At 42.6% G+C, this 72,089-nt stretch overlaps 1 protein-coding gene across 1 annotated transcript; it reads right to left on the bottom strand.

Moving 5' to 3' along the window:
• Positions 1–11,734: 11,734 nt before the first annotated feature.
• LOC142445085 (6-pyruvoyl tetrahydrobiopterin synthase) lies at positions 11,735–36,552 on the bottom strand. Its single transcript, XM_075546608.1, has 6 exons — positions 36,412–36,552; positions 33,240–33,319; positions 31,778–31,800; positions 31,342–31,398; positions 24,318–24,388; positions 11,735–24,077 (listed from the first exon to the last, which is right to left on the bottom strand). Exons 1-6 carry the CDS (start codon positions 36,486–36,488, stop codon positions 23,954–23,956), a joined length of 432 nt encoding a protein of 143 aa, XP_075402723.1. The 5' UTR covers positions 36,489–36,552; the 3' UTR covers positions 11,735–23,953.
• Positions 36,553–72,089: the final 35,537 nt, after the last annotated feature.

Below are 72,089 nucleotides of genomic sequence, written 5' to 3'. Positions count from 1 at the left end.
TGGGGCATAAGGCAAATCTACATAAATTTAAGCACATTGAAATAATACAGACCTCTTTCTCTGACCACTGTGCCAGAAGACTGGAAATCAACAAAAGGAAGACAAAGAAAATAAGAGCAAATAATTGGAGGATGAATAACTCTCTACTGCAAAAGGAGTGCATACTGGAGCAGATCCGAGACGAAATCAGGAAATTTCTCGAAACCAACGAAAATGAGCACACGACGTACCAAAACTTATGGGACACAGCAAAGGCAGTCATCAGAGGAAGGTTCATAGCAATACAAGCACACTTGAGAAAGGAAGAGAGACTCATGATGGATACGCTGACACAAAATTTACAAAAGCTAGAGCTGAGTCAGCAGGACAACCCTACTAATAGCAAAAGAAAAGAAATTATAAAAATCAGGGCTGAGATTCAGGAGAGGGAAAATAAAAAAAACTATGGAAAAAATTAATATCGCTAAAAGTTGGTTCTTTGAAAAGATAAACAGGATCGATAGACCATTGGCAAACCTAACCAAAGAAAGGAGGGAACAAATCTCAATAGCAAGAATAAGGGATGAAAGAGGGGTCATTACAACAGACCCTAATGAAATCAAAAGGATAGTTACACAATACTATGAAGGATTGTACTCCAATGAATTCAACAATTTGGAAGACATGGACAAATTCCTGGAAAAACAATCCCTCCCTAGACTATCCTCGGTGGACATCAAGAATCTCAACAGACCCATAGCAATAGAAGAAATAGAAAAGGTTATCAAGGGATTACCAACAAAAAAATCCCCTGGACCAGATGGATACACTGGAGAATTCTATCAAGCATTCAGGGAAGAACTAATACTAATCCTACACAAACTTTTCCAGAACATAGAAAAAGATGGCAAACTCCCAAACTCCTTCTATGAAGCTAGTATAACTCTGATACCCAAACCGGGCAAGGATCCCACAAGAATCGAGAACTACAGACCGATATCCCTAATGAACATTGATGCAAAAATCCTTAACAAAATACTAGCCAACAGAATACAAAAGTATATAAAACAAATAATTCACCATGACCAAGTGGGATTCATACCAGGGATGCAGGGATGGTTCAACATACGAAAGACCATTAGTATTATTCGTCACATTGACATGAAAAAGTATAAGAATCGCATGATAATATCAATAGACGCAGAAAAAGCATTCGACAACATCCAACACCAATTCCTGTTTAAGACACTAGCGAAAATAGGAATGTAAGGAAAGTTCCTCAAGACAATACAAGCTATATATGAAAAACCAACAGCCAAAGTCATAGTCAATGGAGGAAAGACTAACACAATCCCACTGAAAAAGGGAACCAGACAAGGATGCTCCTTGTCCCCACTCCTATTTAATATCGTGCTGGAGGTTTTAGCTAACAGCATAAGGCAAAGAAGTGACATCAAAGGTATTCGTCTGGGGAAGGAAGAGGTGAAACTATCGTTATTTGCAGATGATATGATTTTATATATGGAAAATCCCAAAAGTTCCACAAGGGGAGTACTGGAAGCAATAGAGGAGTTTGGCAGAGTGGCAGGATACAAGACCAACAAACAGAAGTCCATCGGACTGTTATACACATCAGATAAGACCACAGAAGAAGAGATCAAAACGGTGGTACCCTTCACAATAGCCAAACACAAACTGAAATATCTAGGGATACACTTGACTGAAAAAACAAAAGTACTATATAGGGAAAACTATAGAACACTACTACAAGAACCCAAGAGCGACCTCAACAAAAGGAAGAATATTCCATGCTCTTGGATTGGGAGACTTAATATAGTTAAGATGTCAGTTCTGCCAAAGGCACTCTATAAGTTTAATGCTATCCCGATACAATTACCATCATCTTTCTTCAAAGAAATGGAAAAACTGATTACCAACTTCATATGGAGAGGGAAGAAGCCCAGAATTAGCAGAGAACTCCTCAAGAAGAAGGACACCGTGGGAGGGCTTGCTTTACCTGACTTTGGCACATACTATGCAGCCACAGTTCTCAAAACTGCATGGTATTGGTACAATGACAGATACTCAGACCAATGGAAAAGAACTGAAAACCCAGAAATAAAAGCATCAGCATGCACACAGCAGATCTTTGACAAGGGCCCCAAAAATATCAAATGGGAAGCAGATGCCCTCTTTAACAAGTGGTGCTGGAAAAAAATGGATATCAACATGCAGAAAAATGAAGCAAGACCCTTATCTCACTCCATGCACAAGAATAAACTCAAGGTGGATCACAGACCTTGAAGTTAAACCCCAAACTATTAGGGCCATCAATGAGGGAATTGGGACCAACTTGAGAACTTTGGCGCAGGGAATACACAGGCTATCAGAAATAGGGAAGGACACAAACACAGAGGAGGCACAAATCGACAAATGGGATATACTGAAGATAAAACACTTGTGTACATCTAAAGAATTCACCGAGAGAGTAATAAGAGAGTCCACAGACTGGGAAAACATCTTTAGCAATGACACAGCAGACAAAGGCCTTATTACTAAAATCTACAGTACTCTGCTAGCTTCCAAAAAGAAAAAAACCAATAGCCCACTTGAAAGGTGGGCAAAGGACTTGAACACAAGTTTCACAGGGGCAGAAATCCGAATGGCCAACAAACATATGAGAAAATGTTCCCGATCGTTAGCCATAAAGAAATGCAAATTAAAACAACAATGAGGTACCACCTGACACCCTCAAAGGTAGCCCAATTCAAAAAATCAGAAAGCAACAAGTGTTGGAGGGGATGTGGGGAGACACGAAATCTCATCCACTGCTGGTGGGAGTGTAAGTACGTACAGCCACTATGGAAATCAATCTGGTGATACCTAAAACATGGAAATAGAGTTACCATATAACCCAGCAATCCCCATACTGGGCATATACCCAGAAGAGGCAAGAAACAAACCAAGACCAGACATCTGTGCTTCAATGTTCATTGCGGCACAGTTCACAATTGCAAGGAGTTGGAAGCAACCCAAATTTCCATCAACTGACGATTGGATTAAAAAACTGTGGTATATACATACAATGGAATACTACGCATCACTAAAAAGCAGTGATGAACGTATGAGGCACATAGCGGCATGGGAAGAACTGGAGGAAAACATGCTAAGCGAAGTAAGTCAGGCACAAAAGGACAAGTACAACATGAGTCCACTGAGGTAAGAATTTTAAAAAATTTTTTTAAAAGCAAAAGTGGCATAGGGAAAAAAACTACTGTATACAAACATTTTAGGGGGTGAAGACTGTGTAGTATGGAAGAGACCAGACCAAAACCAGGGATGTACATGGTAGACAATGGTGGAGGAGGTGGGGAAAGGAAAACAAAAGGATGAATATAAGGAAGAAAAGGGTAGTGGGGTCATGGGGCATTAATCCACCCAAGGGGAGGGTATTGTTTATATCTCCACAGGGAAAGTGGGACCAGACTTCAACCCAGTGTCGCAAGGTGTGAATGCAATATCCCGGCGTGGAGGTGGGATCCAGTGGAGGTCTGGGAGGCTGGCCTCAGCACCATAAATTAAGTGGATTCCTGCCCCTTCCCCGAAAAGAATTTGTTCCAAAGGACGACATTGACTCTGCAGCTCCGGGAGATGGACATATCTGATCAGAGCACACGGGAGCAGACGAAGGGGCAGGAGGAGAATGTGGAGCACAGCCTGACCCACCAGGCCGTGATGATGATGTTCCTGAGTAGAGCAGCCACTCCACAGAGAGAACAACATGGCTGGCCCTACTATGAGACATGATGCCCCTCAGTGACTAAGGGCGATACAGGGGACAGCACCGGAGACACACTGTGGGAATTGCACCTGACCTGATCCCACCACACCGAGGCAAATCACTGGGGGAGTGCAGCGGAACAGCAAGGGAATGGAGTGGCAAGGTCCCCAGGGAATGCTGAAAGTGGACTTTGGGGCCAGGGCGTGGTGCCCCAACAGACTGGTCTGGAAAACGCTCCTAAGGGCCAGCAAACGATCCCTGAACTAACTACAAGCTTTTCTCTTGTGAACTGTTTTGTTCTGTTCTTTGTCAGTGGTTTGTTTTTGTTGTTTTGTTTTCTGGTTGTATACTGTTGCTTTGTTTTCCTCTGTCTTGTTTTCATGCATGTTAGTGACTCCACAGGTCTGTCTGAATAGGACAGGCTGGATGAACTATCTGGAGGAAAAACAACGGGACCGACAGTTCCGGGGGGACTTGGGGTGGGGGGGCAGGGGGAATAAAGAAGTGGTGTTAACAAACCCAGGGACAAGGGAAAAACATGGGACCCCAAATGGTAGAGAATGGGGATGGCAGGCATGGTGGGAAATGATCAAGGGTAAGGTTGCTTAGAGAAGAGGTATACTCTAGCCCAGGTGGCGATGAAGCATGGTAGTAGGGCAGGAGGAAAGTCAAGGGAGATGGAGGAAAGAGCTAGGAGTCAAAGGGCATTCATGGAGGTTTGGACAAAGACATGTACATGCAAATATATATATAGGAGGATGGGGAAATAGATCTATGTGTCTATATTTATAGGTCAAGTATTAAGGTGGCGGAAGGACCTTGGGCCTCAAACACTCCCTCAATGCATGAATATGTTCTTTTATTAAATTGGAACTCTATGATGCTCACTCTCCCGACACAACGGCTAGAGCCAAAGTGGGTGAACAAGTAAATGTGGTGAAGAAAGCTGATGGTGCCCGGCTATCAAAAGAAATAGTGACTGGAGTCTTAAAGGCTTGAAGATAAACAAGCGGCTATCTAGCTCAGAAGCAACAAAGTCCACATGGAAGAACACACCAGCCTGTGTGATCGAGTGGTCCGGAAGGGATCAGTTACCAGGCATCAAAGAACAAAAAATCATATCATTGACTGCACACTTCCATGATAGGATCGCTGAAGACAAATGGGTGCATAAGCAAATGTGGTGAAGAAAGCTGATGGTGCCCGGCTATCAAAAGAGATAGTGTCTGGGGTCTTAAAGGCTTGAAGGTGAACAAGCGGCCATCAAGCTCAGAAGCAAAAAAGCCCACATGGAAGAAGCACACCGGCCAGTGCGATCACGAGGTGCCAAGGGACCAGGTATAAGGCATCATGCAAAAAAAAAAAAAACGATATAAGTGTGTGTATGTATGTGTATATATGTGTATATGTATATGTATATGTATATATATACCATATTAAATGAAGGGGGAAGTGCAGAGTGGAGACCCAAGGCCCAAGTGTCGGCCAATGGAGATCCCCTCATAGAGGCGTTTAGGAGAGGAGATGGGTTAATTAGGGTGCGAGGTAGTACCTATGAAGAACACAGCTTTCCCCCAGATCCTGGATGCTTCCTCACCCCAACTACCATGATCCGAATTCTACCTTGCAGGCCTGGATAGGACAGGGGCTGTACACTGGTACATATGAGGGCTGGAGGTACAGGGAATCCAGGGTGGATGATACCTTCAGGACCAAGGGTGTGAGGGACGATGCTGGGAGAGTGGAGGGTGAGTGGGTTGGAAAGGGGGAACTGATTACAAGGATCCACATGTGAACTCTTCCCTGGGAGAGGGACAGCAGAGAAGGGGGGAAGGGAGACTCCGGATAGGGCAAGATATGACAAAACAACGATGTATAAATTACCAAGGGCACGTTAGGGAGGGGGGAAAGGGGAGGGAGGGGAAAAAAAGAGGACCTAATGCAAGGGGCTTAAGTCGAGAGCAAATGCTTTGAGAATGATTGGGGCATGGAATGTATGGATGTGTTTTATATAATTGATGTATGTATATGTGTGGATTGTGGTAAGAGTTGTATGAGTCCCTAATAAAATGTAAAAAAAGAGAAAAAAATGATTAGGGAAAAGACTGTACAGATGTGCTTTATACAATTGATGTATGTATATGTATGGATGGTGATAAGAGTTGTATGAGTCCCTAATAAAATGTAAAAAAAGAAAAGAGGAGAAAAAAATGATTAGGGCAAAGACTGTACAGATGTGCTTTATACAATTGATGTGTGTATATGTATGAACTGTGATAAGAATTGTATGAGCCCCTAATAAATTGTTAAAATTTTAAAAAAAGAGTTGTATGAGGCCCTAATAAAATGTTTTTTAAAAAATAAAAATAAATAAAAGAAGCACACGGCCTAAGCGAATACAAGGTGTTGAATGGACCATGTTGCAGACACCAAGGAACAAAAACAATCATTGTGTGATCACCTTCCTCACATAATCGCTGAAGATGAAAGTGTGCATAAGCAAGTGTGGTGAAGAAGGCTGATGGTGCCTGGCTACTGAGAGATATAGCGTCTGGGGACTTATAGGCTTGAAAGGAAACAAGCGGCCATCTAGCCCAGAAGTAACAAAACCCACACGGAAGCAGCACACCAACATAGGTGATCATGAAGGGCTGAGGAGACCAGGTCTCAAACAACAAAGGTGGGATGGTGTTGAGAATCACATCACCGTGAATGAGGGGGAGTACGTGATGGGGACCCAATGCCCATCTGTAGACAGCTGGACATCCCTTCCAGAGGGATAGTGGGGAGGAGATGAGTCACTCAGGGTTCAGTGTAGCAACAATGAAACTCAAAACCTTCCTCTAGTTCCTGAATGCTTCCTCCCCTCCCAATTATCATGACCCCAATTCTACCTTGTGGACCTGGTTATACCAGAGGATGTACAGCGGTGCAGTAGGGATCTGGAAACACAGGGAATCTAGGACGGATGAACCCCTCAATACCAGCGATGGGAGTGGCGACACCAGGAGGGAAGGTGGTGTAGAAAGGGAGAACCGATCTTGGAGATCTATGTGTAACCTCCTCTCTGGGAGATGGGCAATGGGGAGGCGGGTGAAGGGGGACGCTGGGGAGTGTAAGATAGGATATAATAATTATTTATAAACTATCAAGGGACCACAGGGGAGCAGGGAGAGGAAAAAAAAGGGAAACCGAGCTGATTCTAGGAAACCAGGTGGAAGGTGAATTATGAGAATGATGAGCGCAAACAATGTATAAGGGTGCTTTGCTCAATTGATGTATGTGCAGATTGTGATAAAAGCTTTATGGGCCCCAATTAAAAGATTAAAAAAAACTGATTTGATCATAAAATTATACAACATGGAGGGAAGAGGGAAAAAAAAGAGGACCTGAAGCAAAGGGCTTAACTGGAGAGCAAATACTTTGAAAATGATTAGGGCAAAGAATGTATGGATGTGCTTTATACAATTGATGTATGTATATGTGTGGAATGTGATAGAGTTGTATGACCCCCTAGTAAAATGTAAAAAAAAAAAAAGGATGAGAAGAAAAATTTTTAAAAACTAAATATAAAATATATATATATATATATACACACATTACTCTCTCCAATACTTCACCGCCACACGAAGAGGACTTCAGAATAAAAATACTGGATTACAACTCTAGTTGTGGGAAACAAATCTCTTAGGGACACCCACAGATGATAAAGTGAATAAAAACAAAAGCAGTAGAGAAAAATGAAGCCCCAGTATCATGTCTCACAGCCAACGTTACAAGCAGTAAATACATAATCCAGCCAGGTACACATAAAACCTCACAATAATGGAGTGTTTGTTAATTACTTATGACAATACATCAGGTCTGGATTTTAAGGAAATATTCTAAGACATATTAATAGACTGAAGTAGCAGGAGAGATAGGGGAAGCTTCAGAACCAAACTCTGATACAGGAATAATTTTGGAATTATCAGACTACATCTAATTGCCATTTATAAAATGCTTATCCAAAATCAAACCCAAGAATGTATTCTTCTCCAGCTCACAAGGAACATTCTCCAAGATTAACTACCTGCTGAGCCATTAAACAGCCTGAAAAATTTTTAAAGACTAAAAACTGCAGAGAAGACTTTCAAGGCACAAATGGAATTAAGCTATAAGTCAATAACAGAGCTAGAAAACTCTAAAACAATTGGATATTAAACAATACACTTCTACAAAGCACCTGGTCAAAAAATCTGAACAGAAAAACTTAAAATCTGCTGAAGGGAAAAGAAACATACATGTTTCCAAAATTTGTTTCCAAAAGAATGTTTCCTGTAGGATATGCATTCTATTCTCTTTTTTGAAATCATTTTAGTAGGGGCTTATACAACTCTAATCATAGTACATACATATATTTATCACAAGATGTACATACATACATCGTGTAAAGCACATTTGTACATTCATTGCCCTCATCATCCTCAAAACATTTGCTCTCCATTTAAGCCCCTGGCTGAGCTCATTTTGCCCTTCCCTCCCATGTCCCCCTCCCTCATGAACCGTTGATAATTTATTGTTTGTTTGGTCATATTTCACACAGTCTGACGTCTCCCTTCACGCACTTTTCTGTTGTCCGTCCCCCAGAGAGGAGGGTATATGTTGATCCCTATGCTCAGTTCCCCTTTTCCGCCCCACCTCCCGGTATCACCACTCTCACCACTGGTCCTGAAGGGATCATCTGCCCTGGATTCCGTTTCCAATTCCTATATTTACCAGTGTACATCCTCTAGTCTAGCCAGATTTGTAAGGTAGAATTGGGATCATGTTAGTCGGTGGGGCGTGCTCAGGCTGGGGGGGGAGTATTTAAGAACTAGAAGAAAGTTGTATATTTCATCCTTGCTACACTGCACCTTCACTGTCGCGTCTGCTCCCCGAGACCCTTCCGTAAGGGGATGTCCAATTGCCTACAAATGGGCTTTGGGTCTGCACTCTACATTCCCCGCCTCAGTCACATTTTGTAATATTCCACTGTGTGCATGTACCAGCATGCACTGGGCCATTCGTCTGGTGATAGGTACTTAGGTTGCTTCCATCTTCTTGCTATTGTAAAGTGCTGCAATGAAAGTGGATGGGCAGACACTTGTGCCATGACTCTTGCTCGTCTAGGCTCATTGAGTAGATATACGGATACCAAGTAGAGGGGTTGCTGGAGGATGCGGAACTTCTGAAAACATAAGCTTGTTATCCGAATCTTCACAGGTTCAGTACACTTCACGATTTTTGCCTGCTTCATTTATGTTGAGAAAGGTGAGTGAAAAGCTACCATAGGAACTGTGGGGTGGCATGTGTTGCCTTTGAGTTCAGAAATGCTTCTATGGAATTCTGAAATGGTTCGCTCTATTACGTTCCTGAGATTGCTTCCTGTATCGAGGGTATTTTCCTTCCTGCTTCACTGTGCAGTCTACATACTGCTTTAAATGATGCTATACATCCTGTTCTTTGTGTGATTGTCATCTATTTGTTAAATCACTCTATTTTCAACTTGTATAATTAATTTTACTCTTTATCACTGCCATCGAGTCAATTCTGAATCACAGTGACCCTACAGGAGAGAGTAAAAATCGGCCTGTGGGGTTCGGACACTACATCGTTATGAGAGTACAAAGCCTCAGCTTCCTCCTGTGGTTCTGAACTGCTGACTTTGCGGTTACCAGCCAAACAGGTAACCCCTACACCAGCAGAGCTACTCATTTTACTATGTCTCTCTAAATTGTCTACACCCATGTAATGGAATTCTGATGTATGTCCATCTGAATCAACATGTCCAAACCTTTATTTATGAAAGTATTCTAAAATATATCTGCCACTTTGTTTTCCATTTGTCACTTTTCTTTTTCCATTTTTTGTTTCTGGCTGACTTCCTAAGGTAGGCGTCCTCAAACTAAGGACCACGGGCCATCCTGCCAAGGACATTTATCCGGCCCACAGCGTGTTTTTATCCCGTTTGATATTTTTATTTCAAAATAAGATATGTTCAGTGTGCATAGAAATTTGTTCAGGGTTCTTTTTTTAAACTATAGTCTGGCCCTCTGACGGGTCTGAGGGACAGTGAACTGGTCCCCTGTTTAAAAAGTTTAAGGACCCCTGTCATAAGGCTTTAATTTTTTCATGTTTTGAAACTTCTGTGTTCTAGTTCTATTTTTGAAGAAGTCAGGTCCAAATGCTCATGCATATATTTAACATTAAAATGTATACTTTCTATGAAAACTTAAAACATAATCTCCATCTTCCTGCTAAACAATATAAAGGGCATTAGATTCTCTCATATTCCTCTGATATCACTTGATACCCAATTATTATTTAAATATTTAGTTCCCAGTTTAATGTCATGATTACTCATTATTTGTGTTATTATTTGATGTATAAACTCCCGCCATCCGTCAATGTCATCTCACAGCTACCCTACAAGACAGGGTGGACCTGCCCCTGTGCGTTTCCAAGACTGACTCTCTACAGGAGTAGACAGCCTCATCTTTTGCCAACACTTATTTGGATTTATCAAGATATTTTCCAGATTTATTTGCATACCATGACTTCTTGACTCCCACTTCTTTCTCCTAGGTTCACATCTCTTCTTGCTGAATGTTTTTTATTTCTTTCAATAAGGTTGCTATGACAACATCAATTCAATGGCAGTTTGTTGGGGGGGGGTGGGAATTTCAATAAAAATCCGTGAGCAGAACGTTTTCGTTCTTACATAGCTGTGCTTTCTTGGGTGCTACCGCAAGGTAAGCAGTTTGAAACCACCAGCTACTCCACGGGAGAAAGGCTTTCTACTCCCAGAGTTACAGCCTCAGAAACCCACAGGGACAGTTCCGCCTTGCTCCTTATAGGATCACTGTTAGTATGATTGACTCAATGGCTGAGGAGTTTGGTTTTTTAAATAGAAAGTACTTTGAAGCAGTAACCTGAACCTGATTCTGGATCTGAAAAGAGAGGATAGGAGGAGAATTTTTTCAACTTTATAATTGTCTCACATCCTTTTGTGTACAATTATAATCATCAGGACAGCTATGCATTTCAGTCACCTTTAAAGCACTTGATCCTCATCAAGTAGGAATAGATGCAGGTACTATTATAATGTTCATTTTTCAAATGAAGAAATGTCATTGAGTCAACGGCTAGTTAAATGGTCAGCACAGGATGCAATCTTGGCTTTATATTAAAAATATCAATATTGATTGACCATTCAGAGGTACAGATATTCCAGATAAAGTATTTATTTTACTAGATAAATGATTCTCAAACCTTTGTAAAATATTTATTGCCAAAAAGCCTATTGACAAAATTCTCTAATAGGTATTTGGAAAAATAAATCCAGTAATATCAAACCTTATAGTATCTATAAAGATTTTAAAGACAGTGATTAAATGTTGTGTTCATTCTAAAGTTTGTGCTTGGTATAAATAGGAACTCAAAAATCTTGGTGGCAATCCCATAGAGCACAGTCTACATCATTCATGGAACACCCTTATTAATAATATAGAATGTTTCATAAATACAGCATTATGAAATCATCTGAACTTCTGAACTAGCATAGCTCTGAAATAATTTGATTATGGTACAATTCAATGAGTCATTGAATGTGAATACATATACCAACATCTCTAACTGACCCTACAATTCATAGAAAGTAAAAACAAAAAATAAAGGTAAGTTAAAATAAAAATATTAAAGCTGAACACGGAATATTCAATTTGCTTCCTCCAACTGTACTAAATCCTCAATTCTGCTAATGACTTAATTATTGAAAGATATTGGTCAAACAATTTCTTTTCAATGAAGCCATCCCAAGCTAGTTACTGAAAGGAAGATCTTGCTGATAAAAAGGCAAGAACTTCATTTTATAAGTAATCGAAATGTTATCTGGCTGTCAGATTTTCAAACTAGTCCAAAATAAATCTGCACAGCCAAGTTGGTTGAATAAATATATAATCAGTAGCTAGAATGATCTTCCTATAACTTTTTTAATTAAATGCATAGCTCTCAGAGCTTAACAATAGGGCAAAGATTAAATGTGTATTATCCATTATAACTAACATTGTTATTAAACGATCATTTTTTCTGCTAAAGGTAGTATGTACAGATTGTAGAAATGTTCAAAGAAAAAATTAAGTAGAAAATAATGTTAACCATAATTAACATAATTGACCTTGCAATCTTGTAGACTTGTATGGTTTTCCATATCTGAGAACATAAATGTCACTCAAAACAAACAAACAGAGGCATTCCCCCCAAAAGGGCCAGGGCAAAACACCTTGTCCCCAGCAATGTTGGATTGAGGAGGGAAGGAATTTTCATTTCTTCTTTAAATAGCTTCTAAATGATTTTTTAAATCATTTTATTAGGGGCTCATACAACTCTTATCACAATCCATACATACATCAATTGTGTAAAGCACATTTGTACATCCATTGCCCTCATCATTCTCAAAACAAGCCCCTGGCATCAGGTCCTCATTTTTTTCCCTTCCTCCCCACTTCCTCCTTCCTCGTGAACCCTTGATAATTTATAAATTATTATTTTGTCACATCTTGCCCTGTCCGACGTCTCCCTTTACCCTCTTTTCTGTTGTCCATCCCCCACGGAGGAGGTCACACGTACATCCTTGTAATAGGTTCCCCCTTTCCAACCCACTCTCCTTCTACACTCCCAGTATGCCCACTCACACCACTGGTCCTGAAGGGATCATGCCTCCTCGATTCCCTGTTTCCAGTTTCTATCTGTACCAGTGTACATCCTCTGGTCTAGCCAGACTTGCAAGGTAGAATAGGGATCATGATCGTGGGGGACAGAGTAAGCATTTAGGAACCAGAGGAAAGTTGTATTTTTCATCGTTGATACATCGCACGCAGTCTGGTTCATCTCCTCCCAAGCTAAATAATTTTTAAGTTTTACTTTAAAAAAAAAATAGTTCAGTAATAGAAAGTATATAGTGAAGGCAAAAACGAAAATGTTTTATTTTTAACCTTGTAATGTTTTTACTGTCTTCAAGTTTCACAGAATTGTAGAAACTATGACTTGAAAGGCTATTTCATCCACCTCTCTTTTATAGACGGGGAAAATTACGGCCAATAGTGAAGTGACGTGACAACAAGCCACATTACTAACCATGTGACCCGCATGTTACAAGTGAAGATTAATTTACTGCCAGTGGTTAAAAGGTACGGGTATTTTCCTGATTCACTTTGACATTGGCCTGGATTTGGAGTACACAGTACTCGGTCATTAAAAGCTTTTTCCAAAGTAATCTCTGTTGGCCAAATTCCCCTTTGATCATCTCTTCGGTAGCATTCTGCTCTTTTCTTGTCCAACACTTACCACACAGCTTAATTACACTCGAGGGGGATCACGGATGTGGAGAATTGAAACAGAAAGACTATAGAGTTCTTCCATGAACTTTTCGAAGCCTCATCCTTACTTGTGCTTATTGTCTGTTCATTTATGTGTTTTTCTACCACTAGACTCTAAACTCCTTTAGAGTTAAACATAGTTTGTACAATTCTCTATTACATACTCAGTAAGTAGTAGAATGTGATATATGGAATGAGTGCTCAATATCAAATTCATGTAAAATATATTTCTTTGAAGAAGAAAATAATGAATATCATAATGAATGCCATTATGAAACGTCAGTGTCATTTACTGTAAGTAATGCGGGCAAATTCAATTCAACCAAACTCAGAAGTCATGGTACTTTGCTTGGTTATTGAAGTCAGTTCATTTTCTTTACCCAGATATTTCTGGAGAGATGGAATGAGTGAAATAAATGGATCACAAAATATCTATGATCGTTACTTTTTAATATGAGCTTAGCAATTGCATTGTTATGAATATGCATCAAGTATTATCAATAATGCACAAACCATACAAACTTCTTTGTTCTATCATTTAATAGGTGATAATATTTGGATTAAATTATAAGAGGGATATTTATCATTAAAGTATTGGGTAATAACAACTTTGTACTTACACCTACTGTAAAAACTAACCCCTTTCACCTGTCAAAACAAAGTAGCTCTGTCCATCACACAGTCAACCAAATTATCCAGAGTGTCAAGTGCTGGCACTTTTTCCTACTTTGGTCGCAGAGAACATGTTAGAATAAAACTACTAACTGCCCTCTGACTGCTCTACGTATCACAGAAGCAGAGCGTCTTAGAAGGGATCACAGAGATGGTGCTGTGCAGTTCCTCACCCAACACAGGGATATCCTCTACAGGGTTTTCATAGGCGGGCGTCATTGCTTCTTCCAGTATGTCTCCCAAGTAGTTACTAAATGCCAGACACAGTGTTGGGAAATCTGTTGAAAAACCACTGTGTCTGACACCCAGACTTCCAAGGCAAGACGGCCAAATGAATGCACACAAAGGAGGGGGGGGGGCATCCCCTGCAGCAACCAGGAGACAGTTGGCAGAAAAGAAAGATCGGATGACCTGGGAGTTCAAAAATGGCTTGAGGATTGGTCTCTTTCTTTTTCTCTCTCAAACGTCCATATTTTCCTTCTTTGTCCTTTCAAATTCCTTTCCAGCACCATTTGAAAGAGACAACTCCCCCAACATAACCCAGCACTATCCCAACCCTAATGGCTGCACCACAAGGCTTCAGAGACAACAGCCTATCTCAGTCCATGTGAAAAAAGGAAGAAAAACAGGTGCAAACAAATGAACACCATCCAGATCTAAAGGGATTTTCTGAAGAAGAAACGTCTCTGGAACCACAGGAAAAAGAATTCAAAAGGGGAAGGTTCTTGGTCTTTCATGAAAACACCAGGAAGAAAAGAAAAACTAGACACCTTACAAGAAAAACAGCAGACAGAAATAGCGAAATAAATCACAGCATATCAAAACCTTTGGGACACATTTCACAGATATGTGTCTGGCATATAGTACTAAGAAAATAGAGTTAATTTCTTTTCATTTGGGATATTTCATTGTTTTACTTTATTACTGTTAGTTTTTCCTTGTTGTTGGGTTTTCTACATTTGAAATCAAGGATAGGTAAATCTATAGAAGTAGCTGGATTAATCGTTACCTTGAGGTACAGCAGGTTGAGAGGTTGGGGAGAAATGGGGAATTACTAACAATGAGTACAAGAAAGAAGAAAATGTTCTAAAATTGATTATGGTAATAAATGTACAATTCTTCTTGAATGACTGAATTGTATAATATGTAGATTATGTGCCAAAAGAACAGTTTTTTTAAAAAGAAAATAGAAGTAAACAACACTTTTAAAACAGAGTAATGGGATTGAAAAATGAAAAAGCAAAATTAGTGAACCTGAAGACTAATTACTTGCCAAACAACATAAAAGAGGAGAAAACAACTATCCAGGAAGCTGAGAGAACCCCAAATAGAAAAGATCCAAAAAGCAAAAGTAGTACTTAGAGGTTAATTTATAGCAATAAACACACACATGAAAAAATAAGAGAGAATCAACATCTGGAACAAGAGAAACAAAATAAATGTTTAATCACCAGAAGAAAATAAAACAAAAAGACCAGAGCAGAAATAAATGCATCAGAAAACAAAAAGACAAGAGAAATCAGTAAGTTCGTTTTATGAAAGCATTAATAATATTGGCTACCCATTGGCAAACTTAACAAAGGAAAACAAAGAGAATATGGTAACATCAAGAATAATATATGGAAAGAGTGACATCACAACCGAACCAAATCAATAAAAATAATACCACATTACTATGAAAGACTGTATTCTAAGACATTTGAAAACCTACATTTCTACAAACTCAATGTCTACTAGAATTAACTCAGGCTGAGGCAGAAAACCTCAACTGACCCATAACAGAAGAACTAGACCAGGTGACTTTTAAAAAGCCCAAGCCCCGGTCACTTTGCCAGGGAATTCTACCAAGCACTCAGAGAACAGATGACACTAATCCCACACAAACTATTCCAAAATATAGCAAAGGGTGGCAAGCTCTGGAACTCATTTTATAAAGTGAACAAACCCTGATACCACACCAGGCAAAGGCAGTACCCAGATAAAAATGTCACGCTAATATTCCTAGCTCAACAAAACAATTCAACATATAAGCAAAAGAAACAAACTATTTTTTTCTTCACATCAATTGACACAGAAAAGCTATTTGACAATGTCTAATACCATTTCTGATTTTTTTAAACTCACAAAAATTGTAATAGAAGGGAAATTTTGACAATGTCTTAAAATCCATCCCTGATTACAAAAGAAAAACTCATAAAAATTTTAAAAGAAGGGAAATTTCTCAACACAATAAAAACCAACATTTCACTCAATGGGTAAAAATTGACAGCATTCCCCTTCCCAACAAGAACCAGACAAGAATTCCCTTTATCACCACAAAACATAAGACAACAAAAAGAAAGAAAGGAATCCAAACTGGCAAAGAAGTGAAACACTCACTATTTTCAGATGATATTGTCAGGCAGGTGAGCGCAGAGCTAAAAATGTCCATTAACGCATGCAAAGCACAGGAACAAGGAACAAGGAGTGGCGCACTGCACATGCTCAGAGGTTCAGGTTTCCCGCCAGTAGGCATGGGTGAGCGCTAAACCTGGATTGGCCCACCCAGGCCACCAGAATTGGCATAGGCCAGGTGAATTCAGTTCAGCCAATGGGGTCAATCAGGGGTCATCTACCACACCTCCCAGTGGAATCCTTGAAAAGGCAGAAGCCCAGAGTCGAGAGACACACTTTTGTCTGCGTGAAGCTGAGCAGCTTCCACCAAGCTGCATGGTAGGGAGGAGTACTATGGGTGCCGTGTAAACCTGAAACTTCTTCTCTCATAAAACTCACTTGGATCATGAACCAGGCTTCGGTGTGAATTGTTTCTCTCACAGGGCCAAGGACTGAGGTATAACTCTAGCTCCAGAGAGATCTAACATAAGTGGTGCCGTGACTCTGATATATAAGGTAAGCCAGCGCTCAACCCTCCCATCCTGGTCTTACTGGTTTCGGGCACCTTCTGGACTCTTCACCTCACCACCCTCAGGAGACGGCGAGTAGCTTGAAAGGAAGCCAGGCTGAACTGCTCTGGTAACATCTGGGAGGTGGATGGCTCCCGGAAGCAACTCATGGGGACACTCGTAATGTATTGCCACAGCCCCATCCTTTTGTGTCTGTCTTCTTGCCTATTCTTGCTGGTGTTCAGGATTTTACATCTGCCTTTCTGTGCTTGCCTTCCTGGGAGCTGGCATACCTTCCCCAGGCTGGATTCCTGGGAGGGGGCTGGGACGCTGTGGTCTGCAGGTTCAGAGAATTGCCATTCTAAAAAACTCTTTGCATCTCAATTGCCTGTTTTGTGCTCTGGCCAGCTGGATGGCTGAGTGTGCCTGCATAAACTCTGTTGGTTCCTGCAGGGCTCTGGCCCCGGTGGCTGGCCCCATGTGGGCTTTCCTCTAGGCCACAAGCTGCAGCCGCCATTTTCCGGACCATGTGAGTCACCCTGCCCTGGCAGCATGGTGCCACCTGGTGTCCGCCGTTTTGGCTACAGGACAAAGGAGCCCGTGACCCTGCCAAGATGGCACCCACTGCTCTAACCACGTGGAGGAGCAGTGCCTAAATAGCTAACCCCTGCTCTAGTCCCAGGAGCCGAATGTTTCCCTTTACCCCTCCATTCCCTTTAGCTTTCTCCCGGTTTTTCAAACAAGCTATTTTAGTGTTCTACCAGTGTGGGTTTGTTCCTTGCTACCGGCTGGTTCTCCATTTCCCAGGCTTAGGCCAAAGGCATACAGAAGCCGAGCCAGAGTTACTGTTAACTTTCACCTTCCAGTGACACTGCCTCTGGCACTTTCTGGAACAGCTCTTAATACAGCTCCGCCGCCAGGATGTTCCAGCCAGAAATTCTGATTCTTTAAAGGTTCCCCAAGCTGCCGGATAGATGTCCCTTTCCTTCAGACATTTGAGAGTCTGTTCCTGCCAGCAGGCATCTTTGAAGACCATGGGGCCACACCACACAGTGGCCCTCCTAGCTTGTGGTCTAGAAAACGGTCAGACCAAAATGTTGGCTGCAGCAACTGGTCTTGGACTCCTCCCTTGGGCTGGGACACCTGCTTGAAGCCTCAGATTCATGGCGCTCCAGATGTGCGACCTGAAGCTGCGGTTATTGACCTTCAGGCATCAATAGCCTTCCTTGTTTTGTGTTTTCTAGATGGAACTTACCAGCTCAATGCCCAGGAATTGCCCCCTTGGATGTATCCTGTTCAATTGGGAAAAATTTGATCTGGAAAAGCTGGACAAACAGAAGCTGATTACGCTTTGCAATTCTATTTGGCCACAGTATGTTCTAGAGAAAGGAGAATCGTGATCAGCCAATGGTACACTTTCCCTTCCAACCTTGCAACAGCTGGACATTTTTGTGGAACGGTGGAGAGGTGGTCGGAGATGCCATATATTAAAGCATTCTTCCTTTTGTAGAACAAAGATCTTTATTCCCAGTGCACGCAAGACCCCCTAAGGGACCCTGGACTAGAGGGCAACTATTACACCAACCCTGAAGCAGCCCTGAGTATTCTACCGGTAGTAGAGGCAGCAGGGGAACTTGGTCCCCAGGCAATTTACAAGCCTTTTACTCTAATTGAACTCAAGGAAAATTAAAAATGACTCTAACAAAGCTGAACAGTACATAGAACACTTCCAGCACCTCACCTTGGCCTATGATTTCACCTGGAAAGATGTAATGGTCATACTGGGACAGACTATGACAGACTTTGAGAAAGAGCGAGTGCTCAAAGGTGCTAGGAAGTTTGCAGAGGAGTTACATGTGATAAATGACAAGTACCCTGTAGGGAAAACTGCTGTACCTTTAACAGAACCTGCTTGGAATCATAGTGAGCCTCAGGACAAGTGGGCATGACAACATTTCCTGGTGTGCATCACAAGTAGACTAAAGGCAGGTAGGCAAAAGGCAATTAATTATGCCAAGGTGATAGCGATTCACCAGGGACCTACTGAGTCTCCTGTAAGCTTTTTAGAGTGGATAAAGGAAACCCTAAAGAATCATACTGCTGTAGATATAGAATCCTATGAGGGGCAAGTCTTGCTCACGGACAAGTTTCTCATACAGGCCGCACAGGACATTTGCAAGAAACTAAAAAAATTAGTGCAAAAGCCTGAAGGAGCTACCCTAGAGGAGATGGTTGCTTGTGCTAATACGGCCTTTTACAATAGGGAGCAGGAAGGGGAGGCTCGAGCCCGGGAGGAGGAAAGGGAGGATAATAGCATGGCCAGGTATAGGCTGCACTCAATAACAGATGCCCATCGAATGCCTCCTAGTTTTCCCAGACCTTTGAACCAGGTACCAAATGCTACATTTTCCGGCACCCGGGTCACTGGGCTAGAAACTGCCCTCACCAGAACAAGCCTCTTCAGATGCCATGTCCCCATTACAAGGAGACTGGCCACTGGGCTGGCCTCTGTCCTAAGGCCCAAAATCTGGAGGGGAGGCACCCACAGGCCAACATGCTGCTGATAACAGAGGAGGAGGATTGAAGGCGCCTGGTCCGGACGGCCCAGCAGCAAAAGATAACTGTTACTGGTCTGGAACCTAGGGTGAGCATCGATGTGGCAGGAAGGTCAGTGAACTTCCTTTTAGATACTAGGGCCACCTGCTCTATCCTTACTTCCTTCCCTGGACCCGTGGCACCCCACACCTGCTCCATCCTGGGAGTGTTAGGAAAACAAACGTTTTACTGAACCTCAGATGTCTTTGGAATAACTTCTATTTTTCTCATAGCTTCCTAGTGATCCCTGCATGTCCAGCTCCTCTCCTAGGCCGAGACATACTGTCCAAGCTGTACACCTGCATAGTCATCGGGCCTCATCCTCATCCCTCTACAGCTTTCCAGTTGTTCCTCACAGTGGAGGAGCCTCAGATTCCCCCCACAAGAACCGTGAGAACAAACAAATACTCCTGTGATCCACTGGATGGTCTTAGGATATTTCATCGCCACCCCAGGACAGATGAGGGCTACACAGATGATTCTACCACAAACCCTCAGAGCCTTTAGGCCAGTGAATACCTTTACTCCGTTCCTGTGTTTACAGTGACCAAACTCTCATGCCTGTTAGTCCCAAGATTTCTACTGATTTCCTATGTCACTAACCTAACTTCAAGGGCACTGCCACCTTACAATCTTACCCTTGTCTCCCTTAAACTGTTCACCTGTTGTCTGTTTGTTTTTTCCAGTTCTTACGTTACCAAGGCCTCTGAACCAAGTGTGCCAGCTCCAGGACCACCGTCTCCTAAACCCACCTAGACTTTATCCATCCTGGACCCTAATGGACAACCCCTTCTAACAGAGTAGGAAGGGTATGGACCCAAAACCCCACTTCACCCCCTTTGCCAGCATGAAGTAGCTAGAGATGCCATCCAGTACCCCAAAGATTTGGGTCCATATCTCTTGAGGGGGGAATGTTAGGCAGGCTAGCACAGGGCTAAAAACGTCCATTAATGCATGCCCAGAGAGCCAAGCACGGGAACAAGGAGTGGTCCACTGCACATGCTCACAGGTTCAGGTTTCCTGCCAGTAGGCATGGGTGGGCGCTAAACCTGGATTGGCCCACGTAGGCCACCTGGATTGGCCCATCTAGGCCAGGTGAATTCACTTCAGCCAATGGGGTCGATCAGGGGTCATCCACGCCTCCCCATGGAATCCTTGAAAAGGCAAGAGCCCAGAGGCAGACACACTTTTGTCTGTGTGACGCTGAGCACCTTCCGCCAGGCTGCATGGTCGGGAGGAGTCCTGTGGGTGCCATGTAAATCTGAAACAACGTCTAACTCTCATAAGACTCACTGGGATCACGAACCAGGCTTCGGTGTGAACTCTTTCTCATGTGGGGCCAAGGACTGAGGTATAACTCTAGCTCCAGACAGATCTAACAATATGGGTCTACACATAGAAAGCCCCCAAGACTCAACAACAAGAACAAAAAAATTTTTTTAAACCCCACTGGAAACAAGTGAAAAATTCAGCAACATGGCAGGATATAAGAGTAACTCTAAATATCAATCAGATGTCTACAAAGTTATTTTAAAAAGGTCTGGAAAAGAAAACAATACCATTTACAACAGTCACACAAAATATTAAATATTTAGGAATAAACCTGACCAGAGACAACAGATCTGTACAAGGAAAACTACAGATGAGTATTATAAGAAACAAAATGAGACCTATGTAAGTGGAAGAATATTCCATGTTTGGGATGGGAAGGCTTAATATTGTGAAAATGGCAGGACTACCCAAAGTAATCTATGAATACAATGCAATTCTGATCCAATCCCAACTTCATGTTTAAAGAAAAAGGAAAACTAATTACCATCTGCATGTGGAGAGAAAAGAGACTTAGGATAAGAAAGGGCTCCTTCAGGGAAAGAACAAACAAAGAAGCCTCACACTTTCCAACCTCAAAACCTATTACACTGCCTGCCACAGGAGTCAAATAGGCTGATGTCGGTACAGTGATAGGTACATAGAGCAATGGAAAATGGAAAATCCATCAAGAAGCAAATCCAACTATAGTCCATGCAAAAGGGCCAAAAAACATTTGATGGGAAAGAGAAAGCATCTTCAATTGATAAATGGTGCTGACCAAACTGAGTTATCTATCTACAGAAGAATAAAACAGGACCATACTTTGCCCCATGTACAAAAACAAACTCAAGATAGATCAGAGAGGAATATGTAAGTCCCAGAGCTATAAATATCATCAATGAGAAATCAGGGCCAAACGTAAGGGCCCTAGAGCAGGGCACAGACATCCTACTAAATACAGTGAAGGAAACACACAGTAGAAACAAAATAGATGGGGACCTACTAAAAATAACTCAAAAGGAGTCCTGGTTCCGTAGTGGATACACGTTGCCTGCTAACCCTAAAGTCAGCAGTTCCAAACCACCAGGCACTCTGCCAGTAAAGAGTTAGTCTCAAAAGCCACAAAGACAGTTATGCCTGTAAGGTTGTCCTATAAGGCTGCTGGGAGTCAGAAGTGACTCATGGTAGTGAGTGTACTTGAAAGTCAACTGCTTGAAGGCTATCTGGCTGAAGGTTGTCGGCTGTCAAAAGTAATCAGACCCTATGGTCTGTCCCACCCTGAGTAGGGTCCACTCTTTTCTGAAAAGGATCATAGATTGTTCCTCTGGAGAAGAGCTCAAAGACACCTAAGGTCGAGTCAACTTATACAACCAAGGTTAGGCTGCCATCTTGATTGTAGAGTCCACCCATCTTGTTATGTATGTGCCTTCCTGTCACATGTATGCCCTAGTACAACCTCTTCCTATTGCGCACATAACCCTAGTTCGTCCCTCTCCTGTTATGTGTATGCCTCTTGTGTAACCCCTTCCTGTTACATATGTGCTTACCATGGCCTGCGTGCCCAAGATTATATAAACTCATGAGAATACAGTACACTCTCTCGTTCTGTGCACAGACCTGGTTCCTGAAGCCCTTGCAGGCTTTATCTTGGCTGATGTCTCTTTAATATACCCTTCAATTACATAATCGCCCTGTTGGACCCATTCTGTTCTTGAAGCTGGCCCCCACACTTATCTCAAAAGTATTTTAAATCCTGTACCACTGGCTAGTTTAATGACACTATGAGAATTACCAAAGGTCCGATGGTGGTTACTGACGTTCTCTCAAAATGCTGATGTTGCCACTAAAGAGGGAGATCTATCAAAAAGGAATATATGTGTGTGTGTATATACACACACACACACACACCTCACATAAAATAATTCATTTTGAGCTTGCATTTAACATTAAGCCCTAACCTAAAAATAATTAGTTCTTATGATGTGGTCATGCTCAATACTCAGATGGTACCCCAGCTCTCAGAAACGATAGCGTATGGAATCTTAAAGGCTTTTCTTAAAACAAGCAGCTGGGTCTGGCCAATGCAGCCACTTCCCCCAGATCTCCCAAAAGATAGCCTGCTGGACTATACAGCCCTTCCCCCGGCCTGTCAAGGACAGAGCTGGAGTGTGCAGTCCCTGACTCCAGCGTTCCAAGGAGCTTCTCTCTCCAGACTGGATCTGTACAGCCCCTTCCTTCAGTGTTCTGTGATGATTTACTAACAGACCACATCCTGACTCAGACCTTGCAACTGCAGCACCAGAAGGCCTTCCTTCCCCTTATCAGTACATACGTCCTTGGCTCAAGTCCTACAGATGTCCCACTGCCTCACTGCCAGAAGCAATGCAATTTCCCTGACCTAACTTGTTGGGTCTCAGAACCCGCCCAGGGGCTCAAGATGCCCCCCTGTCCCTTTCTCTGCTCTCCCTTTCCTCCCAGGAATTCTTTCCCTGCCTCAATAAAATCTTTCTCAAATTCACATTCCTAGCTAAATTCTCTCTGTTCCTTGTCTCCGTCTCCAACCTCTCATCTTGTTACAAAGACCCGGGACCAACAAGAGGGGCCTCTGTGCTGCCCTGGCCTTCCTCTGGCCAGTGCACAGCCCCGTCATCCTCCATTTCCAACCTCTCACTATGGAAGACCGTGAAAATTCAAAATCCATTTGCAAAGTCCCAGCATCCATTGAAATCCCTCGGACCACTGTCTAGAAGGGTGAATAGCCTTTCCCCCAGACACAGTGAAATGGAAAGTGGATTAATGCAGATATAGTTAGGCTTAATTTTAACATCTTGTTTTCCCTTTAACTCATTCTTAATTTGATCTAACTTATATTATGTTCTGCATGCATTCTCTTGGATTAAGATTTTTCTGTGTTTAGGTAATTGTAGTTACTGGGATTTTTCATTGAAAGATTTTCTTCACATGAAATGTAGGACCGATAAAACTACAAAGATTTTCCTTATATGAAATCCAGGGCCAATAAAACGACAGTGACAGTAATTGGATTAACAGTTTCTTAGGATTATAAGAGAGGAAGTTTCAGGGAAATGAAGATCAAATACCAATCAATACAAAAATTAAGAAAAGGTTCTAAAATTGATTGTAGTAATACCTAAACAACTCAAATATGTTTTGTTATAAAATATATTTAAATTTAAATAATTTAAATACGTCAGGCTCTCAGAACAAAATGTAAAGATACAACCATTATGTGATAACCTCTTAAAATTTCAAGGGGACAAAGATCACTTTCAAATATGGAAAATAATTAACCTTTCTAGACTAATCCCTAAGAGCTATTCTCCTTTATAAACCACAATATTGTTGTCAGTTTCATATACTTTTACTTTATAAAGCAGTCCCACAGGAAGAAATTTCTGGAGGTTTTCCCAGATATATACAGCTACATTTTCTGTTGTGCTGTAAGGGAAAAAAATAAAGTTCAAAAGCTAATAACAAACAAAATGTATGTATATTTGCATAACAAACAAAGTTTATGTATATTTGCATAACAAACAAAAGTTTATGTATATTTACATAGAAAAGAAATTCTGCTTTAAAAATCATTAAACTAAAACTAGAAATCACAAATCAATCAGATAAAATGTTCAAATAAATTCTTTTGTTACTACTATCTATATAACATGACAGTGACTTCACCTCACAACATCTGCAAAGTATGGGACATCTAGATCCAGATTCTTATGATCGAGGGGCTTCATAATAGCTTCCTAGAGACAAAACAAGGGAGAGAGAAAAAAATCACTGATCCCATTTATGACTCAAATTCCAAGTTTTACACCTATGCCGTGAGCCTGTAACCCTATCATTCATCACTTAAAGTCATGGATAAAGTGGCTCATATTTGCTTCCTTCTTGCTACTGAGTAAGAGAACATGAAAAACCCAAAAGCAGAGAATTAACAGCACCCTTTTGTAACATAAGCCAGTGTGATTCAGAATTCAGTTGAGCATGCAACAGCCTCACCTACAATACAAGACCACAGTGTCATCAAGATAAGGCTCTGGCAAGGTCGACATCTCATCAAGCAGACAACTAGGTAAGTAGTTATATATTTCTCTTAGAAGAAGTTTTAATAATGATCTGGGCTCTTAAAATATGCTAGGTAAATATGTAAAATCTTAATTCCTAATGTCTACATATATTATCATAATGTTCCTTCTCATTAGCAAAAACTAAAACTTGCCTTATTTCTAGATTTTTTCTTAAATATCGTACAAAATCTATGCATTTGTGAAGCAATAAAATTAATAACCACAAGGTATGTTTTCAAAATGAGAAGAAATAACTGAAAATACTCACTAATAATCACAATGTGAAATGTACAAAGTATGAAACTGGGATAACTGGACATTGTCAAACATGAAACAAAACACACAAAGTTACTACCCTCAGCATTAGGGAGCTGAAATGGACTGACATTGGTCATTTTAAATAGGCTGATGATCTCGTTTATTAAGCTGGAATGACTGTAGGGGAACTGCAACACACTCATTGCCAGAGAGAGCACTGCAGTATCTATTCTGAATACAACACTGTCAGTGGTGGAACACTATCCATACATCTACAAAGTTCACTGAGGGAATAAGGGGAGGGTGAGGGGATTTCGAAGGTAAACAACGAAGGCGGGAGGGGGAGACAGCACTAGAACTGAAGGTGATCACACAACTCATTTTCAAGGCAATTCATCATGGGGGGAGGGGAGAAAACGTTCTAAAATTAATTGTGGTACTAATTGTACAATTCTTTTCAATAGGATTGAACTATCGAATTGTGTGATATGTACTTTAAGTGACAATAAAACTTCTTTTTAAAGTTCATTCATATTTACATGCCAATCGCTAATACCAAAATGAAGGCATTGAAGATTTTTAGCAGTTTCTCCAGACTTCAGATGATCAAACGTGCAATCAAGATGCATCGATAATTACTGGTGACTAGAATGCAAAGGATGAAAACTAAGAAGGATCCATGGTTGTAAAATTCGACCTTGGAGACGCAAACAATGCCATAGGTCTCATGACAGAACTTTGCAAGATCAACAACTTATTCACTGAAAATACCTATTTCCAATAACATAAACAGTGGCCAGTACTGAATGGAATGCTCAGTAACTAGCATATGGGAAAAGATGATGAAGAATTTCAAAATCACTCTTCCAAAGAAGGCTGAGCCACATGCAGACCAGACCATCAACTGTTCATACGCTAGCTCAAGTTGGAGCTAAAGACAGTTCTAACAAGTCCATGGCAGCCAACATACTACTGTGAGTATATTATGCCTGAGTTTCAAGGTCATCTCCAGAACAAACTGGATGCAATGAGCACTGATGACAAGTTGTGGAATGGCATCATACATCATTAAAAAGAGAGAAATGGTCATAATGGATGTGGGAAGAGACAGACTACAAAATGTGTTCTTGAACAAAGAGTAGCTAAAGCAAGTGGACGAAGAAAGGAAGTTGAAGGGCAGAACAGATGATTTCAGAGGACGTGGCTGAGAAGGCAAAGACCTGGAGTTAGAAAACCAAAAGGAAAGACCACTCAGCATTTCTCAAGCTGGGGAAACGGAAAAAGCCTCGAGTTGCAACATTAAAAGATTCTACGGGCAAAATACCGAAAGATGCAGAAAGCATGAACAGAAGAGGGAAGTCACGATACCAAAAAGGAGTCAAAATAACTGTACCAAAAATAATTGGCTGACAGTCAACAATCTGAGGAGGCAGCAAGAACTAACAGCACTGCAGAAAGAGCCTGAAACTGTTTTGAAGGTGGATGACAAAACCATGGCTCCAGGAATTGACGGAATATCAAGTGAGATGTTTCAGCCAAAGGATGCAGCACTGGAGGTGCTCATTCAACTCTGCCACGAAAGTTCTTGGCCAAACACCTGGAAGATACATATTTGTGCTCATTCCAAAGAAAGATGACCCAACAGGATGCAGAAATCATTGACCAGTATCACTATCACATGCAAGTAAAACTTTGGATAAAGATCATTCAAAAACGGTTGTAGAAATGCACTGACAGGGAACAGACAAAAGTTCAAGTCAGATTTAGAAGAGGGTATGGAACTAGGGAGATCATTGCTGATGTCAAATGTATCTTAGTTAAAAGAAGAGAATTCCAGAAAGATGTGCCATTGGCTATTCAGAGGTATTAGAATGTTCACATCATAAGACATCACAACATGAGTACAGTCTCTTAACGAGGCCACAGTCTTTGTAACTCTCTCCAAACAAGAGTAAGACCAGGCAAATTGAGCACATACCTGTTCCTGATGAATCTGACTCAGAGAAGTTAAGGGAAGGTACTGATAGAATACGTCTTGGGAGGAGCTTGAGTTCATGACCCCTGGAGCCACAGCTGAGTGCTTTGGGGCTGAGGCTTGCAACAGAGTAGTGTATACACTTATTGGAAGGGCTAAGGGAGCTTTCTAGCACTTGCCCAAGCAGGGCAGAGACCAAGGGACCTGGCCGAGAGACATGGGACCAGAGAGGTGTGTGCTGGCATGACAGAAAAGAGGTGCTCCTGACCAAAATAACTTTAGCTGGGCATTTCTAATCCTGAATCGTAACCTGTTAACTTCCCTAATAAAACCAATAATCATGAGACTTGTCTGTGAGTTCTGTGGGAACATCACAATGAAATTTCAAACCTTGACAAACAGAAGAGAGTACTTTGGGAGGAATGGTGGTGTCAGAACTAGTAAGGAAGGTTGGAGGGGAGGCATGTCCAACCTCTATCTCAGTTAGAGCTTTGGGCTGATGCAGAGTTGTACAATCTGGGCGCCTTGTGAACAGAGGCAGGCAGATGCTACTGCCACATCAATATGACAAGGAATAACACTGGAATGGAAATCTCAGAATACTTCATTGGGCTCTTGTAGAATGTGTACACTGAGGCAGTTACTGGCAGAACAAGGAGGCACAGTCTGGTTTAAAACAGGAAAGGTCTATGTCAGAACTGTATCCTCTTAGCCTACTTATTCAATCTGGGCAAGTCACCTAAGAAGCTGGGCCATACAAAGAATAGCCCAGCATAAGGATTGGTGGAAAGCTCATTAACAACGAGTGATGTGTTCACGACACAACCTTGCTTGCTTTTTAAAAGTGAAGAGGACTTGAAACACTTACTGATGAAGATCAAACAACGGAGACTTTAATATGGATTACATAGTAGAAAACAAATCCTTATATCTGGACCAATAAGCAACATCATGATAAAGAGATTTGTAAATACTGAAATAATCAAGGATTTCATTTTCTAAGATCCATAATCAACATCCATATAAGCAGAAGTCAAGAAATCAAATCATGTATTGCTTGGGCAAATTTGCTCCAAAAGACCATTTTTTTAAAGTGGTAAAAATGAAGGTATCCCCTTAAGGATTAAAGTGTGCTTTACCCAAAGTATGCTATTTTTATCACCTCAAACGTATGATGCCTTTGAATTATGATATGGGCAAAGGATATTGAGTATGCCCATGGACTTCCCGAATAAAAAACAAATTTGTCTTGGAAGTACAGACAGAATGCTCCTTAGAAGTAAAGATGGTAAAATAATAATAATGTATAAATTATCAATGGTTCATGAGGGAGGGCTGGTGGAAGAGAGAGAGGGAAAATGAGAAGCTGATACAAAAGGCTCAAGTAGAAAGAAAATGTTTTGAAAATGATGATGGCAACAAATATACAAATGTGGGATAAAAGTTTTACGAGCCCCCAATAAAATGATTAAAAAAGACGTGAAGATGGTAAGACTTCATCTTACATCCTTTAGACATGTTATCAGGAAGAACATGTCCCTGGAGAAAGACATTGTACTTAGTAAAGGAGGGTCAGCAAAACAGTGGCTGGTGCTTAATTACGTAGGCTGAGACAACGGCTCAAACAATGGTATAATTGTGAGGCTAGTATAGGGCTGGGCAGTGTTTCTATCACCTATCTGTATACCATATATACTCGAGTATCAGCCAACCCGAATATAAGCTGAGGCACTAATTTTACCACACAAAAAAATCTGGGAAAGCTTATTGACTCAAGTATAAGCCTAGGGTAGGAAACGCAAGAGCTACTGGTAAAATTACATTAATTCAGGCACCAATAGGTTAAATCTTTTTGAATATTTATTTCAAAGAAAAACCGCTAACTAGCTCTGCATGTGGAAAAGTGGGCCAAAGAAAACAACATGGTATCTACAGTAACTACACACACCGTTACTGCCTGTGCTGCATTACTACAAATGCTGCCTTACCGCATGGACACAACATAGCTTGCATAGTTTGAGGCCTAACGCAGGCTAATTATATTCCAGAATGTGAATGACATGACTGTCTGCATAGAGCAGCCTGTTAGGGCTCATAATATACACGCTGCGTTCTGTATGCACTGTTACTGTACACACAGTGTTAGCGCAGTATGTATGACAAGTGCTAACGCAACACATGCAGTAACACAGTGCACATTACAATGCAGTGTGTATATTATGAGTCCTAACACAGGATGCTCTCTGAAAGCATAGTCGACACTGGGTCCAGGTAGGGGTTAATCAGAAAATAAAATATAGCAGACTGAGTCTGTAAAAAAACATACTGCATATCCAAGACCAGAGATATACCAGTACTTGCATTCAGCAATGCTTGGGCAGAGCAAGGGGCATGACCAATCAGGGGTAATACTGTAAAGGCTACGTCATTGGTCACAGCCCTGGAGAAGAGCAGGAGAAGAAAAGCGGCCACATCCGACATTCATCTGATGATGATGCAGTGCGCCCGAGGTACCAGCACACAGAAGCGGGCAGGTTCCTTCCCAGTATGGCATGGACAACATGCATGCAGGAGAAAGAGGAGCGGCGATATCAGCAGTCATCGGCCCACCCACAGAGGCTGCAGGAACCCACAGACGAGGGAAGACTGGAGAACATCCGCACTGCACCGGAGAACAGGTAAGTGGGGACCCTCAATCGAGTATAAGCCAAGGGGGCTTATTCAGCATGAAAAATGTGCTGAAAAACTCAGCTCATACACGAGTATATATGGTAGTCATAAGTCAAAACCCACTGGATAGCCCCTAACCACACTAATCTAAAGAGTAGTCTATTAACAAGAATACTGTTTCGTTTGCTGTTGTTGTTTAAGCATTTGATTGGGGGCTCGTACAACTCTTATCACAATCCATACATACATACATTGGGCAAGCACATTTGTGCATTTGTGGCCGTCATCACTCTGAAAACATTTTCTTTCTACTTGAGTCCTGATATCAGCTCCTGTTTCCCCCCACTCTCCCATCGTCCCTCCCAAACCCTTGATAATTTATAAATTATTATTATTTTTATGTCTTACACTATCTGATGTCTCCCTTCACCCACTTTTCTGTTTTCCACCCCCCAGGGAGGGGGTTATATGTAGAGCATTGTGACCGGTTCCCTCTTTCTCCTGCACCTTCGCCTTCCCCTCCTGGTATTGCTACTGTCATTATTGGTAATAATACTGTTTCTTGTAACCCACTGCACCCTGAGTGAGCCTAAGAATTTAAAGAGTATGTGCTACACCAGTCTATGCTTTCTCTTCAACCCTAGTTCAAGTTCCAAATCCTATGCCGACGGCTCTGCTGAAGAGCGTTTTCTAACTGTACTCAATGGCATGGAGTCTACACCAAGATGAACCTCGATGGCCAATGGGAGTATGGTGTTCACCGAGGGCCTGCTTGGTGATTTCTTACTGCCGTGTAATGCTCTGGCATACTTGATGTCTACCTGCCTTTCGTCTAACACATACAGGAGCTCCAGTTTTCCCAAAGTACTTGGAGCACAGTACTTGTGTTCATTCACTCAATCTCTTATCTCATTAATTCAACCGGCACTTTTTAAGCACTGATTACTGAACCTAGAAATAGTGGCATGGAGTACTCTGGCCAACAGTAATATCTCGTTCATTTTGGTAGTCCTAGACCTTACCACAAAGATTCATGAAAAGTAAGAAAATATGTTAACTACCAGGTTATTAAGTCATGTGAGATCAATTACAATTCACAGTGAGCCTATAGGTAGAGTGGAACTGCCCTTATAGGCCTTTCAAGGCTGGAAATCTCGTGTGGAGCAGCTAGTAGGTTCAAACTCCCAACCTTTCAGTTAGCAGTCCAACACTTAACCGACTGCACCAACCGGGTTCCTGACTTCAACATGGGTGTTAAAATCTAAGATTGAAAGATCAAGAAAAATTCCGAAAAGGAAAAGAAAGCTTCAAGGAAAAGGTTGGGTCTTAGAAGGATATGGACATGGTTATCACTGTAACACGCCATATCTGATTGCCATTAAGCGACCCAAACAACTTGAGACAGCCAAGAGCGTGGCAGTCCAATGGCTCCTTCTTACTCACAATGACTCCTGGAGACATTCAGTCGGAGATGGGAAACAGCAAACACCAATGTCATCATGTCAATTCCAACTCACACTGATCCTAAAGACAGGGCAGAACTGCTCCATAAGGTTTCCACGGCTGTAAATCTTTCTTTCCAGGAGCAGACGGCCATCTCTTTTTCCCCACATCAGCTGATGGCCTCAAATCATTGACCTTTTGCTTACCAGCCAAGTACTTAGTCACGGCACTACCAAGGTTCCTAAGGGGACCTTTAAACAGTATACATAATAAGCACCATTACCTCCATGTACTCTTTGAGGTCAGTCAAATTCATAACCATTCCTGTAGACGGATCAATCTGTAAAACAAATACTGGTGAGAATTTCTACAGTGGCTCTTTACATGTAACCCTCTGGCAAGTTATTAAAGGCTTCCCACTGTGCAGAGACTATGCCCACATTTGCCTCCATCCCTTTGACAGTCATCAATCTCAGCATGGCAACACCACATGATTCAGGCATCCTTTTCACTGCCCTGTTCTCCTCTCTGTCCACACAGAGCACCGTGAAGACAACACTCAGGGAGAGCAGCAGCCTGGAATGAGGGCAGCCCACCCCACATACAAAGGCAATGAAGCAGGACTGATTGCAACAGAGCGTTCAACACAGATTCTACCATGCTAGATTACAGAGGGCTTGGCAATCTGCACAGAGGACACACATGTTCTCAGCACGTACCTCTCCATGTACTGTCACCACAACTATGGGAAAGAAAACAGAAAGACCAAAACACCAGCATGACTTTCAACACATTAACAACCAGACACAAGTTAGCAACATCAATGAATTAAGTATGACATCCCCCAAACAGCTTTTCTTTTTTTGTTCAGATCTTTTGATCAACCAAAAGAAGACTCAACCAAGACAGAGGAGCTCGGTGGTAGAAGCCAAGACCAAAAAAGGGTGTAAATTTAGCTTATGCTCTTGATTACTTAGGTGTTAAGTCACCACTGCCACAATTTCGACCTGTGACAAATAGAAAAGGTACAGGCATGCTTCCAGAATGAGTTCACTTCAGGACAACAGCCTTCTGAACAAACAAAACTATGCTTACTAAGGGGCCTTCAACTCATATCCCTCTACTCACTTGACTACATATACCGTGTAAAGTAACACCTGGGGAACTGACAAATGGTGTGTAAAGCATTTGTAAAACTTCCCTGGTCAGGGCTTTAAAACACGAATGTTTTTGGTGTTATTGTTAGTTACAAGTGAATGAATTCTGACCCTTGACAACTCCATGGGTACAGAGTGGAATAGCTGTTCCATAAGATTTCCAAGGTTCTGACCTTTGGGAAACTGATCACCGTGAGGCCTGTCTTCTGGGTGTGTTCAAACTGCCAACCTTTTATCTAAGAGTCAAGTGCTTAAGCATTGGTGTCAATCAGGGACTCTCCTGAAAATTAATAAACTTTTATGTATTTATGTATTAACAGCTCTATAAAAACACTTTAGGAATTGTGCAATAAGTGAGTTAAACAACAGAGACATCATCAATCAAATCTAGGCTGTGTCACAAATAAAAATCCCCATCTTCTATCATTTTGTCTGGTCTTTTATTCCACATCACCAGATGCATTAGATTCTGTAGCAGATGTAATAGCTTTTGCAGGAATCTCTTATATCTCAAAGAATCAAAGCTCCTATGTTTGTGAAAATTAACTGCTTTTTTAGAGCACTATTGGCAAAGTTTCAAACCCAGTTTATTTTTCTGCCATCTAGCACAATGCTGGGCAATATTTCCTTCTTGTTGGTTATTATTTACTCTAATGTTAGCATTAGCCTCATCATAACCCAATTAGAAGGAAGCATGCTGCTAAACTAATCTTAATTTTAAGGCGCGTGTATATATATATATATATATATATATATATATATATATATATATATATATATATATATAGCTATTCATTGTTTTGGACTATCTGTAACAGGACAATTGAGAAACACAATTTAAGATGCATCCAAGCGAGGCGTTTTGAACTTTTCATTCTAAACTACCATTTGGTCTGTGGAAGTTGACTTCCACGCTCCTGCTCTGTCTGTAAGGTTTGGCTCACGACGTCTCTATCTGCTGGACAACCTTGGCGCCTTTCGCCTCTCACTGAAAGGGCTGAAGTTCCATCCTTTTTTCTCTCACCTTTATAATTGTGCCCATGGCCATTTGGATTGTTGCACTTCCCAAATAGTTTCAGGTTTTCTTCATTACTCAGATATTTGCTGACCAAAGAAGAAAGTAAACATGATGTTAGCATTACATCCAAGTTCCTTCCATATTCCCTTTATTTCCTATTTATTCTGGTCTTTGAGTGTGTCACAATTTGTGATTATCTTCACTCACCAAATGGGCAAGTCAGAAATGAAGTCGATGTCATTACGCCGACGTTACTTTCAGGAACCAGTATCAACTCTGTAATTAAGACTACTACTGTATCATGCAAGTAAGGAGCCCTAGTGGCAAAGGTTTTGCGTCGCTACGAGTCAGAATCGACATGATGGCAGTGAATTTGAGGGTCTTTTTAGGTCATCAGTTTGAACCCACCAGCTACTCTGCTCATGGGGAGGAGGTGGGGGTGGGAGTGGGGAGAGAGAGGCTCTCTGCTCCTACAAAGATTTCTAGTCCCAGAAACATGTAAAGGCAGTTCTTCTCTAATATGGTGGCTAAGAGTCAAAATCAACTCAGTGGCAATGAGTTTGGCTTAAGTTCAGTTTACCATGCAAATTAGCATAAGCAACCCTTGAATTCGATCCTTTTGTTCCACAACAGATTCTAACAGCTCTACCTCCCAAAGCCCTTCCATTAAAAAAAATGATTCCATAAACATTTATTGATACCTAGGCACAAACTGAGTGAAGGGCAGTGATGAAAAAAAACATATTTATCCTCAAGTGACTTAAATCTTTTTCATCGTGAAAAATAATTCCGTGACCTAGTAAGTATCCTCTTTGGCAATGTCTTGCTGTGTGTGCAACTATTTCTTGATGCTGTCATCAATCCATTGTGAATTATTCAATTAGGTGACATAAAAAGCTACAATGCTCTGCTGTAGTTCCAGACAAAGGACAATTCACCTTACAAATTTTTATAACTCAAACTACTCGGCCAAGGTCTGCATCTTCGGTGAGGCTTCACCATCCTCGGGTTTGGGTTTTCTTCAAGACTCCATTACTTCCTCCACTGACTGTCTCCTGCTCACTGACTCCTCACACTGGCCCACTGCTATCCAGTTGGAGTGTCATGTCCATTGGGTATTCATCAAAGCACTAAAAGGGCTGTGTAACACTTGCCTGAGCAGAGGCCAGTGGACCATGTGGTTGAGGCCAAGGATCAGAGAGAGGCATGCCTGACAATGGTATCCTTGAGCATTTCTGATCCTGAATTGTTTTTTGCTTTTTAAATCTCTGATCCTGAATTGTAACCTGTACAATTCCCTAGTAAACCTATAATTGTGATTATTGTCTGAATTCCGTGTGGTCACTGAAATGAATTATTGAACCCAGACAGATGTAGAGTGCCATAGGAGGGATGGCTGGTGTCAGGACTGGTAAGAAGACTGGAGAGTGGAGGAATACCCGACCTCTGCATCTAGAATCAGCCTTGGACTGATGAGGAGTTGCATTCTTCTTCCCCTTGAGGAAGTCAGATGTTGCCCCCACACCACGTTTACACAACCCATGTGACTGAACAGAACTGCCCTAAGAGCTTTTCCTGTAAAGATTACAGAAGAGTCCTGGTGGTGTAGAGGTTAAAGCACAGGGTTGCCCAAGCTAAAGATCCTGTTTGAACTCCCTACCCATGCCCTCTGGGGTCTGGGGTAAGAGATGGAGGCATATGCTCCCATGAAGATTTATAGTCTCAGAAGCCCCAAGGGGGTGGTCTACTCTGCCCAATAGGATGGCTCTGAGTCAGAATTTACAGCAAAGGGTTCAGTTACTCCGTGTCTCCTTTTCTTTTTCAGTTGGCCTTTTTATTTTTTTTAGTTGTGATTTGGGTGAAAGTTTACTGAGCCAATTCATTTTCCATTTAACAATATATACAAGTTTTGCTTCCTGACATAATTGCAATCCCTTCAACATACCCTGGTGGTATACTGAATAGCATTGGGCTACTATCTTCAAAGTCAGCAGTTCAAAATCGCCAGCCACTGTAAAGGTGAGAGACGAGCCTTCTAATTCCATAAAGAGGTACAGCCTTGGAAAGGCAGAGACAGTTCTACCCTGTCCTATAGCGTAACTGTGAGTTGGCATCAAACTGGATGGGTGAGCGTGGGTTTTTCCATGGACAGGTCTTTTCCCACATCCTCCCTGGGTTACTGGTTCTATTCCTCCTCCTTCCCTGCAGAACACTGTTTGGGGGAAAGGCGGTCTTTGTGCTCCTGTGGTTGATGGTTCTAAGGCATGCAGACCTCACAGGTGATACTGTCTGTACATCCTTACTCTTCACCGTAGTAGTTGTGGGTTCTAAATGCCCACCTTTGGGTTTTAACAGCCAAGCATAAACTGTTACACCATCAGAGGCCCTCATCCTCATTTTATTGATGACTCCGTTAAGTGGGGCTTGGCAGGGAATAGTAGTCAGAAAATCACTATCCCTAAGTACATTCCAACAGAGTAGAACTGCTCCCTACGGTTGCCTGGACTGTAAATCTTAACAGAAGCAGACAGCCTCACCTTTCTCCTGTGAAGCTGCTTGGGGTTTTGAACTACTGTTGATGAGGTCGGCAGCCTGCCCTTAACCCAAGGCACCAATAGGGTCTTCTTTGAGTGAATAGCTCTCCTCAAAAAAAATCACTCTCGTATAATCCAACTCGGGCAAATCCCAACGGTACGGCTTGTCCCGAGTGGCTTTATGGAACGGAACCTCTGGAACTGTTATCTTCAGTATTCAGGGAATAACGCCTTGTGCTTACTTTTGACAAAGGTGGCTAGCGCTCCTGGCCTACAGGTGCTGAGCGCGGTGTTAAGCCAGGCAAGTTCAACTCCTTTCAACTGGGCGGTAACTCGGGAAACCTGGGGGCCAGCGCGGCCCCGGGACACAGAGCGAGAGAGTGGCTCTCGGCTCCGAACTGAGAGCCTTGTAAAGCCCAGCGGAGGTTCTATCAAGAATTCGGTCACCTACAGCGGCCGCCGGCCGCCCGCGCCCTCGCCCGCGCACTCGCCCTCGCCCTCGCACTCCCCTCGGCAGCCCGTGCCCGAACCGCAAGCGCCACCGCCCTCGGCTCACGGGCAAACAAGCCGCGGGCCCCGCCCCCGACGACGTCTCCACAGCGCAAGGCCCGCCTCCTCCCAGTGCACCTGTGGGCGCGCCCCACCTGTGGAGCCGGTGGCTCGCGCTGAACGAGACTACGCGGGACACGGCGGCGCGGCGGGACGGGTGCGGAGCGTTCATCTTCTCGGAGCGCGCGGCCTGCAGCAGGCGGCAAGCGGGCGCGGGGCGGGACCGGACAGGGCGGGGCGGGTGGGGCCGGTGGCTGCGGCTGCGCAGTGCGGTCCCCCGCGCCCCGGAAGCGATCCCCGGCTTCTGTGCGCCTGGGGGCGGGCCTTCCGCCGGCCCTGAGCTTCCCGGCTTCCGGACGCCGGCCGGACGGCTGGACAGGTGACAAAAAGCAAGACCACCGCGCACTCCGACTCTAAAGACCCTGGAGCAGCTGGTGGGTTCGAACCGCTGACACTGTGGTTAGCAGCTCAGGACGCAGAGGTCCCTGGAATCGGAGCGACAGTGCCTCAAATCTGAATCTCTTTGGGCAAGCACTTAGATAGCTAGGCCCTGGAATAGTACGATACAGGGGCCAGGGAGGGGTAGGAAGCTGGTGCCCCTGATGTTTACTTACATATGCTCAACTTGAAGACCAAAAAAAAAAAAACTTGCCGCCGACTGTCGGCTAGGCCTCTTAGTGAACCCGTATTGGCATACAAACGCCCTGCCATTGAGTCGATGCCGGCTCATAGTGACCCTGCAGGACAGGCTATAAGTGCCCCTGTGTTTCTGATCCGGGAAACAGAGTAGAACGCCATGTCTTTCTCCCGCAGAGCAGCTGGTGGTTTCCAACTGGGTTCGCAGCACAACGTGCAACCCCCAGAGCGTCTCCACATTGGCGCTATATAGATCACCTATCAGGCTCTGGTAGATAGCAAGGCACAAAGCTAAACACATGCACCCTGTCCTCCTGGAATGTCCCCACGGAATGGGGACGCCAAACACACTATCAAGATAAAAACAAATAATGCCTCACGACATAAAAGAAGGCTTCGAAGAGGAAATGCTAGCCGAGCTGCATTTTAAAGAAAGTCAGCAGGTGGGTACGAAGGGATGAGACTATCAGGAAGGGAAGACAGCAAAGGAAAGGTGGGAAATTTTCGTGCACCGTGTTTACTGCATAGTGCTGAGTTCTTGGCAGCGAACGGGAGACAGTCGAAAGGCAATGCAGACGTGGGACCAAAATATTGAAGGGGCCGAGATGTCACTTAAAGTATAACATAGGAAGCTGCTCCCCGTTTCTTACATCTGTCCGTATTCCTCAGCAAGAAAAAACCGGAAAAGCAAAGGCGCTGCCATCAGTCAGTGCTGACTCTGCTACCCGCTGTGGGTTTCTTAGACGGTAACTTGCCAGGAGTAGAAAGTTGCCTTTCTCCAACAGAACTGCCGGTGGCTTCCAAAGGCCAACCATGCAGATCACACCCCAGCACGTAACCACTACAGAACCAGGGCTTAGAAGTCTTCCTTGGTTGAATTACACTTCCAGACTGATTGGGCCTAGTTTACCCAGCAGGCAGAGAGTCACGATGTGTGGAAGTCAGACACATGACTGTGGCCTATCCCTTGTGCTTTGCTTTGAGGACTATATTAGGCCAAAAGGCCCCACACCCATCCCTCCCCCAAGTTGGCCTGGTCAGTTTACTCATTGTTCTCTTTGTTCTACTTCTTGCCTCCCTGTTGTAATCTGTACTAGGAGCTGACTCCTTGGTCTAGGCTGGCTCTCTCCTTCCCCCTCACTTTCACACCACGTACTTCATTTACTGGTGTCTCTGGACATTGTTTGGTAATGATCTGTGCTTAGAGAAGAAAGAACTAGAGGTCCTGCCGAGGCATGGGTCTTACCAAGGGTAAATCACAATGTACTCAAAATTGTAAACAAACCTTTAATAAACAAAAGTTCAGTCTAGGTCTATACACTTCTAAAGCAATGCTTCTCTCTCTTGAACCCTTCCCAAAGAATCCTGCCCTCTGCTTTACATGGCAGTTTCAGCATCCTCGAGGTCCTCAACTCTTGTTCCTTTCAAATGCTCTCGGAGAACAAAGAGTAGTCTGAGAGGCTATTATAAGAGATGTGTAACAAGAACTGTTTAAAAGACTCGTCAACGACTGATTTGTTATAACCAAGGGGGGGAAAAGTCTGAAGAGACAAGATCAAGACTGTAGCGTGTATAAGATAAGGCTTCCGGAGGAAATTCTCAGAGGACAGACCTTGCTACCCTTTAACACTGAGCAGGTACATTGTCATGATGGTTAAATAATTATCAGTGCAATGTTCCTGCTCTTTTTCTCATCACAGCAGTTAATGATTTTCTTAAAGCATCTTCCCAATAAGCTCCATGATGCTCTGTGCCCTTCAAACACATCTATCAAGATGACCCTCCATGGGATCCCAACTGACCTCTCTGCCTTGAACTTAATTGGCCAAGCAGATCCACTTAGAAGCTACTGTTTCGATTCGATCTTTTTAAATTTTATTGGGGGCTCGTACAACTCATCACAATCTATCCATGCATTCACTGTGTTAAGCACATCCACACATGTGTTGCCATCATCATTCTCAAAGCATTTGCTTTCTATTTGAGCCCTTGGTATCAGCTCCTCATTTTTCCCCTCCCTCCCCACATCCTCCTTCCCCATGAATCCTTGATAATTTATAAATTATTATTTTGTCATATCTGGATTTTTTGTTAGTTTGTTTTTGACCACACCTTAATGAGGCTAAGACACGTGTATTACTGAAGAGAACTTGTCTCAAACATCCACTGATTACAGAGGTATGTTTAAACATGCTTTGTTGAGAACAAACCTGTCTATATATAAGGGGCCTTCGAAAAGTTTGTAGGAATAAAACGGAGACAATAGACTTCTCCCATGAGCTTTTTGGAGGCCCTTCATATGAACTTGCAACCCACTAGCAATACTTTTGGACTCACCTTTGAACACAAGGGAATTTCACAAAGTTTGTGGGTGAGCTCCATTACATTTTAACACCATTTCCCACGATTGTTTCCAAGGATTTTTGTATATTCGCTCTCATTTTACCAAAACTTCCTATATTGAATTACCAGGTACACATCCTTGGGCTACAAAATGCATTGGATCTTTTGTATCTCCTTCAGAAAGATTACAATATCAAGACAAGCTAGCACTTGGCAACCTTGAACAAAAGCGTATCATGATATGGCTAACCTTTGTAGGAGTCCTGATGGTGTCCTGATGGGTTATGTGTTGGGCTGTTAACTAAAATGTTAGCAGTTCAAAACTACCAGCCCGCTCACAGGAGACACATGAGACTTTCTACTCCCATAAAAATCTATAGTCTTAGGCACGTCACAGGGACAGTTCTTCTCCACTCTAAAGGCTCTATATGTACTCTGTCCTATGAGTCCAAACTGACTCAATAGCAGTGAGTTTAGAGTTTGGGCTTAACCTTTATGAATTTGAACATCATTCCTGTGTATTAAAATGGATTAAAGAATTTTAAATGAGCGAAGATATGATTGGACTTCATCCTTGAGATTAAGATAAGACCCATCAGTCTCCATGTTATGGCTCTTGCAGTGCCTTTTCCGAGGCTTCTATGAAGTGTCAAAGACCTTACATTCTCAGGGTTACCACAGACTCTAAGCTGAATTTCTTCTAAGTCGGCCTCTTGCCAAGCTTCTGCTGCTGTTCTGCATCTCATGCATCCAGACCTGGAGCTTGGCCTTTGACTTCATAGTCACGAAGCAAAGCCCAGCTCAAGGCATTTGTATGTGTGCAAACCATCACTGTAGTAAACAGTTTGTGAAGTTTGCAATAACTCTTAAAGAAAATTAGAGAACTGACCATGATGGACCAGTACTGTGTAGTAAGCCTACCTGAGATTAGAAACCATGAGTTTACGGCTGCTGTTTAGGGTTGGTTGTTTTTCTCTGATGAGTCAGCCCCAACTCACAGGGATCTCGTGAGCAAGAAATCGAAATACTGCCCAGAATGGGTTGTAAACCACACCACTGTGACCCCTTGGCTGACTTTCAGAAGTCGTGTCTTAATCTGGACCCTGCTGAAACGTGTTCAGCACCACAGCAAAAAGCTTCCACTGACAGGTTGGTGGTGGCTGCAGACCAGGTGCCCTGGACTAGAATCTACATACAAGGCAAGGAGTCAGCCACTGAATGCCAGTGTCTTAGGCTTGGGAGCTGCTCCAGTAATATTCAGCATGCAGAGGCATTGGGAAGCGTTTACTTGGTCCAGGGTTAGAGTTCAGCCAGGGGAGGGACATGTAACTGAAGGCAAAGGGAACCAGGGGTTTTGAGGGTGCTGGCAAGAGTGTGGTGAAAGTGACAGACCATGAGATCTAGGCTGAAAAAGACTCCTGGTTTGGTTTGGTTTGATTTTTTTTTGGTTTGGTTTGGTTTGGCTTGGCTTGGTTTGGTTTTGAAGTGGAATTTAGATTAGATGGGCTCTAGTGCCACCTATAGGAGCCCTGGGGATGTAGTGAGAGGCATTGAACTGCTAGCCACCATGTCAGCAGTTCAAAACCACCGGCTGCTCCACATAAGACGAGGCTTTCTATTTCCACCAACATTTACCCTCTTGGATAATTACGTGGGCAGTTCTACTCTGTCCTGCAGGGTCACTGTGAACTGAGACTGCCTCAACGGCACTGAAATCGGTTTTTGAGTGAGGGCCACTGTTTCAGGAGCCCTCGTGTGCAGTGGTTACATGTTGAGTGTCAGCCCAAAGGCCGGCCGTTTGAACGCACCAGCTGCTCCACACAAGAAACACATGACAGTCAGTTTCTTTAAAGGTCTACATCCTTGTCCCAAATTAATTGTGGTGATGGTTCAACTCATCTTAATATGATTGAATGATTGGATTTTATTATCTGTGAATGATAGGCCAATAAAACTGTTTTGTAAAAGATTTCCCTGTTTGGTCTCTATGAGTTGGAATAAACTCAACAACAAAGAGGGGTGTTTTTGAGTGTCCCCTGTTACCCAGTGAAATGAAGGCCTAGCACCGCTTCCTCAGTGTCTGCAAAGGGCAGAGTGGGGGTGATAACAGCTGGTGCAGTAGAGGGTTGTGAAACTAGTGACAGCTGCTGTGGAAACAGAAAAAACGGCCTGTTTAGAAGGCTCCTCGCCGCATAGTACAGCAGGTTTCTGTCCTCTACGAGTACTTAGGGCCAATAGTAAGAGACTGACTGTGATAGGGGGAAAGAAGGGCAGGAGGGGGCAGGTGTTTCAGATCTATAGTAAAAGATCTATTATCACAGCTAGAGACAGACCTTAGATGAACAATGACTGAATTGCCGGGCACTCTGAGAACATTATTTTAAAACGTCAGTGAAAGCTCGAGTTATGTAACAATTTCAGTATTTCATGCTCATTTCTTCCATTTGCAATCCCCCCTCTGCTGTTAGCATTATCCTCTGTTTCCTTGACCCCATCTCTACTTCCTGTGCCCAAACCACCAGGAAGACAGCCTCGCCCAAAACTAGAAAGGACCACCAGGTCAGTTCTAGCCCTGCATGTGAGTTCCTCGGGATCAGACCCACCTAAGGACCTCCAACAAGCAGCACCCAAAACTAAAACTGCTGCTCTACTAGCTGTGGAGCAGTTAAGGGGGATTGGGGAAGGAGTCCTCTCAGACCTGGGTGGGAGGAGTGGGGGGAGTTTCAGTGAGCAGACTAGTTCAGTGAGTTCATTCCACAATGGGTCGTTTACAGCTCTTTTTACACCTTGATCACTTCTGTCTGAAAGTACAGGTCATCAAGACAGTTTGCTTTAGTCAATAACATAATTACCAGGAATTCCAAAGCTTGAGCAGCATAAGTATACCATAATTGAATATGTATGTTCCCACCTGGACTGAATAAATATTTTAATGTCTCAAAAAAAAAAAAGATCTAGTATCAGGGATCATTTATATTTCTTCTCCCAAGTTTGAAGTCCTGTATCACCGATACGGTTAATACAACCTGTAAATGTAAAACCCTCTTCCGAAGGTTGTGTCTAGATTTGCTTCCTGTTTTCAAGGAAGAACAGTAAGAAAATATAACATCGTAAGCAATCATGAATTCACTTATTAATTGAAATATAAAAGTTGCTCACATGCCGATGGTTTGGCAAGGAGGATTGTCCAAGGGTCTCTCTGTTTGTTTTACAGAAATGTACATTTCATACCTAGTTCCCAGATTTTGTAGTAGCCCCAGCAGATGAATATGAAGATACCGTGGAACCCATAAGACATTTGTGCAGGCATCTCTGCTTAGCCCAAATCTTCAAAGTTCTTGGCTTCCAAGATTAGGAAGAAAATTGCTTTTATTCTGGAAAAGAAATATGAGACTGAAAATTCCTTTTGGTGTCATTACAAGTCTGTATCATTTCCAGTAGGCTGTAAAACTTTAACCTTTTGCTCATAGTATCTCTAGCATTTAGCCCAACACCTCGCCTAGCCTACCCACTCACTAAATGTTTGATGAGTTGCCGAACTCTGCTGGAAAGCAAAAGCAATCAAGGCTCAGTAGGCTTATTCCTAAAGTAAAGGAAGAAAGTTGTTTATGTCAGTCACTTTTGATCTTAAGGATATTTTTACTTGCCCAGTTCCAGTCTTCTAAGAGATACAGAAACTCTCTTTCTTCTGAATTAGAAATACCTCTACTTTGTGTAATTGATTCTAAAGGCAGCACTGCAAGGCAGACTGATATTTGCTCTTGCCTAATTACTGGAGTGATAAATGTGTGGCATGAAGACTGTATCTTCCAGAGCCCCTGGCAGACATCACTAATTCATCACAGCACTTTTCTCGCTGATCCCTTAAAAGACCTCAGGTTCCAACAGGTGGGTAGCTACTAATAATTGATCAAAGGTGGCACTCAAAGTGAACCAATTTGCCACAAGTTTGACCTAGAGAAGCAATCAGAAATCAGTATTATTGAGGCAGTAGACCAGGGCTTACAGCATTGAACTTTTGAATTGGTTGATTGAAATTGACAGCACAGATAATGATATGAACCTTAGACTAGAAGTTACAGGATTTTGATCTCATTGCTGGCTTTTTACTGGTCTGAGATCTGATACTAGTTGCTTCTAACTTCATTAAATTACAGCTTCCCCTTCCTTAAAACAGTATTCCACAAGGTTGTTTTGATGACTAAATAATGGTTTTGAACTGATCTTGGGGATCGCAGCCCAATGTGTAACCACAGTGCCACCAAGGCCCCTAAATAAGCATGAAAGTATTTTGTAATTAATAGATTTCTGTGCAATGAAAAATATGATGATTCCACCAATAGAACTTTAAACAATAATAAAGTATGGTTAGGACGGAATAAGATAGCGTGTTGCTGTCCAGTGGATTCTGACTCGTGGTAACGCTATAGGATACAGTACACTCTATAGGATTCCAGAGCTGTAATTTTTATTGGAGCAGACTGCCACAGCGTTCTCCCTCAGAGCCAACGACCGACAGCTCCAAACCACGTACCTTTTCATGAGCAACAGGACACATAACTACTGTGACACTGGGATTATGCTAAAACAGTCGGTAAGGCAGGAAAAAGAAGGGAGAAGGTGCTATTCTGGGAATAAAAATAAATGATCATTCTATTGGTTGCCATTCAGTTAATTCCATAATTGAGTAAAACCACCCCATAAGGTTTCTTAGCTGTAATCTATCCAGGGGAGGAACCCTGGTGGTGTAGTGGTTATGTGTTGTGCTGCTATCCCCATGGTTCGCAGTTCAAAACCACCAGCAACTCCTCAGGAGAAAGACTGGGCTTTCTACTCCCATCACACCGTTACAGTCTCAGAAATCCACAGGCAGGTCACTACGAGTGAGCATTGACTCAATGGCAGTTTAGGGACTCCTCACAGGATAGGATAGGCAGGTCTTTTCCCCATGGAGCTACTGGGTGGGTTAATAATGAGCCAATCTTTCTGTTAACAGCCAAATGTTTATAGCCCTCAGTGGCTTATGCTAAAGAGATGGAAATATATTTACTTGATTTGGTATAAATAACTCCATCATCTTCTTTACTGGCTCCTGGTACTGGAACAAAAAGAGGGATAAAGCTAAACTCTTCTCTCCAAATTCATAAGACCCAGAAACATATTTGATGAAAGTCAAGTGTGAACTGTTAGCTTTCAAGAGCTTTTATCACTGCCGGCATGAATTTAGCTGTCAATATAATGTTGCACTGGAAAAGGATCAGGCTTACTGAGTTGAATAGGGAGGGGGCACACAGATTCTGCAGCCCCAGGTTCCATCGTCAAATGCAGTTTCATTTCTCAACAGCCTCAAATACAGGCACCTGCACAACCTTCACCCCATAATTTCTCCTAGAATGACATCAAGCATAGAATTCTTTTTCTGGGCTGAGGGTTCATTTAGATTCCTTAGAGGGCAATCGTTTCTCAGTCTTTTGCCTCAGATCAAGTGTAGATTACCTAGAGGGAATAAAGGAGATTACCTAGAGGGAATAAAGGAGCCCAGGTGGTACAGTGGTTACAGATGGCGTTGCTAAACACGTCAGCAGTTTGAAACTACTCAGCCACTCTGTGGGAGAAAGAGGAACCTTTCTGCTCCCATCAAGAGGGACAGTCTTGGAAACTCACAGGGGCAGTTCTATTCTGTCCTATAGGGTCGCTAAAAGTCACCATCGACTCCATGACAGTGTATTTCTGAGAAGGAATATATTCCTAATTCAGATGATTCCATGGTTCTCAAACTTCATAAAAACAAAATGACTGAGCTGCTTACGTATAAACAATTAACAAACTCACTGACATCGATTCTGACTCGTAACAACCTCATAAAGAGAGACTAGACTGGTTCCTTCGGGTTTCCAAGATTTAAACCTTTGCAGGAGCAGAAAGCCCTGCCTTTCTCCCATGGAAAGGCTAGTGCCTTTGAACTGTGGAGTTTGGGGGTAGCAACTCAATATACAGCCCACTAAGCTAACAGGCCTCTTGTTTAAGCATGAAAGAATCTTAAAGGTTACCTTAAAGAGAAAACTGAAGCTAATCTAAAGGACAGTGTAGGTCTTTAAAAAGCAAAGAGATTGCCATTTCCTTTCGTGTCTTATCACCACAGCAAGCTGCATCAGAGAATCCATCCACAAGGGCTGAATGCCACAGCCGTGGAAGGAGTGATACTTTTTCGCCAGTGCAGTAACCATAGTTAATCTAGGGAAATGCAATGCCGCCTTCCTCTCCTAGGTCTTTACAATGTAGATTTTCTTTTATTACTTTTTTTAAAAACTTTTTATTGTAAATTAGGTGAGAGTTTATGGACCAGACCATTGGTTATACATTCAACAATCATGTACATTTTGTTTCAACTCAACCATTGCATCCCCTAAAAATACCATTGTTTATTCCACAGCCTCCCTGTATTTCCTGTCTCCACTCCTCCTTCTGCCCTAAGCATCTGAACTTTGGGTAAAAGCTGCCCTATTGATCTTAAATGGTTGGTTATTCTAACACTAGGGTGAGGTCAGTGAGGAAGCGTCTCAGCCTTGGGCACAATGTAGATTTTTTTTAGGACAGTACCAGAGCTAAGAGAGATCTTTAAAAAAATGTGGAGTGGATGCTTAATCCTTAATCCTTTCTTTAGTGTAGGCCAGTAGGAGGATTAACATCCTATAAGCATTTATAACTTGCCTTGGAAGCTAAGGTGTGATGTCATTTCTTTTATACCGTCCATTTTCTGATCATCTGCATGCATGCATGAAAGATTGTCCGGTTTGATGAGTAAGCTATTGAATGGAGGTAGGAATATGCTTGTCATTCTACTAAAGCTAAACTGTGGATTACTGTACAATGATATGCCTGTGTTAAGTACAAATTATCTAGAAGGTAGGGCTGGTCAATACCAATCTCAGATGCCTAGCCATTCCACAATCAGAAAGTTGTAGATACTGGGTTCAAAATACAAAAGGCAGACAGTACTTCCTGCTGCTCAGTATCGGTGACTGTTACACAAACAGTATTTCATGACCTTTCCCTGCCCTGCTACATATAAGGAAACCTGCTGCGTGCCAAATAGTGTAGAGAACAGCCAATGAATAAAGTCATACCATTAAAGTCCAGTCTTAGTCTAATATCCGTTCCATAGTCTGCTTTGCATCTGCCTGTTTTATACCACTGATTGAGAAATAGAACAGCAGGCTGAGGTGCTCCTCCCCTGGGGCATTTGCAATGACTTTTAAATCTTTGGGGGTATAATCTAGCTACGAAATCACAGTTTTGTTCAGGAGAGGAAAGGGAGACAGAGACAGAGAGAGACTTGTCACCCACAAGATAACAGCATTTCCCAATGCCAGTCAACATTATTGAAGTAGGTGATATTGCCCCCTGGGAGCACAATAATGGCCCAAGGGGGTGGGGGGTGGGGACAAAAGCAAATACCTACACTTGATCCTGGATTATGGGCTATAGAACAAAAGTTTGTAATTGCCAGAGGGGAGCTGAGTAATATTTTTCCCAAATAAATGTGGGGATCTATGGACTATAAATGATCATTTTTATTCATGTGCTTACTCAATACATATTTGCTCAGCACCTACTATAAGACAAGCAGTGCACAGAGCAACAAAGTCACTAAACCCTGTGGAATTTATATGCTCATGCAGAAAGAATGAAAACATCATATATTTTTAGAATAAGGTTTTTCTCCATGTCAAATAACAACCTTAATGTACATCCAAATATATGACAGTGATAGTGTCATGAACAAACCAACCACAGGGCGAGGGACCAGCAAGGTGCCTGCTTGGTTCGATAAAGGGAGGCCTCAATGAAGAAAGGAGTTCACTTCTCAGATTTTGGTTGCTCAAATCCTGCCCATTCTCAAGAGAGACCTGTTTTCATGGCTGGCTTTTGGTCATCTAGACATGAAACTAAGTAGACACTTGTGGTAGATTTGTAATCTATTGTCAATCTGAGACTCTTAAGAGTTAAGGGATGGAGTTTAACCTGTCAATCAAGTCACAGCTTGCTGGCCTCATTTTGAGGCACCACAGAGATAAATAGCTCACTGGAGGCAGGCTCACTCCTTGGGAGACAATCATGTTGGCAAGACACATGGAGCTACGCCAGAGCCCTGGAGCTGAAGGAACCATGTGGAGTTACCCTGCCAGCATTGAGATGCCTCTACCACCACTAGATCCACAAGACTTTCTACCCACTGGTCTGTGATCTTCCTGCGTTATGCATCATTGCATGTGTTTTATGAGTCTGAAGAGGAATTTATAGATTGGTATCAGACATAAGGGCTAATATTGGACTTATGGACTTGATCTGGACTGGGCTGGGATGTTTTCTCAATATTTCATTGCTCTTGTAACTAAAGCTCTTTCTTATACACATATGAGTGTCTATGAATTTGTTTCTCTAGAATTCCCAGACTAACACAAAACTGTTAGGTAGCTAGCTTACGGACAGAGGTGTTGGCCCTCCCATGCCGGCAAAGGCCCCCATAAAGGAGGTTGGAAAGATATCAGGCAACCATTAGATGCCTATGAAGACCCCAAACGGAGTATGCTCATACTCAAGCCACCAAGCCAGGTGGGAGCTACACCTGGGCACCCAGACTAGGCCCAGGCTCATGATATCACACAGGCACCGTATGCCAACACAGCAGGCCGCCTGTAACAATCCTGGACCTAGCCTATGGATAGGTCCTATAGGAACCACATCCTACGTGATTCCACTGGGAAACACCTCTTGGAAGCTTGCGCTTGGTTTCCTCTGGACTTCATCCCACGCACTTTTCCTTTTCCTGACTTTACATCCTTTCTCTGTAATAAACCGTCGCTCTGAGTATAACTGTGTTTGGCATCTTCTTGTGACTCCTCCTTGTAAATTATCGAATCTTAGGGAGTGCTGGTGGCATAGTGGTTACACATTGAACTGCTAACTGCAAGGTTCACGGTTCAAAAGTACCAGCTACTCCTCTGGAGAAAAAACGAGATATTCCACTCCCGTAAAAAGTCTCAGAAACCACAGGAAGAGTTCGACCCTATCTTATAGGATGGCTATGTGTCAGAAGCAACTTGCTGGCAGTGAATCAAAAGTCAAAGGGTAGTTAGTTCTGTGGACCTCCCAACCCACTTCTCTACTGTTAAGTGAAAGGGTAAAATAAGCACATTAAACACACCATTGTTACTATGGCTGAACGCTTTGATTAAAGATTCTATCGAAGAGCCAGGATCAAAAGGGGGAATTGCAAAAACAAATTTCTAATTTTTATGGAGTCTAGGCTGTCTGAAGCTATGGAGGCTGGATGAACCGAACCTCTAAAACTGTTGCCGTCGGGTAATGTTTAAGTCTTAACCCAATAATACCATCTAGAGTCTTGTTTAAAACAAGCAATGCTCAGTGCCATCGAGTCAATTCTGATGCATAGTGACCCACCAGGACAGAATAGAACTGTGCCTGTGGGTTTCCCAGACTCTTGACCAGAGTAGAAAGCCTCATCTTTCTCCTGAAGTACTGCTGGCAGTTTTAAACTGCTGACCTGAGCCTTAGCAGCCCAGCAGGTAACCTCCCATGCACAGAGCTCCGAGAACAAGCAGTACTTTAGCTTAACTAGTTAAAGCCGTCTGAGCTGTAAGAGATCAAAGTGCCAACTCCAACTCAAAGGTTAGATAGGAATCTTGGCAGGCAGTGAGTGCCTGTTACAGAGAGGTGCAAGTCAGCAAGGGAAAGTGAGAATGATTGCTCAACTTGAAGGAAATAGTCAACATCCTTGAATTGTTCATGTAGACACTGTTGCACTGCTATATATTTCATGGTGTATGCGCTCAGCAACAAACTTTTTAAAGAGAGAAGATTTTCTTTGGAAATATTTCAAGATGAAAAACAAACTGCACCGTTTACCCCAGGTTGCCACTGTTGAAAGAGAGACCTGGCATTTAGAAAAGGAATTTTTTCATGACCCCAGGTTTCAAATAATTCTGTTCTCGTTCAGCTTTTTGTCAAAGTCATTTGGGATCTCTGGGTTCAGTGAGGAGAAACATCAACATTTGGGAAATACCTTTTCCTGCGACCATACGGGGTGGAAATGGTTAACCTTGCAATGCGCAAAGTGCCTTAGTTCATTCAATCCTCACAAGAGTCCATTTCTTGCCTTGCTGTGTAAAAGACAGGGAAGCTTAGGAGAAGAACTGGGTAGCTTACTCAAGCTTGCAGCTTGCAACTGGGGGATACCCAGCAGTCCACGGTCAGCAGCCATACTTCTGAACCCTGTGCTGTCCTGATGCCAACCAGCATGTTGGTGACAAAATCCTGATGAATGATTTCAGGAGGAAAAATATCCAAAAGACATCAGGAAGAAAAATAAATCTGTAATGGTTAATGCCACGACACTCTCTTCTGCTCACAAATAACCACTCTGAAGTTGCATCTACATACTTACACAAATACTTAAGGAATTTCAAGATCCTATATTGAAAACTAAAAACAACAATTAAACACACACACATACACACACCATTCTGTGTAATTCACAAAGACATCCCATAACCTACTTTTAGGTGGAGTCTCTCATGACCAGAATATGACCAACCCTAGCAAATATTCACACCCGTATGTCATCTGCATGTCTACCACAGGTATTTTTCTATCATTTTCTATAAATTACAAGCCCATGATTAAACCATGTGTATAGACCCTCAAGTCAACCTGATGGTGTAGTGCGTGGCATGCTGGGTTGCTAACAAGGTCAGCAGTTCAAGACTGGCAGCTGTTGTGTGGGAGAAATTTCTACTGATATAATGAGGTACAGTCTTAGAAAGCCATGGGGACAGCTCTGTGTCCTATAGGGTGGCTATGAGTCAAAATTGACTCAACAGCAGTTTTTTGTTTGGTTGGTTTTTACCTTCAGCAGTTAACTTCTCTTTGTTTCCATTTCCTCTAATACTCACAGCCATCCAGGGATTCCTTGTGAGTTTCCGAGGCTGTAACTGTTTCCAGGAGTAGAAAGCCTAGTCTTTCGGCCAAAGTGCTGGTGGTGGTTTCGAATTGCCGACCTTAGGGATCACAGCCCAATGTGAAACCACTACACTGCCAGGGATCCCTTTCTCCAATACAACAGTCAAGAAATCAAACAACACTTTGCATTGTATAAAATACTTTTCCTCTTCTCAAGCTACTCTTTGCAATGTTCTATTCAGCTCCTTTACTTCATTTCATTCCCTTGCTTTAGCTCACTTTTCATTCAAGAGCAAGTTTCAGAGTGTCTTTTGACATTCACTGTTTTCTTTCTTTCTCTCCTTCTTGTCATTTTAATGACTTTTTGTTTTCTAGGTATGAGTTGCTTTGATATCATCCCACAATTCATCTAGTCTTTGATCACTGATGCTCACTGTGTCAAGTCTGTTCTTGAGATGGTCTCTGAATTCAGATGGGATGCTTGGACTCTTGTGAGTTTGTTCTCATTTTCTTCAGCTTCAACGTGAAATTGCATTTGAGTCTGTTCCACAGTCAACCTCTCACCTCGTTTTGGCTTATAATACTGCTGAGCTTCTTCATCATGTTTTCCACAAATGTAGTCAGATTGATTCTTATGTATTAGAATACATAATTGACCAGGTCACTGTGCATAGATAGTCATGAGGTATGTTATTGAAAAAAGACATTTTTCCATAAAGTAATGGTTGATCTTGTGAAATTCTCTCATGTCATCTCCAGTTTTCTTTCTTTCATCAAGGCCACATTTTCCAGCAACCAATGCTTTTCTTTTGTTTCTAATTTTCACTTTCTAATTGTCAATAATTATCAATGCATCTTGTGTACATAGATGTTATGCTGTCACAGACAGCCTTGTACTTCAAGATAGATCTTGGAATGTTCCTTTTGATGACAATTGAGCCACAATTCCCCTTGAATTTGTCATTCCTGCCACGATAAACCATACAATTGTATAATTCAAAATGGCCATTACCATTTCACACACTAATGCCTAGGTATCTATCTCCGTGTATTTTATTTCATTTTTGGTAACTTTCTATTTTTCTAGATTTAGACTTTGAACATTTCATGTTCTGATTATTAATGGGCATTTGCAGCCATTTCTTGTTATTGTGCCTCATCAGCAAATGAAGCTTCCAAAAGCTTTGCTCCGTCAGTGTCATTAAGGTTGGATCTACTTTGAAAAGGCAGCCTTCCCCAGTTGACTTTTGAGTGCCTTCCTCCCTGAAAGGTTCATGTGTTGGCACGATAACCTTGTTCTTCGCTTCTTCCTTCTCCCAGTCTGTTCTTAGTCTAGAAGCGCCACTGAAAGATGCTCACCGTGGATGACCCTGCTGGTGGTAGAAATATCAGTGGCATAGGTGTCAGTGTCACAGTGACACTCAAGCAACGTCAGTACCACAGACTTGAGGAAATTCACAGACATGTGGTACCAGATTTCCTCCTTTCACCCCACAACTATTTTACATGAGTATAGAGAATGTTAAGGTCATAAGAGATGCCCATTTTTCCCATGTGTAATTTTCTCTCCATTATGTTAGCTGCTAGAAAGTTGATTCCAATTCAGAGTGGCCCTATGAACAACAGAACAGAACACAACCTAGACCTGTGCTGTTTTCACAATCATGGTCAAGTTTGAGCCCATTGTTCTAGCCAGTGTCAATCCATCTCAATGCATGTCGCCCTCTTTTTCGCTGACACTATTTTACCAAGCAAAATATTCTTTTCCAGGAACCAGAACATGTCTTGATAACATGTGCAACGTATGTGAGACAAAGTTTCACCATCCGCAGTTTCACCATTTAAGGAACATTCTGGTTGTACTTTTTCCAAGACAGATTTGTTGGTTCTTCAGGCCATTGATAGTAAACACAGTATTCTTCACTAACACTGTGATTCAAGGTCTTTTAACACAGGTTTTCTCATTGCAATACAATGCTTGATTTCTTGACAGCTATTTTCCCTCTATATATATAGCTAATTCACTAACACCAAAACAAAGTGGGAAATGTATTAGTGTTCTTTGTTTTTAACTCAGCAGATGTAAGTGATTGGTGTCAATCTGTAAGAGTTATTCAATAAAAGAGTTATCATTCATTTAATTACTTATGTTGGCATAGTTTTTTAATATATTCTGTCTCCTTTGACTAATATTAATGGTTCTTCCCTGCTCCCACCACCCCTGTCTCCTCTCAATCTTCATGCTTTAGAAAGAAAGCAAATTTCCCTGAATAAAATTCCATCTACAAATAAAATACAAGTTGCAAAAAAAACGACATTAATAAACACATTTCAAAGAAGAAATCTCCATGAAAGTTAGAAAACACTTTTAAAAAATTAATAAAAATAAACCATATACAAGCTTGTGGGAATGCAGGCAATCCCCTTCTTAGAGAAAAATTAATAAACTCAAAGGCATGTATTAAATATTTGTATCAAGATGTTTTAAAAAGTACAGCACACCAAAAAAATAGAAAAGGAAATAATAAAATCACTTATTAATGAAATGGAAAACAAATATACATAAAAGAAGATCAGCAAAGCAAAATAAGGTGATTCTTTGAAAATCCTTATAAACTGATAAGATACTGGCAATTCTAAGCAAACAAAAACAGGCAGTGGAATTTATAATATTAAGAATAAAAATATCTTGAAGGATAGAGCTAAAGGATTTATACTGTAGATATCAAGACCTATTATAAAATTTAAGCAAACTTTGGAGGGGGAGACCAGGGAGGGAAGAGGAAAAATGAGGAGCTGATGCCAGGGGCTTAAGTAGAGAACAAACGTTTTGAGAATGATGAGGTCAATGAATGTCCAAATGTGGTTTGCACAGTTGATGTATGTATGGATTGTGGTAAGAGTTTTATGAGCCCCCCAATAAAATGATTTTTTAATGTAAGTTAACTTAATGGTCCCCTGGTGGTGTAGTGGGTTATTCACTGGGCTTCTAACCATAAGTTAGCCATTTGAGTCACTAGCCACTCCACAGGAGAAAGGGGAGACTTTCTAGTCCCGTACAGTCTCAGAATGCACAAGGGCAGTCCTATGCTGTCCTATAAGGTCACTGTGAGTCAGAATTAACTAGATGGCAGTGCTTCGGGTGTTTTTTTATTTTTAATAAAATCAATAAATCATCATTGCTTAAGATTAACAAATGAAAGTATAGCTGGAGATAATTTATATTACATAACCCAAGGAAAATTTTACCTTGAATTCAGTATCAGGAAGTTTATCCCTTCCAAAAGATAAATTTATATACTTTCTTTTATCAGAGAATTAAGATTATAGCCCATTTTGCCATCCTTTCCAGGAAACTTTAGTATACTTAGTCCTCCTGTTAGTTAGGTTTATTTTTCACAACCTGGCCAATAGGAACATGTGGGATTCATCAGGGCAAAAAGATAAATGGCTACGTAAAGCCCATCCCCCCTCTCTTGCTCTCTGGTGATCAGAGTGTGCTAGAGCTTGCTGGAGTGTGCTGCCACTTTAGCTAGTTCTCTGCCTCAAATGGTAGTAAGCTACACATCCAGTGGGCCAAGCCAACCCATGGATCGTGTCACAAGAGCTTGGGACTCCTTTGAAACCTGCTTCGCCATTATGCTGGTGCATACAACACTTGTGTTAGAGAAACAAATCCATAGAAACTCATGTGTATGAGAAAGAGCTTTATATAAAGGGTAATTGTACCTTAAGAAAGCATCCCAACCCAGTTCAGTCTAAGCCTATAAGTCCGCTATTGGCCCATATATCTGATACCAATCTATAAAGCCTTCCTCAGACCCATGAAACACATGCAATGACACTGAATGCAGATAGATCATAGGCCAGTGGTTTGGAAGTCTTCTGCATCCAGCGGCATTATAAGCATCTCAATGCTGGCAGGGGTCTCCACGAGGCTTCTCCAAGTCCAGGGTTCTGGCTGCATCAGGGTAGGTCCATGTGGCTTCTCCTCAGGGATGTCTAGCAGGGAGTCAGCCTTGTCAGTAGAGAGTCTCCAAGCAAGTGAACAGAGTGAGACTGTGTCTTCTGCCTCCAAGGAGGAAATCCCGGAGTTCCCAGAATTCCCAGGAGTAGGCGATGCCACACAGAGTCCTCATTGGCAGTAAGACTCCACCCCTTCACTCATAATCTCTTAAATTGACAAACGATTATATAACTACCACAATGCTTGAGCTTGAGGCTGGTGGACCCTGTTGCCTTGCATTGCTTGGGTTTGATATCCTATCTGGGCCTGCTTCCCTAAGCTACCAGGCTACTGGCTGTTGATGACCCACCCTGCTGTTTGCTACCTGTAGGCAGGCTCTGCCTGCCTTGCCCAGTGAAGGACTCTGCTGTCTTTCCTTGTCCTTGGACCTGGCAGCCCATGTGAGTTGAAGGACTTCCAATATATTCCACGGAAAGGAGTTGAACTGAACCCTCTGTACTGCTGTGGACTAATCAGCTGTTATATTCCATCTCGCTGTATAAACCTACCCTATTGTGTGTGTGTGTGTGTGTGTGTGTGTGTGTGTGTGTGTGTGTGTGTGTATCCTGGTTTTGTTTCTCTAGAGCAGTGGTTCTCAACCTCCCTGATGCTGCGACCCTTTAATACAGTTCCTCATGTTGTGGTGACCCTCCAATCAGAAAATTATTTTTATGCTATTTCATTACTATAATTTTGCTACTGTAATGAATTGGGCGACCCCTGTGAAAGGGTTATTTGCCTAACATAGTGCTCAAGCATTAAAATATATTTTTTAATTTAACTTATATATATATTATATATATATTAATTTAATTGCTATATATGTATATATAGCAATTTCTTCAAATGCAACTTTCACACTGTTGGTGGGCTTTAAAAAATGCACAAGCCCTATGGAAAGTGATATGACTAAGGCATCTGGGAATGGAAATCCCATATGATTGAGCGATTCCCTTGGTGATCCAAGCCATGGGTATCTATCTCAAAGAAATGAGAGACAGAACTAAAATGGCCGTATGCTCTCCCATATTTACTGCAGCACAGTTCACAATGACAAGAAGCTGGAAATAGCCCGAATGTCCATTAGTAGAAGAGTGGATATAGAAACAATAGTACATACACACAATGGAATAGTATGCATACCTATACAACAGCTATGAAACCGCAAAACACCTTGTAACCTGGAATACATTATGCTGAGTAAAACTAACAAGGGTAGTTACATAATCTGGTGTCAATTTGAGAATTCAGAGTGAAAGGGTGGAGTCTGTCCTGTCAATCAGGTGGTAGTAGCTTGATGACCTCATTTAGGAGGTGCTAAGGAGATAAATAGCTCTCTGGAGACATCCTGTGCTCACTCCCTGTGAAATATCCCTGTGGAGAAGACACATGGAAAGAGGCTGATGGAGCCAGACCTATGGAGCCGAAGAAGTCATGTGGAGACCCCTGCCAGGGCTGAGATGCTTAAAACACCACTGGATCCATAAGACTTCCCACCCACTGACCTGATATCTTCCTGCATTCTGTGCCATTGCATGTGTTTCTTGAGTCTGAAGAGGACTTTGTAGATTGGCATTGGACATATGGGCTAATCTCAGACTTGATCTGGACTGGGCTTGGATATTTTCTCAATATTCAACTACTCTTGTATATAAAGCTCTTTCTTTTATACAGATGAGTGTGCATGGATTTGTTTCTCTAGTCTACCCAGACGAACACACTAACCAATCACAAAAGGGCAAATATTTATGAGACCACTACCATAAAAGTGAGCACCAAGAAAAAGCAGGCTCCTTTTATCAATTCATCTAATTTTCTATTACAATTTCCCAGGCAATGAGGTTGTATGCTTACCTAGAGCTTATAGGCCATGTAAAACTGCTTATTTGTACATCTTAAAAATCAATAGACAGGGAAGGCCTCACCTCAACTGGATTGGTTTCCCATGGTTCAGAGAGAGTATAAAAACCAATAAGTTTCACCTTATGACATTACTCCATAGTTAGCACAAATTAACAGACACTCCTACAAGACTGATTAGTGAGTCTTACTGGAAACCCAAGTCAAGATGCACTTGTGGAATGGATGTGGCATATCTGTCACAGAGAAGGAAACTACTGGGTAAACTAGGTGGCACAGCATGCCATTGAAAAAGACACTTAACCTTAAGTATGTAGATCACCCATGAGCAAATGTGGCGAAGAAAGCTGATGGTGCCCGGCTCTCAAAAGATATAGTGTCTGGGGTCTTAAAGGCTTGGAGATAAACAAGCGGCCATCTAGCTCAGAAACAACAAAGCCCACATGGAAGAAGCACACCAGCCTGTGTGATTACGAGGGGTCAAAGGGATCAGGTATCAGGCATCATCAGAACAAAATTTCTTACCATAGTGAATGAGGAGGGGAGTGCAGAATGGAGAACCAAAGCCCAGTTGTAGACCACCGGAGATCCCCTTACAGAAGGGTCTCAGGGAGGAGACGAGACAGTCAGGGTGCGATGTAGCAATGATGAAACATGAAACTTTCCTATAGTTCCTAAATGCTTCCCCTCCTCCCCTTCCCCCCATCCCCAACCTATCATGATCCCAATTCTACCTTGCAAGTCTGGCTAGACCAGAGGATGTACACTGGTACAGACAGGAACTGGAGGCGCAGGGAATCCAGGGCGGATGATCCCTTCAGAGCCAGTGGTGTGAGTGGCAATGATGGTAGGGTAGAGGGTAGAGGAAAGGTGGGTTGGAAAGAGGCAATCGATTACAAGGATCTACATATGACCTTCTTCCTGGGGGATGGACAACAGAAAAGTGTGTGAAGGGAGACGTTGGACAGAGCAAGATATGACAAAATAATAATTTATAAATTATCAAGCATTCATGAGGGTTGGGGGAGTGGGGAGGGAGGAGAAAGATGAGGACCTGATGCCAGGGGCTTAAGCAGAGAGCAAATGTTTTGAGAATGATGAGGGCAATGAATGTACAAATGTGCTTTACACAATTGATGTATGTATGGATTGTGATAAGAGTTGTATGAGCCCCTAATAAAATGATTTTAAAAAGAAAGAACAGCGTCTTAAAAACTGTCTTAAAACCACCATCAAAGATGAAATGTGAACACAAATAATTGTCTTTTAAAAATAAAGGACTATGGAGAGCAAATGCTTTGAGAATAATTGGGGCAGGGAATGTATGGATGTGCTTTATACAATTGATGCATGTATATGTATGGATTGTGATAAGAGTTCTATGAGTCCCTAATAAGATGTAAAAGAAAGAAAAGAGGAGAAAAAAATGATTAGGGAAAAGAATGTACAGATGTGCCTTATACAATTGATATATGTATATGTATGGACTGTGATATGAGTTGTATGAGCCCCTAATAAATTGTTTAAAAAAACACACGCAAAAAAAAGAAATCATAGCATGCGAGAGCTGAGTAGGAACTCAGTGCCCAGTATTTGACACGGCTTCTTCTACAGCTATGAAATCTGAGGTTTAGGAAAGCTGCCTCCATTCCTTAGCATTAGCTTCTGGAAGAAAAATGAAGTTTTCTTTAAAATTTCCCTTTGATGTTTAACAATGAACATCGGCAAACAATTTACTGATATGATCATTCTTGTCTCTAAGCGAATATATCTTTCATGAAGACATCTGAGAAACAAGCAGCAACTGCCATTTCTTCAGCACACGTTGTTCTCAGCATCTGGCCAAAATGCAAAGCATAATCAATTTCTTGCTTTTAAGAAAAGAAGAGTAGATGTGAGTAGCTATGTTCAAGTGACCGTATAGACTGCTATTCAGTTGCGTCCAACATTAAAAATAATCAAAAATGCTCTTAATAATGACTTCAGGAAACTGGACGTGACCTAGTTTGTTAACAAATTGGAGTGGCTGTCTTGGACCAGAAGACACGACCAGAAGCAGGGAACAAATTCCCACAGAACCTGATTAGCTTAGACTAACTATGGCCCTGTATAAAGTCCAAGAGGCGGACTTTACCTGGATCCATGTCTCCGTGCATAGGCACATTTTCTACTTGCCGTTTCTGGTAATGCAAGCAATATTTGTGTGGGCATGTGTGTTTACGTCAGCAATTGTCCTTCCGCATTTTGCATTCTGGCTAATGTAGTTCCATTGTTTTGTTTTCCATATATTTTGAGACTTCTATATATTATATAAACAAAAAGGATGGGGAACTCTGAGAGTTGCTTTCTTTCCGTGAATCTTCTTTCACTCATAGTTGTAATAAAATGCATTGTTGTTGGTATACCCTCAAAAAAAAAGGGCTAAGCATAAATACCTGGAAATAATTACAGAAGCACATTAGATAATCTCTAGAAAATAGTTTCCTCTGGTATTCTACAGAATACCATGTGTATTAATTCAGATTCTGTGTCAACTTGACTGGGCCAGGATTCTGAGTTGTTTGGCAGTAAATACCTAGTAAGGCCTTGACCTAACACAACAAAATTACAGCCATTCAGTTGTAAGCCATCATAGCAAGGTAAAGGCAAAGAGGGTCATTTCAACCTTAGGTACATGGGAGTATTTCAATTTCTTTAATCTGCTTAGATTAGCCACCCTTACTCAGGTCATAGCACAGATAAAATTGAAAAGCAGATTCCTCAGGGGGGTAGCCTGCTTCCGATAAAATGGATGTTGTCAAAAGGCTTTTTTGTTTTTCTTGGGTCTGCATCCTGTACCTGGCTCATCAACCTTTTTTTGATGGACTTGAGCCAATAGCTTGCCATATTGATTGCTGATCCTGGGAGTCATCAGTGGTCTGTCATCGGACTTGCCAACCTTGGATTCATTCACTTCTGTAACCCAAAGCTGAGCTGCTGACCTTGGATGCATTCATTTCTGCAGGCACCAGTATGTGATCTTCCTGCCAATCTTGGGTTCATCAGTCACTGGGCGTAAATCAAGAGAATTATGCAGCCCAACATCTAACCCACAGACTTGGAACCTGCCTGGACATGGACTTGTTCACTTCTACAATTGCAACTAAAACATATATACATATACGTCACTGGTTTTACTTCTCTAGGTAACCCAGCCTAATTAATTTACCCTTCATAAAATCTGCCTACCCTTTTTTTTTTATTTTAACAATTTATTGGGGCTGATACAATTCTTTTCACAGTTCATACATATACATACATCAATTGTATAAAGCACATCTGTACAGTCTTTGCCCTAATCATTTGTTTCTCTTTTCTTCTTTTACATTTTATTAGGGACTCAAACAACTCTTACCACAATCCATACATATACATACATCAATTGTATAAAGCACATCCATACATTCCCTGCCCCAATCATTCTCAAAGCATTTGCTCTCCATTTAAGCCCCTTGCATCAGGTCCTCTTTTTTCCCCCCCCTCCCTCCCCTTTCTCCCCTCCCTCATATGCCCTTGGTAATTTATACCTCGTTATTTTGTCATATCTTGTCCTATTCGGGGTCTCCCTTCCCCCCTTCTCTGCTGTCCCTCTCCCAGGGAAGAGGTCACATGTGGCTCCTTGTAATCATTTCCCCCTTTCCAACCCACTCACCCTCCACTCTCCCAGCATCGTCCCTCACGCCCTTGGTCCTGAAGGTATCATCCACCCTGGATTCCCTGTACCTCCAACCCTCATATGTACCAGTGTACAGCCTCTGTCCTATCCAGCCCTGCAAGGTAGAATTCGGATCATGGTAGTTGGGGGGAGGAAGCATCCAGGATCTGGGGGAAAGCTGTGTTCTTCATCGATACTACCTCACACCCTAATTAACCCATCTCCTCTCCTAAGCCCCTCTGTGAGGGGATCTCCATTGGCCGACACTTGGGCCTTGGGTCTCCACTCCGCACTTCCCCCTTCATTTAATATAATATATATATACACATACATATATACATATACACATATATACACATACATACACACACTTATATCTTTTTTTTTTTTTTGCATGATGCCTTATATCTGGTCCCTTGGGCACCTCGTGATCGCACTGGCCGGTGTGCTTCTTCCATGTGGGCTTATTTGTTTCTGAGCGAGATGGCCGCTTGTTCACCTTCAAGCCTTTAAGACCCCAGACACTATCTCTTTTGATAGCCGGGCACCATCAGCTTTCTTCACCACATTTGCTTGTGCACCCATTTGTCTTCAGCGATCCTATCATGGAGGTGTGCAGTCAATGATATGATTTTTTGTTCTTTGATGCCTGGTAACTGATCCCTTTGGGACCACTCGATCACACAGGCTGGTGTGTTCTTCCATGTGGACTTTGTTGCTTCTGAGCTAGATGGCCGCTTGTTTATCTTCAAGCCTTTAAGACCCCAGTCACTATCTCTTTTGATAGCCGGGCACCATCAGCTTTCTTCACCACATTTACTTGTTCACCCACTTTGGCTCCAGCCGTTGTGTCGGGAGAGTGAGCATCATAGAGTTCCAATTTAATAAAAGAAGGTATTCATGCATAGAGGGAGTGTTTGAGTAGAGGCCCAAGGTCCTTCCGCCACCTTAATACTTGACCTATAAATATCGACACAAAGATCTATTTCCCCAACCTCCTATATATATTTGCATGTACATGTCTTTGTCTAGACCTCCATGAATGCCCTTTGACTCCTAGCTCTTTCCTCCATCTCCCTTGACCTTCCTCCTGCCCCACTACCATGCTTCCTCGCCACCTGGGCTAGAGTATACCTCTTCTCTAAGCAACCTTACCCTTGATCATTTCCCACCAGGCCTGCCACTCCCCCTTCTCTACCCTTTGGGGTCCCATGTTTTTCCCTTGTCCCTGGGTTTGTTAACACCACTTCCTTACCCCCCCCTACCCCCCACCCCAAGTCCCCCCGGAACTGTCGGTCCCGTTGTTTTTCATCCAGATAGTTCATCCAGCCTGTCCTATTCAGACAGACCTGTGGAGTCACTAACATGCACGAAAACTAGACAGAGGAACACAAAGCAACAGTATACAATCAGACAACAAAACTACCAAAACAAACCACTGAAAAAGAACAGAACAAAACAGTTCACAGGAGAAAAGCTTGTAGTTAGTTCAGGGATCTTTGCTGGCCCTTAGGAGCGTTTTCCAGTCCAGTCTGTTGGGGCACCACGCCCTGGCCCCAAAGTCCACTTTCAGCATTCCCTGGGGACCTTGCCACTCCATTCCCTTGCTGTTCCGCTGCACTCCCCCAGTGATTTGCTTCGGTGTGGTGGGATCAGGTCAGGTGCAATTCCCACACTGTGTCTCCGGTGCTGTCCCCTGTATCGCCCTTAGTCACTGAGGGGCATCATGTCTCATAGTAGGGCCAGCCATGTTGTTCTCTCTGTGGACTGGCTGCTCTACTCAGGAACATCATCATCACGGCCTGGTGGGCCAGGCTGTGTTCCACTCTCTCCTCCTGCCCCTTCATCTGCTCCCGTGTGCTCTGATCAAATATGTCCATCTCCCATAGCTGCAGGGTCAATGTCGTCCTTTGGAACAAGTTCTTTTCGGGGGAGGGGCAGGAATCCACTTAATTTATGGTGCTGGGGCCAGCCTCCCAGACCTCTCCACCGGTTCCGTCCTCCACGCCGGGATATTGCATTCACACCTTGCGACACTGGGTTGAAGTCTGGTCCCACTTTCCCTGTGGAGATATAAACCATACCCTCCCCTTGGGTGGATTAATGCCCCATTTCTGTCATGCTGATTGTACTTACCTCAGGGGACTCATGTTGTACCTGTCCCTTTGGGTCTGGCTTACCTCGCTTAACATAATTCCTTCCAGCTCTTCCCATGAAATAACGTGTTTCATGTGCTCATCGGTGCTTTTTAGTGCTGCATAATACTCCATTGTGTGTATGTGCCAAAGTTTGCTAATCCACTCGTCTATCGATGGAAACTTAGGCTGTTTCCAAGTCTTTGCTATTGTGAATTGTGCCGCAATAAACATTGGAGCGTATATGACTGGTCGTGTTTTATTTGCTGCTTCAACCGGGTGTATGCCCAGTAGAGGGATGGCTGGGTCGTAAGGTAGATCAATTTCCATTTTCTTTAGGTATCGCCAGATTGCTTTCCACAGTGTCTGTACAAATCTGCACGACAACCAGCAGTGGAGGAGGGTTCCTATTTCACCACAGCCCCTCCAACACTTGTTGCTCTCTGATTTACTGATCTGGGCTAGCCTGAGGGGTGTTAGGTGGTATCTCATGGTTGTTTTGATTTGCATTTCTCTTATGGCAAGGGACTTCGAGCACTTTCTCATATATTTATTGGCCATATTGATCTCCTCTCTAGTGAAAGTTCTTCTCATTTCTTTTGCCCACTTCCTTAGGGGGTTAACTGTTTTCCTCTTTTTGCAGGTCATGATGGTGTTGTAGATTTTAGTAATGAGCCCTTTGTCTGACGTGTCATTACTAAAAATCTTCTCCCAGTCTGTGGGTTGCCTTGTCACCCTCTTGGCAAAGTCTTTCGAGGTGCACAGGTGTTTTATTCTTATTAGATCCCATCTGTCGATTTCCAGATCACCTGTGTGTGTCCCCTTCCCTGTTGCAGTGAGCCTATGTGCTCCCTGGGCCAGTGCTCTGAGATTAGTCCCGATTCCCTCCTTAATGGTCCTGATGGTTTGGGGTTTGACTTCTAGATCTGTGATCCACCTTGAGTGTATTCTTGTGCATGGGGTGAGGTAGACGTCTTGTTTCAACTTTCTACATGTGGATATCCATTGTTTCCAGCACCACTTATTAAAGAGGGCATCTGCTTCCCACTTGACGTTTTTGGGACCCTTGTCGAAGATCAGTTGTCTATATGCTGATGATTTTACTCCTGGGCTTTCTATTCTTTTCCACTGGTCTGAGTGTCTATCATTGTGCCAGTACCATGCTGTTTTGACCACTGTAGCTGTGTAGTAGGCATTAAAATCAGGTAGGGCGAGTCCTCCAATTGTGTCCTTCTTCTTGAGGAGTTCTCTGCTAATTCTGGGTTTCTTCCCTCTCCATATGAAGTTGGTGGTCAGTTTTTCCAATTCTTTGAAGAAGGTTGATGGTAATTGGATTGGTATAGCATTGAACTTGTAGAGTGCTTTAGGAAGAACTGTCATCTTTACTATGTTCAGCCTACCTAACCATGAGCAGGGGAGCTTCATCCATTTGTGTAGGTCACTTTTGGTTTCCTGTAATAGGGTTTTATAATTATGCTTATAAAGGTCTTTAGTATTTTTTGTTAAGTATATTCCTAGGTATTTCAGTTTGTTCTTGGCTACTGTGAAGGGTACTTCCCTCTTAATCGCCTCTTCCATGGCCTTGTCCGATGTGTATAGAAACCCTACCGACTTCTGTTTATTGATCTTGTATCCTGCTACTAACCGTATTCCTCTATTGCTGTAAGTATTCCAACTGTGGAGTTTTGGGGGTCTTCAATGTATAGGATCATGTCATCTGCAAATAACGATAGTTTCACCTCCTCCTCTCCCAACTGGATCCCTTTGATGTCCTTCCGCTGTCTTATGTTGTTAGCCAGAACCTCCAAAACGATATTGAATAGAAGAGGGGACAGGGGGCATCCTTGTCTTGTACCCTTTTTCAGTGGTATTGTTCTTGTCTTTTCTCCATTGACTATGATGTTGGCTGTTGGTCTTTCATAGATAGCTTGTATGAGCTTGAGGAACTTACCTTCCAATCCTATCTTCATGAGTGTTTTGATTAGGAATGGATGCTGGATGTTGTCGAATGCTTTTTCTGCATCTATGGATATTATCATATGGTTTTTATCCTTTTTCTTCTCGATGTGGTGTATGATATTGAAGGATTTTCGGATGTTAAACCATCCCTGCATCGCTGGGATGAATCCTACTTGGTCGTGGTGAATGATATGTTTGATGTTCCTTTGTATTCTATTGGGCAATATTTTGTTAAGGATTTTTGCATCTATGTTCATTAGAGATATTGGTCTATAATTCTCTACACCTGTGGGGTCTTTTCCCTGTTTGGGTATCAAAGTAATGCTGGCTTCGTAAAATGAGTTTGGGAGCTTGCCGTTCTTTTCTATGTTATGGAATACTTTGTGGAGGATCGGTGTCAGCTCTTCCCTGAATGTTTGGTAAAATTCTGCTGTGTAGCCATCTGGCCCTGAGGCCTTTTTCCTTGGTAGGTTTTTATGACACTCTCTATTTCTTCCTTCGCTATGGGTTTGTTGAGGTTCTTGATCTCTGTCTCAGATAATCTAGGGATAGATTGTTTTTCTAAATATTTATCCATGTCTTCCAGGTTTCTGAATTCATTAGAATACAAACCTTCATAGTACTTTGTGATTATCCTTTTTATCTCATTGGGGTCTGTTGTTATTGCCCCCGATTCATCCCTCATCCTGGCTATTGATGATTGTTCCTTTCTATCTTTGGTAAGCTTTGCCAGGGGAGTGTCAATTTTATTAATTCGTTCATAAAACCAGCTTCTAGTTGCGTTAATCCTTTGCATTGTTCTTTTGTCTTCCCATTGGTTTAACTCCGCCCTGATTTTTATTATTTCTTTTCTCTTGCTATTGGAGGGGTAGTTCTGTTGACTCTGTTCTAGTTGTTGGAGGTTTTGTGTTAACATATCTGTCATACGCCTTTCTTCTTTTTTCATGTATGCATTCAGTGATATCAAGCTACCTCTGATAACTGCCTTTGCAGTGTCCCATAAGTTTTGATATGTTGTATGCTCGTTCTCATTAGTTTCTAGAAATTTCCTGATATCCTCTCTGATCTGGACCTTAACCCATTCATGTCGCAGGAGATCGTTGTTTATTCTCCAATTGGTGGCCCTTGCTTTTCTGGGTGCCCTCCTATTAATCTCCAGCTTTATGGCATGGTGGTCTGAGAAAGACGTCTGGATAATATCTATGTGTTTGAATTTACTCAGGCTGGCCTTGTGCCCCAGCATGTGATCTATTCTTGAGAAAGATCCGTGTGGATTGGAGAAGAATGTGAAACCTTTTGCTTTGGGATGAAAGGCTCTATAGATGTCTATCAGGCCCTGTTGCCTAATTACATTGTTTAGCTCTCTGGCCTCTTTGCTGAGCTTCTTTCCCTGTGACCTGTCTTTCTCTGATAGTGGAGTGTTGAAGTCCCCCACTATTATTGTTGTTTCCGTGATTTCTTCTGTCATTTTTTAATAGTTTGTTTGACGAAATTTGCCGCACCATTATTAGGTGCGTAAATATTCAGTATGCTTATTGCTTCCTGGTTTACTGAGCCTTTGAGCATTATGTAATGTCCCTCTTTGTCTCTTTTTATGTTTTGGATCTTGAGATCCATTTTGTCGGAGATTAAGATAGCCACTCCTGCCTTCCTGGAGTTACCATTTGCTTGGTAAACTTTCTGCCAGCCCTTTATTCTCAGCATATGCTTGTCTGCTTGCTTAAGGTGTGTCTCTTGCAGGCAGCAGATTGATGGGTTATGTTTTCTAATCCAATCCTCCAGCCTCTTTCTTTTAACATATGAATTGAGCCCATTTGTATTCAAAGTGATTATTACAATCTCTGGCTTCATGGTTGCCATATTCTGTTTTGTGTTTTGGGTCTTTGCCTATCTTCCTTCATATCAGTGTACTGCGTTTGAGTGGAGGGTTTCTATCCTGTCCTCTTTTCCATCTGAGACCGTGTTGTCCTGGTACGTGTTGCTGGCATGTTGGCTTCTAGATGGAGATGGGCTATATGGTGGTCTCCTGGTGGTTCTAGTTGGAGCTTGATCTTCTGGCCATAGTGAGTCAGCCAGTATGTTCTGCAGGGTCGGGTGACTTGCAGTATATTTTTTGAGTTCTTCCTTGTCCTGGAAGACCCTTATCTTACCCTCTATCTTAATGGATAACTTGGCAGGGTATAGGATTCTGGGGGAGGCATTTTTATCTTTCAGTTTTTGGAAGATGCTGCTCCATTCTCTCCTCCTCTTCATGGTTTCTGCTGATAAGTCTGAGCATAACCTTACTTGCGCTCCTTTGTATGTGACTGTCTTCCTTTCTCTTGATGCTCGTAGAATTTTCTCTTTTTCCTCTAAGTTGGATAATTTTACAATTATATGCCTTGGCGTGTTCTTCTTGGTGTTTAGCTTAGCCGGCATCCTCTCTGCTTCCTGTATGAGAGTCGGATTCTCCTTTGTTAGGTTGGGGAAATTTTCTTCCAGGAATTCCTTTGCTATCTTGGCGGTCGATTTGTGTGTTATGTTGTGTTCCGGTAGACCGATTATTCGAATATTATTCCTCTTCATAGCATCTGTCATTGATCTCAGGCTGTCTTCTGTTTCTTTAATTTTCCTATCTGATTGTTTTTCTCGCTTGCTTCGTTTGGTTTGAGCGTCCTCGAGTTCACTGATACGGTTCTCAGCCTCCTCAAGCCTAGATATAGCTTCTGTGACCTTTTGTGTGGTCTCTGCTACCTCCTCCGTTAGTTTCTGCAGTTCCTTTTGGTGGATAGTATTCATCCCCTCTATTGTGGACTTCATCCCCTCTATTGTGCATTTCATCCCTTCTATCGTTGCATCCTTATTTTGGTTTGCTTCTCTTAGCTCCTGTATTACTGCAAGCAGAGTTCTGAAGATTTCCTTTTGTGGCTGATCTATATCTGTTTCTTCTATGAGTGACGTTAGGTCTGTTAAAGTGCCTCGTTTTTCTGATTTTTTTGTTGGGAGTGATGTGGTCTGTTGATTTTTCCTTGATCCTTTAATAGGCCCCATGCTTCTGGGAGACAGGAGTAACCTTATTGTGTGGAGGCTCAGGCCACTGTGCCGTCTCCTGGGGTGGCTGGGGCGGGCTGCGGCAGGCTTAGGGCTGGCACTGGGGACCCAACAGGGCCCCAGGTGGTGAGAGCTAGCTGGAGCTCGCTGACGGCTCCTCAGGGACTGCAAAGCCGAGACCCAGGCTCCACTGCAGGTGGAGTGTTTGATCTGCCCGGGCTGTGAGCGGGAGCGGGGAGGCCCCTTGGATAGCTGCGCAGGCAGCTGCGGGACACTGCAGGGAACAATGGTGTTCGCTCTCCGCCCTTTTGGCGCGAAACCGCAGGGGGCAATGGCGCCCTTCCTCTGCTCAGGCTCAGAGTTGCGGCCGCCGGGGTCCCCGCAGCACCCTGGGGAGGGCACCTACTCTTGTGCCTTGCACAGGGAGGGGCCCTTGGTGGGCAGACTCAGCAGCGCGGGGCGCGGCGCTCCGCGGAAGCTCAGGGTCCGGGACAGGCGCGGGTTGGGCTATGGCTCCTGTTGGCGGGAAGTGCTCAGCGCAGGGTCCCCGCCAGGAGTGGAGCTGGCGCTAGGCTGCCAGGGGCTTGCGGGGGCGGGCGGGGGTGGGAGGCCAGCGCACGGAGGGCAGGTAGAGAGGTCCGCGGCAGCGGTGCGGGTGGATGGTCCCCCGTGGGGGTCGCCAGACAACCCGCGGGTCCGCTCCCGAGCTTGGATGAATGGAGGGAGGGACGTGGGCCCGAGGGCAGATCGCTGCCCTGCGGGGAGAGGGGAACTGTGGGAGAGGAAAGCTTCTCTCCCAGTGGAGATCCGCGAGTGGGGAGTGGGGAGTGGGCCGCTGGAGTAGGCAGGGCAGGCAAACGGCTCTGGGCTGGCGTCCGGTTTGGGAATGGAGCCTAAGCCGGTCGCCAGTGAGCTCACGGCAGCTTAGTGGCCAGAGATGTCCCACTAGTCCGGTCCTCTTTCACCTAGACCCCTGCTCCGGACAAATACGTGGGGTAGGACTGGGGTGCTGTCCCAGGGGGATATTTCACTCACCAGACTCTTAATATTCAGCTACCTGGTCGCCAATCCCGCTTTGTTTGGAGGAGCTCTCAGAGTATGCGGGTGTCCCTGTCGGCCATCTTCCCCCTCTCGGTCTAAATATTTTTGAAGGTAATCTTTCCATCTCTCTAATCCAGCCCCACAAAATTCTATGCTCTGCAATTCACACCACCTCAAAAGAAGAGTTTTGGCATTGGAACTCAAATTATGTTCTTTTCAAATATTCTTTGAATTTGGGGAACAAAATGAAATTTGAAGGGATACGATCAGGGCTATGGGTTTGTGACTGTTGGGGTTTGTGTCAGCTTGACTGGGCCAGAATTTTCACTGGTTTGGCTTTTAAGTCCTAGTGAGTCTCCATGGCATGCACAACCATGATGTAATCACCTCCAGAACAGGATCTGCTATCAGCAGCCATCAGTTGCAAGAAGATTAGGGTGGAATGCACACCCTTATTGAGATCACAGCTCTGAAGCAAACAAGTGCTAAGATGTTTCCTGGGAGAGGGTGGCTTATTTTCAAAATAAATGGACACTGTGGACAAACTTGCTTGCCTTTTGCTGGGTCCAGATCCTGCATCTGACTCATTGACTTCCAGTTCTTTGGACACAAGTCAATGTCCTGTCAAAATGCCTACCAATCCTGGAAAGCATAAGCAGCCTGCCATCGTCCTGGTCAACCTTGGAGTCATTCACCTCTGAAGCACCAACCTGTCATCGATTTGCTGACCTTGGATTCATCAGCCATGGCAGCGATGCAAGTCAGGAAAAGACTCCAACCTAACATCTGATTCATGGACCTGGAACCTGCCCAGCCTTGGACTTGCCTGCTTCTACAGCATTCCTTACACACACACACACACACACATCACTGGTTTTGCTTCTGTAGAGAATCCAGCCTTAGACAGGGATCAGTAGGGTTAAGTTTCTCAAAGAAATTATCATAGGACAGCCTTTGCTAACACTCAGAGACAGTACCATCAAAACAGACATATTAGTTTGATGGGGGAAATTTCTGGTCCATGTTCCTGACTTTTTAAGTTTTTCTTTTCCTTTTCAATTTCCTTGAAATAGCTTTCTAATAAGCACCCATGATTTCCCTGTATCCAAAAACATCTATCAAGACTACACCTTTGGAATTCTGTGAGACAATCTCTGAGCTGACCTGCCTCAACCTTAAAGGTATCTGGCCCAGCAAAACCCCTCAGAAACCATGGTTGTGATTGGACCTTTTAAAAATCATTTTACTGGCGCCTCTTACAGCTCTTATACATGCATACATCCATGTGTAATACACATTTGTATATATGTTACTATCATCTTTTGCAAAGAATTTTCTTTCTACTTGAGCACTTGGTATCATCTCCTCATTCTTCTCCTCCCTCCCCCACACTCCGACCTTCATGAATTCTTGATAAATTATAAATTATTATTTTCATATCTTACACCATCCTCTGTCTCCCTTAACCATGTTTTTGTTGTTTAGTACCATGAGGGGAGGGTCATATTGTAATTGATTCCCCTTTTTTCCCCTCACATTCCCCCTAACCTCATGGTATTGCTACTCTCATTATTGTACCTGAGGATTTATCTGTCCAGGATTCTGTGTGTTTTGAGCTCTTATCTGTACTAGTGTACTTGCTCTGGTCTAGCCAGATTTGTAAGATAGAACTGGGGTCATGATAGTGGGGGTTGGGGGGAGCATTAAATAACTAGAGGAATGTTGTATGTTTCATCAGTGCTATACTGCACTCTGGCTGACTTGTCCCTTCCTGATGAACCGTTCTAGGAGAGGATGTCCAATTGTCTATAGATGGGTTTGGGGTTTCTACTCAAACCCAAGTAATTCTCATCAGTATTATTTGTTTGGGTCTTCTGATGCCTGATACCTGATCCTTTTGACACCTCATGATCACACAGGCTTGTGTTCTTCTTCCATGTGGGCTTTGTTGTTTCTGAGCTAGATAGCCACTTGTCTATCTTCAAGAACCCAGAAGCTATATCTTTTAATAGCCAGGCACCATCCACTTTCTTCGTCACATTTGCTTATGCACCCACTTTGTTTTCAGCAATCGTGTCAGAAAGGTGAGCATCACAGAATGCCAGGTTACTAGAACAAAGTGTTCTTGCATTGAGGGAGTACAGTATTCATGTAGAGGCCCAATGTTCATCTGCTACCTTAATACTTAACATATAAATATATGTACATATGTCCCTATCATTATATATATATTTACATATGTACATGCCTATATTTATACCTCTTTAAGTGCCCTTTACCTCCTAGTTCTTTCCTCTATTTCCTTTTACTTTCTTCTTGTCCCACTATCATGTTCAACCTTCATTTGGCTTTCAATAATTTCTCTCAGCTACATTGCCCTTGATCAAACCCGATTGGGCCTTATTTTTAACTCACTCTAACAAGAATAAGACAAGTGTATAATTTGTTATCAGCCATCTACTATTGACATGAATATGTTCAATCACATGTTGGCATAAATGTGTGGATGTTTCATCTAGACCCCTCCTTGTAAGTCCCCTTTTCCTTACCCTTGTGTATTCCACTTTGGATTCCTTTGGCAATACCACAACATCTTCCTCACTGCAACTGTAGACTATGATGGTGAATATGTAAATAATGTGTGAAAATCCATAATACTGTTACAATACCCTAATCCAGTTAATAATAATGAATCAATATTGCTCTATTAATTGTAACAAATATAATGCATAAATTTAAGATATTAATAACAGAAAGAAGTGTACATAAGGTAGAAGTTATGAGAACTCTACTTTTCTGCATGATCTTGCTGTAATCCTAAACCTGCTGTTAAAAAAATCTCTTATCAGGAAACACACACACACACAATAGTTGTCTTTATTAAATTCTAAACTTAATAAAGTTTTTGTCCATTTTTAAACTTTATTAAAACATGGAAAAGCTAAAACAATGGAAAGCTTTTCATCTTCTATCTGTAGGCACTAGCAGCAACCATGTTGTTTGATAACAAGAAGTCACTACATGTCCCTCAAGCTCATTTTCAGTACTTGATCTTCCTGCTCCCACAGCTACATTGAGTTCCAGATAGAACACTTCTCACTGAACCAAATAATCAAGTGAGGAAACAGGAAGTAGTTACAATCAGAAGACACAGAGAAGAGTTTCTTGTCTCAGTAATCGAACTTGGAAAATACTTAATTCATTACATTTAAACCTCATTAGCCCATAAAGAGTTATAACTGCAAAACTTGAAAGGACAAGGCAGTGGAAGTTCAGAAATATCTGAACCTGCACAATACTGTGAGTACTTCTATAGTCTATACTAGGAGATGCTCCAGGAGGAAATGAGGGCAAAGTAATAAATACAGCCCCTGACAGTTGGTGGCAGGGCTTCTCAAACAGATCACCTGCAGCAAGATCACCTTGTTAAAATGCACCAAGATGCAGGTGGGAGCCAGAAGAGTTATTATTATGTTTTTAATCATTTACTTGGGGGTCGTACAGCTCTTATCACAATCCATACATCCATCCATTGTGTCAAGCACATTTGCACGTTTGTTGCCATCATCATTCTCAAAATATTTGCTTTCTACTTGAGCTCTTGATATCAGCTCCTCAGATTTTCCCTTTCCTCCCTCAGGAGCCCTTGATAATTTATAAATTATTATTATTTTGTCATGTCTTACACTGTCTGACATCTCCCTTCACCCACTTTTCTGTTGTCCATCCCCCAGGGTTATATATAGATCCTTGTAATTGGTTCCCCCTTTCTATCCTACTTTCCTTCCACCCTCCCAGTATCGCTACTCTCACCACTGGCCCTGAGGGGATCATCTGTACTGGATTCCCTGTATTCCCCTATCTGTACCAGTGTACATTCTCTAGTCTAGCCAGATTTGTAAGGTAGAACTAGAATCATGATCGTGGGATGTGGTGGGCGGGGGGTGAGGGGAGGAAGGGGCACAAGGAAGAAGCATTTAAGAATGCTTCATCATTGCTACACTGAACTTTGACTGACTCATCTCCTCCCCACGACCCTTCTGTAAGGGGATGTCCAGTTGCCTACAGATAGGCTGTGTGTCCCCA

The sequence above is a fragment of the Tenrec ecaudatus genome, chromosome 4, assembly GCF_050624435.1.
Source record: "Tenrec ecaudatus isolate mTenEca1 chromosome 4, mTenEca1.hap1, whole genome shotgun sequence".
In the NCBI taxonomy this organism is placed as follows: Eukaryota; Metazoa; Chordata; class Mammalia; order Afrosoricida; family Tenrecidae; genus Tenrec; species Tenrec ecaudatus.
The sequence above is the reverse complement of the archived record's forward strand: the minus strand, read 5'-3'. Positions and strand labels throughout refer to the sequence as shown.

Coding starts and splice junctions, on each gene's coding strand:
- LOC142445085 (XM_075546608.1), bottom strand. CDS start 36,488: ATGAACGCTCCGCACCCGTCCCGCCGCGCCGCCGTGTCCCGCGTAGTC. Junction 31,399..31,777: donor TGGTGACAGTACATGGAGAG/GTACGTGCTGAG, acceptor TTTGTTTTACAG/ATTGATCCGTCTACAGGAAT. Junction 24,078..24,317: donor TACTTTGCAGATGTTGTGAG/GTGAAGTCACTG, acceptor TTTCCCTTACAG/CACAACAGAAAATGTAGCTG.